The sequence below is a fragment of the Lycium barbarum genome, chromosome 1, assembly GCF_019175385.1.
Source record: "Lycium barbarum isolate Lr01 chromosome 1, ASM1917538v2, whole genome shotgun sequence".
Classification (NCBI taxonomy): Eukaryota; Viridiplantae; Streptophyta; class Magnoliopsida; order Solanales; family Solanaceae; genus Lycium; species Lycium barbarum.
In genome coordinates, this window is record NC_083337.1 from 9,595,354 (window position 1) to 9,667,442 (window position 72,089).

Below are 72,089 nucleotides of genomic sequence, written 5' to 3' on the forward strand. Positions count from 1 at the left end.
ACAAATATACCGAAATTATATACTTTCCCATAATAATCCGCAATCATTTTCCAACGCCAATTCAATTCGTTAAACATTCATTTACGTCATAAATGTCACAACGACGCAACTAACGAACTAACAATTCAATTTCACCTTGCATTACACACCTTGTGGCTCACGGCCACTTCACTAAACACACATGCACACACTGTTTCATACACACATCAAAATTACGGGATTCTCGTCTATTCCCAATCCTTAACACATTCATACCAATTCCACAACATTAAAGTAACAAACTTCATTCCTTTTCTTGAATTTCCGACTTGTCGCAAACGTACTCCTTTCACCAAACTAATTGTACCCCGTCGAAGAGCGTCTTGAGCACTCTACAAATATGGGAAAACCAAGATTTTTGGATCAAGACAAAAGCTAGCAAAATTTTTCTTTCTCTCTTTCTCTAGTTCGGCCGAGAGCCCTTTAGGGGTGTTCTTCAATTTTTTTTTGTTTTTAATAAGGTTTCTTGATAATTCCAAATGAAACTTGATATATATCTAGATAAGGATCATGTGCATAACACATGACTTTTAAAAAAAAAATGGGTTTGGGCCTAGCCATATGGCAGGCCACCCCCATAGACTTTGGGCCTAAATTTTTATTCAATTTTCTTGGCCCAATTCATTAGAAATCCCGTTTTATAATTCCCGAAACTAATTTCCGAAATTTCAAATTTACCCTCGGCCTTCCCCAATGTTTTAGCACCAATGATTTCATAACCAACATAGTCATATCAACTAGAATCAAAATATTTTCTCATAACACACAAGTCTTAATTATTTCTCGATTTCTAATTATGCGAAAACACGGGACATAACAATGCGATTAGCATGTTGAACATGCGATTAGCATGTTGAACATGCGAATAGCATGTTGTGCAGCATGTTGTGCAAGAGGGTATTATGGTCCAGATTTTGTTTTCGTTTTTGGAATAATATAAATACTCTTTTAGGGTTTGTAATAGATATCTTTTGGCAGTTTTTCATCAAGTTTTGGAGACTAGGTTTTTATACCACACTTTGGGGTTGAAGATTTGGTTGAGTATTTCTTAAACCTTTAATTCATTTCTTCAATTCCTTGCTTTGTATTGTATATCTAAGTGTGTAGTATTTATTTCCATTACTTGAATCTTGTTTATGAAAATATTCTTGATTAAAGTTTGGTTTGAAACTCTTGTTATGCTTATGCATTGAATGATTCTTATTGCTATTGAAGTGGGTCTTTGTTGATTTAATTAATCTTGTTCTTGAATGTTTCCAAAGGGATTAGCTAACCCTAGGACTCACCCATTTACTTAGATTGAGCTCGGAAGAGGAAATCTAGGTTGCGAAAGATTAATTAACAAGAATTTGGGTCATTAAACTCATCTAATAACTTGAGCTCGGAAGAGGATAGTTACTTGAGGTTAAATTGATTGTGCCTAATATCACACTCTAAGGCTTGGAAAAGCTTAGAGTGAAATTCATTGATTTGGTTGGAAGACTTTCAATGAGATTTTAGATATCATTATCTATCAACACAAACCTGCTCTTAGTTGTAAAATCGTGAAATATATTGGATCATTACTTGAGAGCTCCTTGTATCCAAGCTTGTGGCCATTGATCATTTTACTCGCTTTCTAGGTTAGTTTATATTTTTGCATTAGTTATAATCTTTCTCAAAAACCAAAATATTATCCATCGTTTGGCTTTAGCTTAGTTGGTGAAAGTTCCTTACTCTCTTAATCGCCTAGCATATTGTTCCCAGTGGGATCGACCACGACTCATAATTGGGTAAAATATATTGCATACGATCGTGTACACTTTCTCTTTGAGGAGTGAAGTTGGACGTTATCAATAACCTTATAATATTGAACTACTTTTTTACCCTTACTATTACTACTAACAATGTGCTAACTACTAATCCTATTTCTATTGAGCTACCTAACTCTATTACTACTAACAATGTCGTCTATTACTACTAATAACCAATCCTATTTTTATTAAACTAACTAACATCAGAGCGTCCTAACAATTTGATCTCTTTTTCTATTTCTATTTGAATTGTACTCCAAATTAATTTGATACAGGAGCCAAACTATTAAAAAACAAAATCATGTTCCACATTCTCCATCGTGTGGTGCTATCTCTTTAGATAGAAGATAACAAAATTCGGCATACTTCTCCAAAGGTACTATTTCTTCTCATAAAAATTAATCAATATTTAGAGTAGATATTGTTTTTCAACTTTTTCGCAATTATTACAGGTGTTTAGAAAATGACATTGAAATCGGACTGGGCGAAATAATATGTGCCATAAATAATTTAAGAAAGTCCGATCAATGGGTAATAAAAGTATTGGACATTGAAAGAGGACCGATAATAAAATATAAAAACATAAGAGGCGATGGTTTGCATAGGCAGTTGACATTTGTGGACGAAGAGGTAATATTTGTTATATATCTGTATTATATTTTTTTACTTATTCATATTTTCTTTATTAACATCAAATTAATTTTAAATAATTTTTGCAGGGAACAACAAATATCTATCTTAACTAAATTCATATTTTTACATGTTCAAATGATGTCCAATCATATTGAAATCAAGTAATGTGCTAATGTAATATCATTGATTCCGACATTTAGATGGTTATTATTTATTAAATTTATTGTGCCTGCATATAAATAATTCACCAAATCATTACGTGACGTTATTAACGTACAACTGATGCTATTTTTGGTAAATAAAAAAATATCACAATTGAAAATACATTTTAAAACAAATACTACTTCTAAATTTCAGTTTTGCATCTAATTTATTAAAAAGTCTTTATTATCACATACCAGGGCCTTGGACTATTTTGTGATTGAAAGTTATTGCATTTATGCATGCTAAAAGTCTTTGTTTATCACGTAATCCAAACCCCTATCCTTACTATCAAGAAAGTTTAGACAAAGACGCAATACATTAATACCGGATAACAATAAAAGATAAATTGTCCATCTAAAGTCTATATTACACAACATTTTTTTAAATCATAGCTAACTTGACCAAGGGTAAGGACCGTTTGAGTAGTTTACAGAAGATGTTGAAATTGTGATAAGGTACGGTTAACTTTATTTGATTAAGTGATAACAATATCAGATTTGGAAATAAAAATGGGAGTATAACAAAGACTATATACCAAAGTGAATTCTAATTATTTTTGGACTAATAATAACTCACCGCTGTTTATAATTGTAAATTCTTTTTGAACAACAACACATAAACACAATAAAGACTAATCTAATGTAAATTTTATCAGATTGTATATCGTTTCGAATAACTTGATCTTCTTTCCGTTTTTTTGTTTGAATTATAATGGGATATTAACTTATTGCTTGAATATATTTAGAAGAAGGAATCATAAACTTTTTAAGGATTATTAGTTTTAAACTTTTGTGCAGCCGCAGAGACAAGGAAATAGAATACAACAAACTTTTTCAAGCACGAATAACAATGTTGAACAACAAAAATATTCTTAAAAATTGATAGACTTATATATATATATATATATATATATTCTTTCAGTCTAATTGGATCATATATTTTTTTCTATTGACTATTTTAAAAAATATAAAAATATATTACGGTTGAAAATAGAGTTTAAAACGAACACTACTTCCTAAGACCTGAATTTTGTTCCAATCTAATTAAATAAAGAGCCATGAAACAGTCACCATAAGAATGGGGGGAAAAGAGCCCATTACAGAAAGAGATTTCAAGAAGTTGATTTTGAGTTTTATTAAGGTAACTTTTTAGAAAGATCTTCTTTAGAGCATCTTCTATGCAAGTGCATATACGATCTAAATTGCCCATTTAATTTCGAAAAGTCTGCATGAGAGCTCACCTTTGTTAAGGATTTAAGCATTATGAAACTCCCAAAAATTATGCTTCTCGTAGGTCATATTATTTATATATTTTAGTTCTTTTTCTCCTGTAATGCTAAAAATTAAATCTTTAATTTTAATTTCTACGTAGAGTACACAAGCTTTGTAAACAGAAATACATATGTAACTCGTAAGAACACTAGATATATTAAAATTCAATTGCTTGATTATACCAAGATCCTTGAAGGCACATCTGAAAGTAAGGGGTGTGATTATTTGATAGGTTATCAAATGTGTATTATTTCAATAGTTTGTAAGGATTAAGTATTACTCACTATCTATTGAAAATTTGAAAAGTTAGCGTGGTTAACATTGAGAATGTTAAATTTTCTAATAACATCTTTTACATCACTATTAAAATTAGTGCCTAACAACATTTTAATACTTCATCAAACAAATATAATGTAACTACAAGTACTATTACCTAACATTTTTTGTGGTAATTGATAGGGAATAACGTGCAACGCACGTTCGTAGAGACTAGTTATTATAAAAGCATGAATATAAATGTTGGTTGACCAAAATATTTTCAAATATTAATCAACTAATACACCCTTTTAATCTAATTTTATCATATTTCTATTGGCTATTTTGGTAAATAAAAAATCACAATTGAAAATAGAGTTTTAAACAAATTCAACTTCTGAATTTTAATTCTCAAACTAATTAACTAAAGAATCTTGGCTATCACACTCCTACGTATTCTTGGACACGATTAAAAAGTAGAAAAACAAGGAAAGGAATTTGTAAGTCTTCGAATTCAACTACAAGTTTATCATTCCCGAACTTATGACTCTTAATATAATAACCATATGTTGACAATATAAACTAATCCACTCTAAAGCTAATTCTAGTTTATGATTCATTCAAATAATAATGACTAAAATTTGAGATAGAGTTATGACTGTAATCGCATGGTAATCACATGCTACATAAGTTGAATAATCACATGCTACATAGGTTGATCGAAACGTAGCACCCAGAAGGTTAATAAAGAAACAACTCAACGGTAAGATTGTTGATAATTTTGATAGCCGGATATAAACATCATAGCCTCATTGCTTAGAATTTTTCACATATTTTAAGTTAATATTTGTTATGTCTATCATTACAATTTCTAATACTAATATTGTTTTTGTTAATACTTTGTGAATTGATCGTTGTACTTCGTACATATTTGACAATAACAATTATTTTTAGAATATAGAAACAATTGAAAGTTTATATTTTATGTGTGCGTATCGTAGCATTTGAAGCAAGATATGTTCCTGCAAAGCACGAACACAGAGACTAGTATATTATAAAAGCACAAATATTTCATTCTAAATGTTGAATGATGAAAACATCCTCGAAACGAGAATTTGGGACCAACAAAAGAGCTATAATTTATGGTGGTTACTAAATGTCATTCCTTATAGATTTACAATACACACATGTTCCACAGCTCAAAGTTGATAAGAATTGTTTAAGTGTTCCACTACTTTTTAGTCCTTAAACTTTTTTTTCTCATTTTGCTGATAATTTCAATTGTTGTTTAATATCTCAAAACATTGCTAATAGTCATGATGGCGCCATTATTCTGCAATAATTCACATGTTCTGAGTGATTCCGAACATCTCAGAAGACGAAGTTAAGACGCATATCGAAACTTAATTAGGTGTCGGAGAACTCTAATGCTCGGGACAATCATAGAATGCAATAGTTCAGGACATCCACTCTTTTGAGGTTTAAATTCGACTTACATAATTTACTTTAGTTTTACCAATTACATCCAAGAACTTCAAGCACGTGTAGATCTTCGTGTTGGGTCTGTGCTATTTAGAGATAAAGGAATACTATGACCAATCTAACCAACACTGGAGTATGTGAGGCTCACCAAAGTTGTAGATATTATGTTGGGCCGTACTGGCACGAACCATTCTTACTTAGTCATATAACAGGTAAAAATATAAATAATACCTCGTATATTTTTTTGTCTGAACTAAATAATATTGTATGCAGTAATACCTCATATAATAATTATTTTTTGGATATGTTATTTTTATAAATAAAATGAAAGAATGGAGGAATGAGTAATAGGAGATGGAGGATATATTGGTTGAAGAAGATAGATAAGTTGATAGATGTTTATCCTTAAATCAGAGAGATAAATGATGGTTTATCTATTAAATGATGGATAAATGAAAATAAAGAAAACAAGATATCATTCCCTAATTTAGGGGACATTCCCATTGTCACATATTTTTTTTAAAATATAATAAATAGTGTTCTTTTTGTAGAATATGAAAAGTTGTACTATTTATGTTCTTAATTCTTGTATAGTGACCTATGGTGTAATTTTCTCAAATATAAAAGGAAAAATTATGGGGAGTGTCCATTCGGCAATCTAAGTAACCAAAATTAGCTTAACTATAATTCATTTCTTATCCCAGTTGAACCTTCGGCAATCTAATGTGCCTTTAGGTCTCCCACAATCCTTTGCCCGTCCAAACTATATTTAGCCTGGCTTGGTTTTTTTCCCCACTTTTGCCATTATTTTCCCTTTTTTTTAGCTTGTTATTTCATCTAATTTTATTTACCACCTACTGCACAATTAATTTAAGGAGAAAAACATTCCCTCCATCTGCATCCCCATTTCATTGCCATAAATGTCATGTAGTATAATATAATATTAGTTGAGCAACTTATATATAGCTATACAGAATCTGTACATTGATGATATTCAGCTTCATTTTGAGTTGGTTTCGTTTGTTTATACAAAGCATATACACTATATATACAGAGTATATGTAATGTTTATAAATAACTATACAGAACAGATACATTATCTATACACCGATGATACAATGGGCTACATCGGCTGCAAACTAGATGTGTGAGCCGTATAGATGAGTTATTTCCTCAATATAAAAACCCATCTTACACAATTTTCTGTCTTTTTTATCTACTAATACATAATAACACAAAATGAAACAGCTAGAAACTGATCATGACAACAGGCTTGACTACTAACGAATTAAGAAAGCTCAAGGCTTCTTCGTCTCTTCATCTTTGTAGTCATCTTCATTCTTGTCATATTCTGGAAAAGTGATGTGTTCCAGACTCAACAAAGATCTCTTGTTGTTGGAGTTTCTTAACTCTTTGACACGATATGTGTTGATACTCATCTTCATCCCATTTTTCAAGAGCCTTGTGTGATTCATGCCTTGCTTCTGATGATTGTTATAGTAGTGACCCTTTCCACAATTTTTGTGGGGATAGTTATTTGTGTTAGCAGGGTTGGTGGTGGTGTAGTCTTTGATCATTGATCTTGGTTCACTCAAGTCCTCCAGCTGATTGTTATACTGATGGTCTAAAATCAAATCATAATAAAAGATAGGAGTGTCAAATAGGCGGGTCAAAAACTATTTGGAATGAACTAAAAATTGGGTCATAACTCAACTCACTCAATTTTTATTAAATTTAAATTGTTTAATTGCATAATAAATTTTCTCCCCTTATATTATGGTTTTATATAACACATCTATTAATATATTTATATAAACTTAAGCATACTCAAGGTGGCGTGACATCTCTCCATGGCCAGCCTTTATTTTTCTTTTTTCTCCTTTGTTTTTTTTTTTTTCTCCTTATTTCTCTCCTAAATTTAGCACAATCGAGTAATAAAGAAAAAAGAAATCTGATCCGTTTGCTTTCCCTAACAAAGCCCAAATAGCCAATAAAAGCTGCTAAGGTAAATAGGGATTTGTTTCCTTAAATAAAGCCCACGTAGCTATAGTTCTTAAATGGGAAAATTACAGCCCACTATGCACCATCTATCTTAATTCTGACATGAATAAACATTTGCTATCTCTAGCATGGATTAGCGATGCAAATGAGGGAATAATTAAGAAGAAGATGAAGGATAAATTACAATGATTGGCGAGAACCGCCATTGAATCTATTGGTGGCTGCTAAGAGAAAACAGAACAAAGATAGGAAGTGAAGTGAAAATATAAAATGGAGTTTTGATGAGTTTTTACAGGGAGAATCAAACTTACATGTCTACTTTAAGATATTATATTTAGAGTCTGGAACCTAAATGACCCAAAAAAAGTGGAAATGTACCAAAATACCCAAAAGAAAAGTCCTACCAAAGTACCTTTGATGCAGTAACTTATTGTGTCATTGGACTTCACTATAACGGCTCAGTTATGTCCAATAACGCAGTAAATTATTGCGTTTTTTATTATTTTATTTTATTTTGGGTTAGTTACTCTCTTTCTTTTAAATTTTCATACTTTTTTCGTACTTTGGCCATAGATTAATCATGCTTTGAGACTCCGGAACTTCAATATTTTATACATCACCCGATTTTTTTGTGCTATTAATAATGTAGGCTCAATACATCAAGAATATGCAAAACTTCGGGTCGTAGTTTTAGTGGTTGAAAAGTGCTCGAAGTAAGTTTTTGTTTGAAAACTTGTTATCATTAGCTTTAAGTTTTTTTATTTTTTAGGGTTTAGATCTAAGCGTGTTATTTTTTAGTTAATGCGTAGCTTTATTTCGAATATGTTTCGATTTTTTTATAATTAATTTAGGATGTCACACGAGTTAGTTATAAATAATAACAAAGAGTAAAATAAGATTTATCATTAAGAAATAGATACACAAAAAATATATACTTAACTTATTTATTAATTGTTTATTCCATGCTAATTTGTTAATTAGAAAATTAATCTCTTATTATTTTTTAATTATGTAATTGTTAATCTATTCCTTCAAATTGTTTATCATATGTTAATTGTAAATGTTCTAAGTAGTTATCTAATTTATGTGCGTATTATTTAATTACCGATTAATTAGTTAGTTAATATAATTTCTCGTTAAATGAATTAGTTCGTTATTACTTTAATTGTAGTTAGAAGAATAATTAGTTAGCAATTGTTAATTATGAATTAGTTAGTTAATATATAACACAATTTTTACAATCATGAAATGAATAATGAACGGTAAACTAAATCTTGAATAACGAACGATAAACTAAATCCCGTCGGTACACAGGTTTGAATTTTAACAAACGTCAATATATTCAATATAATTATTTTTTAAAATATATTGACAGGACACCACTCCAGCTTCAGCCTCTCAGCATCCCCTCCATGAAACTACATCAGATTCTGCACAAGACCCACCTCGGGGGCCCTTTCAGAAGCCTACTCATGCACCTGTCGATACACAGGTTTGATTTTTAACAAACGTTAATGTATTCAATATAAATTAAAATTAGTACTAAATTTAATATGTTTTTTCACGTTCGTCCTTCGGCGCCTGCGGTCCCGTATCCCGATGAGGATGATTATGTTGCGATCTTGTCTCCCGATGAGGATGAGCCCATCTGACCGGACATTTGAGCGTACCAGCGGTACGAGATACCAAGAAAAAACACTTTATCGTCAAGAGCACAAAGAAGGGAAGGAGGAGGATTATGACGTAAAGCGTCCTGTTATTAAGAGGAGAAAGGGGCACGGGGACGATAATGAGGGTGGTGGGGATCGTATATACCTTATGCCTCATGGTATTCTAAAGTCTACTACACGTGGGACAGATTGACGATTGTCTATATGTAATAAGTTGTATAGTTTAAGTAACTATTAAGTATATATTTTTTGCATATCTATTAATTATAAAAAAAATCGTAATATATTCGAAATAAAGTTACGCATTAACTAACTCGTGTGACATCCTGAATTAATTATAAAAAAATCGCAATATATTCGAAATAAAGTTACGCATTAACTAAAAAATAACACGCTTAAATCTAAATTCTAAAAAATAAAAAAACTTAAAGCTAATGATAACAAGTTTTCAAACAAAAACTTACTTCGAGCAATTTTCAACCACTAAAACTTCAACCCGAAGTCTTGCGTATCCTTGATATATTGAGACTACATTATTAATCGTACAAAAAAAAAATCGGGTGGTGTATAAAATATTGAAGTTCCAGAGTCTCAAAGCAGGATTAATCTATGGCTAAAGTAAGGAAAATGTGTGAAAAATTAAAAGAAAGAGAGTAATTAAACAAAAAATAAATAAATAGTAATTTACTGCGTTATTGAACTTAACTAAGTCATTACAGTTAAGTCCAATAACGCAATAAATTACTGCGTTAAGGATACTTTGGTAGGACTTTTTTTTTCTTGAGGTATTTTGATTCATTTCCATTTTTTTGGGTCATTTAGGTTTCGGACTCTAAATATAATATCTTAAAGTAGACATGTAAATTTGATTCACCCCATCAAAACTCTATTTTATATTTTCACTTCATTTCCCATCTTTGTCCTGTTTTCTCTTAGCAGCCACCAATCAGATTCAATGGCCGTTCTCGCCAATCATTGTAATTTATCCTTCATCTTCTTAATTACTCCCTCATTTGCATCGCTAATCCATGCTAGAGATAGCAAATGTTTATTCATGTAAGAATTAAGATAGATGGTGCATAGTGGGCTGTAATTTTCCCATTTAAGAACTAGAGAAAAGGTCACTGTGTGTCCAGTCAGCTAAACTAAGCTTACATTTGATCAATATTTGGGCTTAATACCGCAAGTTGTCCTGGCGGCCAAAATTAATGTCAAAAAATGGCCGGCCGACCCAAAATAATGTCAAGGCTGGCCGGCCCAAAAGCCCAGGCGCTTAAAAAAAAGGCTTTTGTGGCGACTAAGTCGCCACTAAAGGGCTGCTACAGAAAAATCAGGCATTTTAGTGACAATTTAAATATCCCAAAACATGTATAATATGTGTATATTTAGTAAGAAATATCCCAAAATATATATAATATGTGTATATTTAGAAAGTATATACAAGAATGATACATTTTTATATACATCTATTAGAATTATATATACACTTTATACAAGAATGATACAGTTTGTTTATACACATATGCTGGAATTACTTATACACTTTATATACAAGAATGATGTAGTTTGTATACATACGCTGGAATTAATTATATACTTTATATACAAGAATGATACAGTTTATATACATATGCTGAAATTAATCATACATTTATTATACATACATTATACGTTAATTATACATTTATTATACAATAATGATATGATTTCTTTTTTACATATACAATAGTGATACATATTATATACCACAATGACACGGTTTCTATGATACATTTTTTATACGTACGATACACTTTCTATACAAGACTGATACAGTTTATATACACATGTTGGAATTATATATACACTTTTTATACAAAAATGATACATATTATATACAAAAACGATACAATTTTCACATTATATATACAAATGATACATATTAAATACAAAAATGATACATACCTTAGTGATTCATATTTTATATTGTTTCTATACATTACAAATAGGTACTGATACATATTTTTATACACAAATGATACATATTATATACAAAAATCGCCTCAAAATTTTTTGGGATATTTCTTACTAAATATACACATATTATACATGTTTTGGGATGTTTAACCTTTAGTGGCGACTTTTTTAATTGTCAATAAAAAGCCTGATTTTTCTGTAGCAGCCTTTTAGTGGTGATTTTTTTTTTGTGTTTGCATTTTCTTATATGTACATGTTAATTTCTTTTAAAGTGTTTAGTAAACTTACTAACTTGTGAATTGTGATAAATAGTTATAAATATGGGTTTGAGTTGGTTAAGAATGAAGATAATTACAAGACTATAATTATTCCAAAATATTACTTTTGGCTGCTAAATATTGAGATCAAATCCTATCTTCTCAATAAACAACAAACAACAACTAAAATATTTTTATTTTTATGGTAATTATTAGTTGTCAGAATCAAATTTATGTAATTTAGTTTTCTAACCTTATTTTAATACTCCTTAAATTCTTAATTACATAAAACTAAAATAAACGTCATTACAATCCAAATTATGAATAAGCGTACAGTAACCCAAAATGTATGCATGTGAATATATATGTATGTTATCTAATCCTAGTTCAGAATCTCTTTTGTCTTTCTTGCATTCACACTGTTATACATAATTTAGACTTGTTCATAGTATCATTTACTCTTGGGGTGCTGGAACTATACGTGTTCATGTCACCTTAAATAGTAAACACCTATCTTCAATATCTAAGGTGACATTCTTTTTGGATTGGAAAACATTTAATTTTACCTCCCGTTATACCATCCGTTCATATGTGCTTCTAAATTTATAATTGGCTGCAAAGAAATTTCAATATATTGCAAAGAAATCATAAAAAGTTTTGACTCTAATTTATTAATTGGCGGCAACCAAATTGCACCGTGAATCTGACCATAATGCAAAGAAGTTTCAATATATTGCAAAGAATCTTAAAAAGTTTTGACTCTAATTTATAATCGGCGGAAACCAAAACATAATATACGATAATATATATCAACTCTGTCTTGATTGACTGTCAAAATCAGTGCCAATTCAAAAGCTATATTTATTATATTCAAAAGAATGTACACATTGACGTGTATGGCTTGAACTCAAAACTCTGCCTCTGCTTTAGAGAAACGCAATAGTAATAGATGACCCACAGAGCATACCTCTAAGTATAGCCATCTCATATCTCCCTGTGAATCCATAGATTTCATTATTTATTTATTTTTAACGTTGTATGTTAGGCTGATTCGAGGTTAATTTGTATACTACAAGTTTTCTATTTTTTTCTTTATCTTAGATGATTAGAAATTATTAAGTAATTAGGATCTTTTTATTGTTTAAAATTTAAAACGAATGATAAGTTTGAAGTTATAGTTTAATTTGTTATTATTTAAAGTGAAAAGACAAGTTTGAAACCATGCACCATGTATCTTTGATTCTTACATGAATAAACAAACATATGATAGTGTACCTGTACATTCTGAAAAGTGAAGTTGCTTTGAATTTTTGGCAGATCCACTGAACAAGTCAAAATATGCTGTACAAGAAAGTGAATGCATTGACGGGAAGGACAAAATATATACGGAAAAAGGGTCAAATATATTCCGGTACTATGAGAAAAGATTTAAATATACCCTTCATTATACTTTCGATTCAAGTATATCCTTATCGTTATACTATTAGTTTAAATATATCCATGTACTATAAGAAAATGTTCAAATATACCCTTCCTCAGTTAAGATTGTCCAAGGTGGACATTCAATTCTACGTGTCACTGATATTGGATGAGGTAGATACCACGTGACATGTCACCTCAGCGCTGCTAACCCATTTTACCTATCTCCCCTATTTCCTTCCCCTCCACCGCTAAATTAACTATCGTCAATGCATTAAAACAGAACTTCTGTGCTTAATTTAATGGTTTGGACAAGAATGACAAATCTCTACACTTACATACACTGTTGATTCAGCCTTAATCAATTAAACAACCATCTTTCTAAAATGTCATGCGCTGGATTAGTTAGGTACTAAATTAATTTAACACTCTTTTGAAAAGCCACTTGGAGTACACATATGTGACTTTCAGATGTTATTGGAGAAAATTTGGATCTTCTCAAAAGGAATCTTTTTTCTTGATTAAGAATTGCTCTGTCAGTAGTTTCATTTTATGTGTTGAATTCAGCTAAGCACTAACACTTAAGAAAGTAAAGCCACCATTAATGGTGGTGGGGGAAGGGAATTTTAGTGGCGGAGGGGAAGGAAATAGAGAAGATGGGTAAAATGGGTTAGCGGCGCTGAGGGGGCATGCCACGTGGTATCTACCTCATCAAATGTCAGTGCCACGTGGGATTGGATGTCCACCTTGGATAATCTTAACAGAGGAAGGGTATATTTGAACATTTTCTCATAGTACAAGGGTATATTTGAACCAATAGTATAACGACAAGGGAATATTTGGACCGAAAGTATAACGAGGGGTATATTTAAATCTTTTCTCATAGTACATGGGTATATTTGGCCCTTTTCGTAGGTTATCTCACCATTCATTAGTATATGCTTATTCCTTTTTGAAATTTGCTTTCTTAATTGTGCTCAAATTGTTCACTGTTAACAGACAATAATAGTTCACTGTTAACAGACAATAATACCTTCAGCAAATACGTTCATAAATTACCCCTTCGTAATATAGTATATTAATCAACCTTGCGTTAGCTAACCTTTTCATTGCTATAAATAATTAAGAGAATTGGAAGAGTTATACAGTATTGAGTCGCAATTAAATGTAGACTAAATTAATTAGGATTATAAATACATGAAAAAGGAAAGGTTTAAAGGAATAAAAAGCATGAAAGTGCTATAAAAAGGCAAGAAAGTTTCTCAATTCACCCTCAACATCTTTTTTGGCCATAGCATCTGGGATGCTTTAGCAGGTTATTTTTAGTCTATGAATAGTAAATTTGACTGCGCTTCGGGTTGTTGTAAAGATATTAGAGAATTTACGAAATGATCATGCAAATAATTAATTTAAATTTGATCTAAGAGTTGCAGTGCTAGAGTGAGTTTTGGGGACAAGTTTAGGGGATTTTATGTTAAGATCATAAAATCCCTTTCTAACATAAAAGTCACATAACTATCACTTTTTCTCACAAAGACACTTAACTATGTTTTCTAATACAAAAGTCACAAAATTTTGAGCTTACTAAAACAAAAAACACACCTATCAAAAAATTCAACTTCCCACAGGTAGTATTTTTTATTTTTATTTTTGATCTAATAGATATAAAACCAATTGGAAAGATCAGATCCAACCAAAGCTCATATGCAGCGATATTAAAATACTAAAAGGGTGAACAAACTTGAAATAATTATCACAAGATTATTACTTCCGATGTAAATAGTTATAACTATTACTCCATAAAATTTAATTTCCTACTATCCTACAAAATGTACCACTTTTCAATATATATATTGAAAAAAACGCCAATATGCCCTAAGATTGGAAAAAAAAAGTTGTTTCGAGTAAATTGGCCAAAGTTGTCTAATATTTACATCAAGCAAAATAATATTTACGAGGGTAAGTTTATTTCAAGAACAACAGGGTAAGTTTATTTCATGAACAACTCTCCAAAAATTTTAGTCGTTGAGCATATAATTAAATAATCAAGGACAAACTTATCTACGGTAATGTCCTCCTCTGATACATTTTGTTTGCGTATCACAATCATGGAGATTTCACCATCCAACAGTTAGCATCACAAGTCACAACATTTTATTTCTGCTCATGAAAATGAATCATATAGCATAAAAGATTCAGAATTGCATTAAAACTATGAAGGCAAAAAAATTATCAATTTGAAAAAAGTTAATTCTAGAATGAACATTTTATTTCAACACATTTTTTGCTCGAGTGCCCCTAAAGAGGGATCATATATGTGATGGAATGATTGGTTCAGTTCTTTAATATTTTAATTTCTGCATAGGATTTTAGGTCGGTGGATTCTTTTTAATTGAGTTTGTATTTATTATATTAGAAATAAAAAATAGAATAAAAATATATTATTCATCAGAAATTGAATTTTTCTGTAGGTGTAATTTTTGTGTTAGTAAACTCAAAGTTATGTGACTTTTGTGTTAGAAACATAATTAAGTAATTTTGATTAAAAAAAAGTGATAATTATATAACTTTTATATTAAAAAATATAGTTACTTGCCTTTGGTGACAAAGAGCAATAGTTATCTAATGATATATGAAATTTACCCGAAGCAGAAGGGTCTCGTGGTGGCTGCAAGAGCAAGCAGAACAAACACGAAGGGAAGGGAATATATATATGAAATGTATATTTTTCAACGGTTTATATTTATACCTGTCAATCCTTTATTAATTAACTATCAATCAATCCCATATCACCAAGAACTATATTTATACCTTATCTTATAAAAAACGAGTCAGCACGCCTAAATGACGTACTAACACATATGCAACCGACTCTTCTCTGATTTTCTTTAGGAACTGAAAACACTAATGACTATTGCAACTCATCTCATGTTGATCTCTTTATTAACTTAAAACTATTGAAGCGAATATGTGCTTTATGACACACTATGTGGAATAGAGAATAATGCCAAAAGCGAAAATTGACTAACTCGATATGGGTATAAGTAGTATTGCTAGCCAGTTCAGATTTGGATCGCTTGTTTCGCTCTGATTAGTTTTCGTTGAAACTTGTCCTGCGGCTATATTACGTAAATTGTTTGGAAGCAACCAGGTTAGTCTGTTGTTCTTTGCAACTTTTAGTTCCTTGTGGCCGTGGAGGAGCCAGGATTTTCATCTAGGGGTTCAAAAATTATAAAAGGTAAATACTCGAAAAAGTTAAGAGGTTCAACATCTACTATATATACATAATAAAATGATTTTAATTTTGAAAATATACTGTAATTTTTCGCCGAGGGGGTTCGGATCCCTGGAGCTAACGTGGCTCCCCCCTGCTTGTGCGTATAGTATGTAAAGTGGGTGTTCTTGTTTGAATGTGCTCCTTAATGTCATTTTTTTTCCTTTCAAGTTGAGCATGCATGTTAAATCATATGCCATTTTCAAGTTTTCAAAAGAATTGGTCTTCAAGTGGTGAATGTTCGTCTTCTCATAAAGTTAGATCTTCTTTTATTTCTTTGCTTTAAATATTTATATCCAGGTATAGTGTTCAAATTATTTTTTTAAATTCTTTTGCTATCTTCTTCTTTTCTCACCTAGGACATTTAATAAATGACTTATGCACAATTTACTGCGCATTAGCAAGTTGTAAAATACTCCACTAAACTAGAAGGTCGCGTAATCTGTCAGTTAGTACGTAGGATAATCTTTTTGGTACTAAATTACACCATATTGATTATTCATTTAAGCAAATCAAAGTACCAAATCATAGACTTAACTGCAATATTCCAGTATTTGAGCTTAATTAATTCTAGAAAACACGGACAACCCCATATAGACTTGATATAGAAAATAACCAATTGTTGTAGGTCACTTTTATCTGATAGTCATTTACACTATAGCGCATACAACTTAAAACAGATTAATATTTCACCCACTAAAACAAAACTGAAAACTGAAAACTGAAATACTAATGACGATTGCAACTCATCTCATGTATTAACTTAAAACTATTGAAATATTAAAAATAAGCTCAAGGCATGTGTGGCTCCTCTTCATCGTTGTAATCGTCTTCGTTGCCATGATAGGTCCGAAAATTCTCATGTTCCTCACTTAGCATATATCTATTGTTGTAGTCGTGACTTTTTCCACCATTCTTGTAGGGATAATCTTTTGTGTTAGTTGGGTTGCTGGTTGAGGTGGAGGTGGTGGTGTAGCCTTTGTCCATTTGCTGCTGATTGTTGTTGGTGTAGTAGTAATCATTGTTACCAGATGGTTCAACGAAATTGGTGACCTAAAATTCAAATCATAACAAGAGACTTTGAACTTATTTCATAAAATTTATATACTAATGAAGCAAAAAGGATGTACTTTATGATTCATAGATCAACCAAACACGACAAAAAAAATTAATTTCAAGAAATTGAATTGAAGTCAAAAAATGAAATCGCTAGAAACAAAAAAAAAAGGAAATGAATATTATATGTATACAACAACAATAACATCATACCTAGTGTGGTCCTGCAAGTGGGGGTCTGAGAGATTAGAGAGGTGAGTGTATGCAGACTTTATCCCTACCTTTATGGGGTAGAGACCGGACAGATCCTCGGCTTAAGAAAAATCTTTTTCAAAACAAGTTTGAGAAATATAAAAGTAAAAACTATGATGAAAATAATACAACAACAAATAATTAAGGAATCCTTAATTCCACCACCAAAAATAATGGGAGAAACAAGAGAGAGAAAGAACTTACAAACCAAATCTTCTTAACAAACCAATATCATTACTTTTTTTCACTCCTTTTTTTTTTTTTTTTTTTACCCATTGTTTACGGACCGTTCGACCATGAGAACTTTTCGCTTTAATCGGATTACACCTAAAACCCCGTTTTTTTTTTTTTCAATTTTGTTTACTTTTTTTTTTACTTTAGTACATTCAAACAATCAAATATTCTTTCCAAAAACTATAATAAAAAACAACTTCATCTTCGACTCTAACTTCAAATTTTCAAATAAAGTGCTTAAGCAAATGATTCAAATTTAAACTTCAAATCCAGGAACCTAATCCAAAAGAAAAAACTTTCGACCCAGAAACTGAATACCAACCATACAACAACAAAAAAATTATATTTTTCCTTTGATAAGTAACAAAAACTTATCTTTTAACAAACCCATGTCTTTTTTCATTTTTATCACTCCAAGTTTGAAGTAGTTACAGTTTCAAGCCATTATCATCACAATTCACACAACAAACAAACAAGAATGCAAATTAAGCAGTAAAAATCACAAAAAAAAAACAACTAAATATTTATTTTTCCTTTGATAAATAATAAAAACTTATCTTTTAACAAACCCGTATGTTTTTCTTGGATTCTTTTTTTATTTTATCACTCCATGTTTGCAGTTGTTACAGTTCCAAGCCATTATCATCACAATTCACACAACAAACAAACAAGAATGCAAATTTAAGCAGTAAAAATCACAAAAAAAAAAAAAAAAACACATAAAACAAAATATGATTAAGGTTTTCTTAATTACATACATGAAAAATAAGTGAAGAAAAAAATAAAAAAAAACATACCTTGGGAAGGTACTTGCTGTTAGGAATAAGGTTCTTGATAGGTGAATTTTGATCTAACTCATGATAAACATTGGTAGTAGTGAATTGGCTATCTTTTGCCTGGATTTGCAATGAAAATGAGAGAGTAATTATGAAGAAGAAAAAAGCCATAGAATGGTGCAGTGCAGGGCAAGAGTAAAAGTCAGCCTGTAAGGGGGTGATTTTGTATGAGCACATTTCAGAACAAAAAAGAGCAAAGATTGGTATTTTATTTCGAGATATTTCAACATGTCGGTTTTTGGGTATAGAAAAGTCTGAGGGTACTATGGTCTTCTTAAAACATTTTGCAAGATTAACTTGGTTTAGGGAGGTTGTCTTTTCTGCTTGTTATTTGGACCTTATCACCAACACTAGGAGTACATTTGGATTGACTTATAAGTTGTTTATAAATTATTTTTAACTTTTTTGAATGTTTGGCTAGTCAACTTAAAGTTATTTTGTGTTTAAAATAAGTTTAAAAAAATAATTGGACTTATTTGACTTATCTTATCTAAAGCAGTTTATAAGCTGAAAACAGCTTATAAGCTCATAAGCTAAAAATAATAAGTTAGACTACCTAAACTTTTTTTTTAGCTTATAAGCTGTTTGCAGTTTATAAGCATAAGTTCATCCAAACAGGCTCTAGAATATTTGTACTTTCTAAATTGACACGTATGACATAGCACAACCACAGAATAGTTGGCCCCTAATCCAACAACGCATACATGTTTATATTATACTCTCTCCGTTTCAATTTATATGAATCTATTTAACTGGACATGATATTTAAGAAAGATGGAAGACTTTTAAAACTTATGATTCAAAATAAGTCTTGAAAATTTGTGTGACTGTAAATAATTCATAAAGTGAATTTGTTTCCAAATTAGGAAAGAGGTCATTCATTTTGACACAGATTAAAAAAGAAATAGGTACAAATAAATTGAAACAGAGGGAGTATTTAAGTAAAAAATGGGAACCCCTTTTTTTGATTCTCGAATACTTTATTCAAATTAATTTTTTCTAAAATTTGAAGGACTCAACAAAAATATGATATATGATATTTAAAATGGAAGATGATTCATAAACTATCCAAATCTACTACTTTGTTTAATGGGTAACGACTAACAAAGTCGCATACATCAATGGGACAAGTTACACCAATATCGGAAAGGCTGCCCATTTTCCCTTTTAGTTTAATTTAATTTAGTTTCTTTTAGTCAATGCAGTCACATTCCAAACCTTAGCTGTCACAAAATCATTTCAGTCATTTTCCAATGCACTTGCCCAGTCTGCCCAATCTGCGCATCCCCAGCCCGCTATATATATATATATATATATATATATATATATATATATAAGGGAGAATCCAACTATTTTGTCGTCGGTTACATTGCAACTAAGTCTTCTCAACTAAAAGGCTACCTCTTCAAAATTTGCCCCCATATTTATCTTTTATTGCTTTCATCTAAGGAATCTTTGATCATCCTCACATGGTCATATTTGGCATTTCTTAAAGTAAAGTTGCCCTCTATTTGATAATCAACGACGTCTTTGAATATCTATGAAAAAGTCAATAGTCATCTATTGTCTTCAAAGAATACAGGACAACTATCTGAAAATGTGGGGCCCATTAATTTTTTCATTCTACGCCTCACTCCTAATTTGCAGGCACATGATTTGTTGATTGCCACATTACAGTTTGTTGATGGAATTTCTTTCGCCACCTATCATAGCAACGAAACAAGTAAAAAATCAATTTATATAAGCTGAATTTTTCTTCTGGAACACATGGGTTATAAAGAAACTAAGACATGCATTACGTGGCTCTTTTTAAAAATTATATGAGTATATTTTTTGATGGTTTTTGGTCCACAAAATGAGTGTCATGTATACTCAAATTATTTTTTTGTTTTTGCACACCTCTTAAAAATATTAATTAGAAGAATTTTTTTAACTATTTTACCCTTATTTATATTTTAAGATATGATCTCTCTTCATTAAATATTTACGCCATTTTAAAGGTCCGGCACACCAATTAAACAAAATTAGCAACATTAATTAAGAGAGTTATTTTACTTGAAGATCATTAATCTCTCCCAAAGACTTTTAAAAGGTTGTTTAATCATTTATCGGATAAGGATAATTTCGAAGGAAAAGATATGGTACCTGCTTGATTTCTTAAAGACCACTAATTCTGAACCAATTTTTAATAAAAAATCACTTAGAAGTGACCGGCAAGAGTAGCTTTTAGGAGCTTGCAGAAAAGCTGATATTTGGGGAATAGCATCGGTTGCAGAAAAGTTGAAATTTGGAGAATAACATTGGCAAACTATGTGCCAACAGCAGCGTAAGACAGAGTATGCAAGTGTAGTTATTAAAAATGATTAATGTAAAGTAACTGTAGGTGGGTATTTAGTTGTCGAAATATTATTTCAATAATTTAATGGACAAAGAGCAGGAAAAAGTTACCTATTTTATTTTTAATAGTAATTTTGGGCCCGGGCTTAGCACGGGCTAAAGAACACTAGTTATAAGTAGAGTTAAGGACTTTGGTGAGATGATAATTTATACTATGTTAATCATTATTAAATACTTAAAGGCTATGTACAAAACAGTCATGTATTCTCTCCCTTCTTTTTTATTTGACCTTGATATTAAAAATAGAGGCTTTTTACTTATCCATTTTAGCAAATCAAGGATGATTTAGTATTTCCTTTTTAATAGTCAAATTTGGATTTTCACAAAAACATTAATAAGGTTAATTTAATAAAATAAACCTCTAATGATCCTTTCTTAAGGGACTGCAATCAACATAGCCTAATTAAAAAAGAAAAATCGGAGGGCAAATTTTTTCTTTGGTTCAGAAAAAATAGAATCAAAGAACCGAAATTGAAGAACCAAATTAGTTAGGTCGGCCCGATTTTTCAGCTCAATCCAAGAACTGAACACTAGCAATACATTATCTTTTTTTTTCCCACAGCAATACATTATCCACTGTAAGCAATAGTATGACTCGTCTAGGGCTTTTGGAGTAGTACATATTGTAATGTTCCAGTTCTCAGTTGCTTTAATGCATGAATTTATAACCTAGCCGTAATTAGCTTAGTTTTTAGCTGCTTCTTCATTTTACTCAGTTTTCGAGTTACTGTTATATGCAATCTGCAACATTATCCACTATAATGCTAAGTAACGATTGAAATTTAGAACTTCATATTGAGGAACCTAATCCAAAATAACGAACTTTCAATCAGAAACTGAACACTAGAGGGCATTTGGATTGACTTTTTAAAAATAGCTTATTAAAAGTGCAAGAGGAGGGGGGGCGAATTGTAACTTTTTCGTTCAGATAGTCGACTAACTGAGAACACTAGTCGACTATATTGTAATGCAATAATAAAAATGCAGAAATAAAATTGACACAGATATTTTATACTGGTTCAGATTCAATGTGAATTCTAGTCCAGTCCCCTTGGGTTGCAAGAGTGTTCTCTGCAGCTCTTTGTAAATGTTTTGGTACAATGATTTGTTTGAATGGAGCTCCTACGTCTAACTCAAACACTTGAATTCTTTTTGATACAATGCCTCACAAACTATTCTATATCTCTCCTTTCTTTTTTGTTTACACTATATCACTCAAGAATACAATGTTTGTGAAAAGTAAAGCAGAGTCTTCTCCCTCTGAGTAGTTGACTGGTCCAGAGACTTCTCCTCCTGAATAGTTGACTGGTCCATACTGGACTCTTTCTCCCCCTTTGGCATCAATCAAAAAGAAAGACACACAGCAAAGGCCATAATAACAATTTAACAAACTATAGGTGAAGCAATAAGGGGTTAGATTATAAGGCTGAACGATCAGCCACAAGCTGTAGTCTACGGATAATTAAGGAAAAAAAAAAACATAGTCAAGGTGGACTAATGCCAAAAACAAAAAAAAAATTGTCTTAATAAAATAGGACAAAACATCATTAATCCTGCTCCCCATCAGATTGTTGTTGCTCCTGCTGCTGTTGAGCAAAGGGCCGAAGAAAGTACGCTAAGGTGTTAACCATATCTTCCTTCATGGCATCCAGAGTTGCAATGAACTTAGCAGGAAGACCATCAACACTAACTTGCAATTTGGTAGCCAACTTGCCTGCTTCCCTTAAACCACTATCAATCTTGAGACGCAGTCGAGCAACATCAGCCTAGTTTCTTTAGAGACATCCCTGACTTTTTCCATATGAAAATGAGTGGACACAAGGAGATCTTTGAGAGAGTCAATTTTGTCATCAAGGACTGAGAGCTTAGCAAGAATATCAGAGGGATGATCAGATGGGAGATTGGAGGAGGAAGGTTTGAATGATTGGAAGACAGGAGGACAGGGTTGGTCAGGTTCCTTATCTACATCCTTTTTGAGAACCCACACATCATCCATACATACATAACCCATGCTAACAAATGCTCTAGAGTCATAACATTGGGGGGGGGGGGGGGGGTCATCAAGATTAACATGATGGGCTTCTATAATGCGAGTAATGAGCATACCATAGGACAAGTTGGTAGGATCAGAAGCAGAGTCTAACATATGGTTCATGACTAGGGAGGAAAGGTAGACCTTACGCTTCTTAACCAGACAATAAGTGAGAAACGTGTCACGCTGAGTGAGGGTCGACAAAGAACCTACACGAGGCAGTATAGTAGTAGCAACAATGTGAGCAATCACACGGGTCTCAAAAGACAAGTGTTTGGGGCCTAAGTGAGGGGGAACGGAACCAGTTAAGTCAAGAGAAATAGACTGTTTAGCCTCTTCACAAGTGACCTCAAAGTCAGATGGCCAGGAGTTACGGGACAAAGCATAAAAACCATAGCTTTTGATATTGAACATTTCATCAAAACCAGAGTTATCAAACAGAATATAAGTGCCAAAAATTTGGGTTTCAAGTTCATCATCTTTCGTAGCTCTAAGATTAGCATAAAACATGCGAATATGATGTTCATAAACATGAGTAGGTGCATATGAGAAAAGATTTACCCAACCTTGAAAGTCAAAAAACTGCTGGATATTACAATGTAGTGACTAGATTACATCAAAATCCACTATTCGACCATGAGCAAAAGATTTACCTTTAAGGGACCGAAATAGATCAGAGTTTGGGGTGGACCAGAAACGGCGACGGTCAAGAAAGTCATTTTCATAGTCGAACTTAAATTTCTTGGAAGACTCACCACACACTTCAGTTGCATGGTCACGTTTGCTCGAAGAGCGAAGAGACAACGAATTTGTAGAGTTGTGAGGGGAGGAATCAGAACCATCAGATTCGACATGAACAAGGGATGATGCTTTACCTTTGTTTTTGTTTCTTGTGCTTTTGCGAGTGGAGAGAGAGGAAGGTTTCAGAGTTTTAGCCATAGATTGGAGCAGAGGAAAACTGTTGGGTGAAGAATGAAAGAGGAATGGACGGTTTTAATGGTGATTGTGAGGAGATGGAAGAGTCATGGAATTGAAAGGTTTTTAGGGGGAAGTGGAGAAGATAGTGGGAGAAGTGAGAAGACGGCAGAGATGATGATGATATTTATTGAAAGGCAAGAATTAGAGAGGAAGTATGGTGCGGTAATCAATGAAAGGACAGAGGGAGTTTCAGAGAAGGAAAATTAGTCAATTTGCCAAAAATAACATAATTATACATGTTTATCAATAATTCCTAGAGATTCTGTAAGCATGTAAAATCTTTCCTCAAGTAAGGGTTTTGTAAAAATATCAGCAAGTTGATTTTCAGTGGAAACAAACTGTAATTCAATCGACCCCTTGATAATATGATCTCTAATAAAATGGTGTTTAATATCTATATGCTTTGCTCAAGAATGATGCACAAGATTTTTTGATAAACATATAGCACTAGAATTATCACAGAAAATTTTAACAGGCTTAAATAATAAATCATAATCACTTAGTTGAAGCACCATCCATAGTAGTTGAGCACAACATTGCCCAACAGCTATATATTTAGCTTCAGTAGTAGAGAGAGAGAAACACATCCCTGTTTTTTGCTATTCCAGGAAATTAATGATTTTCCAAGTAGTTGGCATGTACCACTTGTGCTTTTTCTATCATCCTTATCTCCTGCAAAATCAGCATCAGAAAATCCTTCTAGACTGAAGGGATTAGTTTTGGGATACCATAATCCATAGGAAATGGTTTCAAGTAAATATCTAATTATTCATTTTACAGCACTAAGATGAGATTCCTTAGGAGCTGACTGAAAATGAGCACATTTGCAAACACTAAACATGATGTTTGGTCGACTAGCAGTAAGATATAGTAGAGAACCTATCATTCCTCTATACTTGGTTTCATCAATTGCTTTACCTGTGTCATCTCTGTCAATGGAACATGTAGGACTCATAGGAGTTTTCATAGCTTTAGCATCATTTAGACCAAATTTGTGAACAAGCTCCTTTGTATACTTACTTTGACAGATGGATATTCCTTTGTCCGATTGATGGATTTGAAGCCCCAAGAAAAATGTTAGTTCTTCCATCATACTCATTTCGAATTCACTTTGCATGAGATCAGAAAATTCTTTACACAGAGATGGGTTAGTACTTCCAAAAATAATATCGTCTACATAAATCTGTATGATTAAATTTCCAGATAAAGATCTTTTAATGAAAAGAGTTGTATCGATCTTTCCTCTAGAGAATCCATGTTCTACTAAAAAAGTGCTTAGTCGATCATACCAAGCTCTAGGAGCTTGTTTAAGACCATATAACGCCTTACTTAGTTTGAACACATGATATGGGAATTTAGGATTTTCAAAAATAGGTGGTTGTTTAACAAAAACTTCCTCTTCAATAAATCCATTTAAGAAAGCACTTTTAACATCCATTTGAAATAGTTTAAAACCTTTAAAAACAACATAAGCAAGTAAAATTCGAATAGATTCTAACCGTGCAACAGGAGTGAAAGTTTCATCATAGCCGACTCCTTCCTGTTGAGAGTAGCCTTGGGCAACCAGTTGAGCTTTATTTCTCACAACTTCGCCTGCTTCATTCAACTTATTTTTTAATACCCATTTTGTTCCTATTACTGATCCTTTTTCAGGCCTGGGAACTAGATTCCATACTTTATTTTTGTCAAACTGATCCAATTCTTCTTTCATTGCCTTGATCTAATGATCATCTTTTAAAGCCTCATCTACTTTCTTAGGCTCGAGCTGAGATATAAGTGCTAAATTTGCATTATTTTTACGGGAAGCTCGAGTCTTCATTCCTTCATTTATATCACCAATAACAAACTTTTTAGGATAATCAGGCTCACTTCTCATTTGTTTAGAACAGGTCCAATCGTAAGGTTAGTCGACTCGTCAGCAGAGGTAGTTTCTTTTAATGAGAGACTTTGATCAGTTGAGGTAATAGTCGTAGTGACTGAAGACTGGTGGACATCATCATCTGCAAATTTTTCTTTCTCGACCAAATGGTTAGTGTCATCAAAAATAACATGAACAGATTCCTCAATAGATTTAGTGCGTTTATTGAAAACTCTATAGGATCTGCTATTATTCGAGTAACCAACAAAAATACCTTTGTCACTTCTAGGATCAAACTTACTAATGTTGTCCTTTCTATTGTTGTGCACAAAACATTTGCACCCAAAGTAGTGAAAATAGCTAATATTAGGTTTCTTACCATTCCATAGCTCGTAAGGAGTTTTCTTTAGAATGGGTCGAATCAAGCACCTGTTTAATACATGACACGCTGTGCTTACAGCTTCTGCCCAAAAGTGATATGACAGATTATGTTCTAAAATCACTGTTCTAGCCATGTCTTGTAAAGTTCTATTCTTTCTTTCAACAACGCCATTTTGCTGAGGAGATCTTGGTGACGAAAAATTAAGCGTATAACCTTGTTCATTGCAGAAATCCTCAAAGGTTTTGTTCTCAAATTCTCTTTCATGCTCACTTCTTATGGAAGTAATGTAGTAGCCTTTGTCACGCTGTACTTTCTCACAGAAAAACTTAAAATTCTTTAGAGTATCATCCTTATGAGCAAGAAATATAACCCAGGTAAAACAAGAGAAATCATCAACAATAACGAAAGCATACCTTTTTCCTCCAATACTAGTAGTTCTAGTAGGACCAACAAGGTCTATGTGTAGAACCTGCAATGGTTTAGAAGTAGATACAATATCTTTGGAATTGAAAGAGCTTCTTGTTTGCTTACCTTTCTGACAAGCATCGCAAATATGATCTTTTGAATAGTCTATTTTAGGCAGGCCTAGGACCAAATCGTGTTTGGCTAATTTTTCAATTAGCCTCATGCTAGCATGTCCAAGTCTCTTGTGCCAAACCCAAGGATCTTCTCCCATATATGCCAAGCAAATATGTCCAGCTGGACTTTTAACATAATCGAGCACATACACATTTCTTGTTCTGCTGCCAGGAAGAATTTCTTTTCCAGTTTTGTCTTCTATAACACAGCCAGTCTTTTTAAATCTTACCTCTAAGTCAGAATCACACAATTGACTGATAGTCAAGAGATTATATTTGAGTCCTTCAACCAGATAAACGTTAGAGATATCACATAAATTATTAAACGAAATAGTTCCTGTACCGATTGCCGTTCCTGTTGAGATATCACCAAAAGTGACTAGTCCTCCATCAAAGTCAGCAACTGATTTGAACAGGCTTTTGTCGCCTGTCATGTGACTGGAACACGCATTGTCTAGCTACCATTTCCCTTTTGACTTCTTCTTGTGGTGTTCCTGCAAAACGAGGTAGTTACTTTCTTTTAGGTACCCAAGCTTCCTTGGGTCCTTGAGGGTTAGTGCTTTGATGATCAGTCTTGAGTTTCCATATCCAACTTGGAGAAGGTGTATAACGAAACCTACACTGAATATATTTATGGCCCATTTTTCCACAGCAAAAACATTTTTGTGAAGAGTGATTTTCAGAAAATGACTGAGCAGTCGACTTATGAAAGTTTCTTGGAGACTTCCTTTCAGTGGTTTGAAAACTTTTGTTAGACTGATCTGTCTCCTCATAATTGATTGACACATCTTTAGAATTATCAGAGGCATTTCTACTATTTTGATAGGTCTTTTCCTAGTGGACTTGTTGTTACGAGTCGATTTGTTAGATTTAACAAAGCTATGACTAATGGACTTGCACAACCCATTAAGTTGCAGTTTCAAGTCATCAACTTCTTCCTGAAGAAGAACCTTTTCTATTTCAACTACTTCTAGTTTAAGTTCCCAGTCCCTTTGTTCCCTCTTAAGCTTTTTATATTCATTAAACACCCTATTTAAATCCTCGAGAGTTTGGTCAAGAAACTCTTGAGTTTCGCTACAGTTGGAATAGTGATAGGGTCTTACCTCGCTAGTTTCACCAATTGCCATGAAGCAAATGTTTTCCATATCTTTCTCATCATCTTCAGAGACTTCATCTTCACTCCAACTGCTGAATGCTCGTTGTTTTTGATAATTTTTCGATGGTTTCCTCTTTGCATCAGGGTATTCAGATGCAATATGGCCATATTTTCCACATTCATAGCATTTTCCATCATTTCTTTGAACAACGGAGGATTTACCTTTCCTGAAATTTGAATTTCCTTTTCTATTGTTTCTTGATCTTCTCATAGCTTCAATTACATGCCTAGAGATCATAACCATTTCTTCTTCCTTGAACTCATCATCAGATTCTTCTGCCTGTGACTTGAAAGCAACCATTTTCTTCTTTTCATCCTTTTGATATCTTTGAATATGATTCTTTTCAAAGGCCATCAAATTTCCTCTTAGTTCATCATATGTAAAATTATTCAGATTTCCATCTTCTAAAACAATTGCCTTTGTTTCCCAAGTTTTGGACAGGCTGCAAGTTTTCTCACTTGTTGAGAGTTAGTGTAAATCACACCAAGAGATTTGAGTTCACCAATGATTTTGCTAAATCTGGTGAACATTGATTCAATATTCTCATCATCATTCATGCTGAAAGCTTCATAGTCGTGCCTTAAAACATCGATTTTGGTTTCTCTTACTTTTGATGTTCCTTCGTATGTGACCTCAAGTTTATCCCACATTTCTTTTGCAGTCTCGCAATTTGATATTTTGGCATATGCCTCTCCACTGACTGCACAGTACAATAAGGCTATTGCTCTAGCATTTGTCGATAGCGTCTCCTGTTGTTCTTTAGTTACATCATGCGACTCCAAATTAATTTTTGTATTTGGATCTTTTGCATCCATATTTGGAATAGGTTTAGGTCCTTTCTTGATCACAATCTATGCTTGATAATCCGTTGATTGCACAAAGATCTTGAACCTTTCTTTCCAATGGCAGTAATGTTCACCATTAAAGTAGGGTGGCCTCGTTGTGGAGTGCCCATCTTGTAAAATTGCACCAGGGATCTGATATGCAGCCATTTGATCTTTTCTCACGTGTTGTTAAGCAATAAAGTGTGAGACCTCACTCTGATCAGATAGTCGACTAACTGAGAACACTAGTCGACTATATCGTAATGCAGTAATAAAAATGCAGAAATAAAATTGACACAAATATTTTATACTGGTTCAGATTCAATATGAATCCTAGTCCAGTCCCCTTGGGTTGCAAGAGTGTTCTCTGCAACTCTTTGTAAATGTTTTAGTACAATGATTTGTTTGAATGGATCTCCTTCGTCTACACTCAAACACTCGAATTCTTTTTGATACAATGCCTCACAAACTATTCTATATCTCTCCTTTCTTTTTTGTTTACACTATATCACTCAAGAATACAATGTTTGTGAAAAGTAAAGCAGAGAACTTGAGAGTATGAGACGACTGTATATGTTGACACCCAATTTTGTCCCGCCTTTCTTCCGAAGCATTTATTTGCGTTAACTTAAAAAAATAATTATTAATATTTTATTACAAATTAGCTTCTATTAATATCGTCGTTTTCCATTATCCAACTATAATCATTGGTTATTATCACTACTATTACCGCCATTATTATTATTATTATTATTATTGTTACCACTATTATTATTATTATTATTATTATTATTATTATTATTATTATTATTATTATTTTGCCCTCACTTAATATCATGATTGTCATGATCATTTTTAGCTTTCCTATTTAGCAACTTATGCGAAAACGCATCGCATTTATCTTTTACTACTTACTTTCAGACTTTATAAATGTTACCGCGCAACTATTACGATATCATGAATTTTATTTGAGTACTAATAAATATATTTTTATATTAAGTAATATTTTAGCACGCGGTAATATATAATTAACTAAAGAGTGTCTTTCATCTTGGTCTAGGAGCTCCAATAAATATAAGAAAAAGAGAATTTTAATCCAAAACAAATGGCCAAAATTCGGCCATCAGAAACGACCCATCTGAGCATCTCTTTTAAAAAAAAATCAGCCCAAATATACGGCCCAATATTTTGAACCGACCCGACCCATCATGTCTAAACATCAATTATGGTTGCCAACACTTTCATGAAACAAACCCCTTAGCTGCGCCTGTTCCCTCTTCATCTCCATTTTCGGCTAAATGTTTTCCTTACCTTAGCCATGGACAGAGTTTGTTCACTCCATTTCCGTGCAAACTTTAACTTATTTCAATATCTATCAGAACCCTTTCTGTCTTTTGATGATATAACGTCCATATTTCATTGAGGGGAGGTTTATTTTTGAAGACAGAGCTACGACTTCTCATCCCCAAAAACAATAGCCGTATACCATTCGAAATCATTATATTTCCACCCTTATGTTCGAAATTTTGGTTAAATCTGAGCATGCCCTGTTCGACGTCTTTTGAGCGTGAATCCGCGACCTAAGGCCTCAGTTCACTGCACCCGAAAAATGGTCAGTGTTATTCATTCCTTTTCTCTCTTTTCGATTCAATTTAGAGCCTCGCTGTGTGCTCTTGGTTTGATGTAGATTAGCTTGGATTTAACTTAACTTAAGTTAGTTTATTCCAGCCCACTTTTCACTCTAACATGTGTTTTATTCAAGTTTATGTTGCTTGTTAAGAATGTGCTAGTAATTGTAGAATGCTTGGTCGCTTAGGTGTTTAATTTCCTGCTTAAACTTTAATTCGAGCATGAGGACGTATAGCACTTCTCACATTTCTGTATGACTCGTTCTTGTCACTGGTTTTTTTTTTTTTTTTTTTTTTTTGGCTAAAATATAACTGTTGTTTTATTTTGTTTGAGCCTACTTTCAAAGACCCTCCCCTCCATTGGCTTTTTTTTTTATTTCTTTTTAGTTTCTCTTTTAATGTAGTCTTTTAGCGTTTTCATTTTTGTTTTGCGGGTTCTGTTGCTATTTCATACTTTCGATCAATCTCTTGGCTCTGTTTTATGTGTATTTAAGTTCCAAGTATGAATTAGTTAATTAAATTCAGGAATGCTTTAGTTTTGTTTGGGCTGTCGTATCAGCGCGGGGTATGAAATCTATCCCTGTCCTTTTCATTTCTGTGCTTATATGGGTGTTGTTAGTCGTTTAAGTATGATTCCCTTTCTTTCTCCTGTGGTTCTAGTCAAAGAATTAGTGTTGAACTTCACAGTAGAGATTAATGAGGGACAGACTCTGAGTGCTTTTTTTTTTTGTTTAGTAAAAAAAATATATATACACAACTTAAGTCGTTTAGATAATTTTGCCTGGTTTATTTTTCTTTTTGCTTTCAATATGAGTAAATGCTATCTTTATGCAATCCTCAATTAGTATTAGCTCAAACGTCTTTCTTAATACTCATTTTCTCATTTCAAGTTTCCTTTTGGTTTCAAGAGGAAGTTTCTTGGCTCTGCCATTCAAGTTGCAAAATCCTCTGTGCTTTCGTGCTTGTACACTGTTTAAAGTTACCAGCTTGGTTTTTCAGTCTTTAACTCTTTTGTTTATAAAACAAAAAACGAGTGTTTAAGCATTTATTCTTCATTTTGCATCAGAGAATATAATAGGTTTGTGGCTTGAGTTTTTTCACGTTTCTGTCACAATAGGAATTATTATGAAGAGTACATGTTCTAGTTTGTGTTAACGTGTGTTTGGGTTTGTTTTCTCCTGTTCTTATAAGAAGTTTAAGTTCTTGTTTTAAATGTGATCACAAGGTTAGATTAAAGAGAAGTAAAGCAAGTTAATCGAGTAATACCTTTTCTTTATATTTATTCTCGAGAATAATTCAGTAGTTCCACAAATAAGTATATTTTTTCTTGTTAAAAAAACGAGCTTTAAATGTTGGAAAATAATGGAAATTAAGCTTCCTAAGTGATTAAATGAACAATTAATCTAAAAATTACTCCTCTGTTGCTTTTTAAAGCAGTGAGTACATTTCATCTTCACTTCGAATTATACTTTGGCCTTGAAGTTTTTGATAAAATATGAACCTCGTGATTATGTTTTATGCGGGAGTATAGTTTCTTGGTCTAGTTCTTAGATTAACCTGGGAAAGAGAATTTTTTTTGTTATAAATGAATTGGAATTATGGCGTAATTTGCTGTGATTTAAAAAATAATGTTCGGACATGTGAGCATTTCTTCTGTCCAAGGATGAAAGAAGAAGAGCTTATCTTCTGAAAATAGAACGACTTTGTTTGGAATTCTATTCGTGTAAAATATGGTTTAATCACATGCTTTCTAGTGGCTTGAGGTGCAAATTACTGGTCCAAGTTTGGTCCTAGATGCTCTGATCAAGTGATTCTGTGAACTGAAGCTACCTTTATTATTTATCATGAATCATATGTTATTTGTTCTAATTTTCTCTTTTCCAATTTCTTTTGCATGATATCGGCGTTGCGAGGAGTCTCACACGAGACTCAATATCATCAGCACATCCAGGAAACTTGCATTTAGTCCTTTCAAGCATCTCTCTAGTTGTCTCCGAACAAAAAAAAACAAAGGGAAACAACGGGAAATACAGAACCCGCATCCGCTTCTTTGCATACTTTTCCCTCGTTGGAAAAGAAGGGGCACCTGTTGCATTTTTAGCTTGTCCAAAATTAACTGTCTTTGCTTTCCTTATTTGTGACTGTTCATGTGGTTTGTTTAAATTTATCTACACTATAACACCTAGTTTGAGGGATGGATATGGGTATATTATCTCAGCGACTATCAAGTGTACTATTTTTCTAAGTTCTTTGCTAGTTCATTTTTTTTCTTTTGGAGCAATCCAAATGGGACTTGAAATCATCTTTTTTTAAAACCAATTTCATTTCCTTTAATTGATCTCTGGTCAATTTGAAAGCTTGGATTTGAATTCGGTTGACAAACATTTAAGAATATTTTCTTGCTACTTATTTTTAAACAAGTTTTAAAACAAAACTGGTCACGTGACTTTCTTTTCCAAAATTCTAAAAGAAATGACCGAGCACTTTTTTCGAAAGGAAGAGTTCAATTTCAAATCTTTTAATCTCGCATTTCTTAAACAGAAAAATCGTTCGGTTAATTATAGGTCATTTCTTAACTCATTTTGAGGTTAAAAAGTATTCTTTTTCTTTTCCAAATTAATTATTCGCCTATTTGATATTTTAAGACAAATATTTATCCTGATTTCAATTAACCTAAGTTTGGTCGGGTAATCGTATTTTAGCGGATCTTAAAGGATGCCTTACCCCTTCCCTTTAGGATTACTAAGAACCCTTACCTAGAATCACATTAAGCAGACCATTAACGGAGGTTTAGTTTAGCTTTGCCTTAGTTAATATTTAGGTGTCCTAATTCACCATTAAAATAATTAGGTGGCGACTCCTTAAATCAAATAATTTGGGAATTACCAATATGTTTACTCCGATTTGACCCGTTTAAAATGGGGTATAACAATATATATATTTCTTTGTCTCTAAAGCCTCGAAAAATAGTCTTCACATGTTTAGCCATTAGACTCTATTTTTGCAGAGATATCAACCCAAGAGATTTGATCTTTGAAAATTAGGAATATTTGAGGATCCTAATTTCCAAGAATAAAGCAAGAGCTTATTAATACTTGTAATGATCCTTTCCTTCTATGGTATCAACCTGGTTGGCAGATGCTTCTTTCCTTGTACGTTGTTGATGAGAAATAAAGGTTGTATAGCTGCTTTTCTTGTGCGTCATTTGCCTTGTTGGAGTGGTACTTGTTTCCTTGTATAGTAGATCTGATTTAATGCTTGACTCACCATGATTGTGCTGATTTAAATGCTTAAGTAAAACTGATTTTGTTCCAAAAATACGCAGTAGCCTATCTTTAATTCCTTTCCTTATGCAGCCGACTTGGGCTTGCCCTTCTATTCAACCGACTGAACTCCTGCTGTCCATTGAGCGTATTTGTCCGATCCATTTGATTGATCCTTTGAGCATTGGTACCTACACAACAATTTGTCATCATTAAAATCATAACACTAACACTTATAAGGCAAAAGCAAAAAGTCATAAGTTGTGGATACCAATTTTTGGCTTTTCACTTATTTTTATACTTTTTTGGGCTTAAAAGTAAATGCTTAAAAGCATTTTTTATCTTTCTCAAACATCACAAAAAATAGAAAAGAGTTTAAAAGCCAATAAGTACTTAAAATAAGCCCATCCAAACATGCTCTAACAATAAAACAACAAAAAATTATCTTTTTCCTTGGATAAGTAACTAAAAACTCATATTTTTAACAAACCCATATCTTTTTCTCGATTCTTTTTTCATTTGATCACTCCATGTTTGCAATGGGTTATTATTTCAATCCATTTATCATCACAGTTCACACGACAAGCAAGTGACCATCCAGATTAAGCAGTAAAAAATCACCAAAAACACACAAAACAAAACATGATTAAGGTTTTCTTAAATCACTGGAGAAAAAGAGAATTCTGGAAACTACTAAGGATATAATTTGGGGAATTTGGATCTTTAATCTGGTCTTCTAGATAAAAAATCTGTTCTCACATATGGGCCCCATAGCCGCAATTCTTAACATAGAGTGTAAAACACACGCCCCATTCAAACTTTTGCTACCACACATTTTGCATAGATGTCACTTGTCATGAGTCAAAGCAAATAAATATTTTCTTTCTTATTGGTAAGTCTAATTTTGGATTTCACGCTTCACGGTGGTCAAGATTTTTCTGAAAACAAGAAGATAAGATAAAAGAATTTCTTTTGTCTCACCTCTGTTTTTAGCTATTGTACAAATAATTTGTTTTATTTTTAAATAACTTACATATAAATATTTTTTAGGTGATTCAATAATGTAAAATATTATTTATAATGACTGTTGCATATAAACTCATTGTTTATAAACTCGATATTAACTTTATTTGTGTGTTCCTGAAAACTCAAACGAGTTTAAAAGGTTTGGTAAAGAAATGTTTTTCAACTAAATCATTATGACTGCATGCACGTTTGACTGACGTGAGTACTCAATCATGAGGACAAAGCTTAAAATCATATACCTCCAGCGTTTCAATTTATTGTGAATCTATTTTTATTTTAATACCTTTCGAAATGATATTTCTTCCGGTTCATAATAAGTATTTTTTTGATTTCTTTTTATTTTGGTACAAAATAAATAATTTGCTACATAATCAAGATATTATTAATTGTTTTCTTTCAAATTTACCCCTATTTAAATAAGTGAATTTTTATAATAAGTGAATTTTTATATAATCAATAAACTATGTTAAATAGGAATCATTTAATTAAAGGTAAGTTAGTTAAAATACATATTCTTTTTTTAGAATTTAATATTGTCTTAAAGGTTATGTCAAAAGCCAAAAAGAGGACACTTGTCATGACCGGAGGGAGTAACTAACATGCTAGTAGTATAATATATTTTATCTATCACATTTTATGTGATACCATTCAAATTATCAGTATTAAATTTCACGATCAAATGATGAATTTGCAAATAAAGTGAAATAATTTTTAGAAAAAAATTGAAAAATTTAGGAAAACAAAAATCCAGCTTTCGAAGCTTTGCAGGTGGACTTCTGTCCTATTATGGGAAAAAAGGAATTAAAAAATATTTGCATTGCTTAGCCTAATTCATTGAACTGCTAACAGATCACTTTATTGAAGCTCATTCATGGGCTGCGTTGGCCAGCGTGCGGTATTTTGTAAAATCAACAAAAGTAAAATCGAGACCAAGGGGAATAAAACCCTCGTCAATTTATTCTTTAATTTTATGATCTTAAAGATATCATATAAAAATTTAAAATTAAAGAGTTAGTAAAAGACAAAAGACATTATTATTTTAATAGATTAAAAAAATAAGACACATAAACAAATAAGAGAAAGGAGAAAGTTATGAAATAGACATTTGATGTTTAACCTCTCAAAAAGCTTGGTCAGATGGGAAAAAGGAGGAATGCCAGATTGTATTGTGGGGCTTTCTATATTTTTGTATTTGGTCAAGAAATACAGCTGTGTTTAATGTTTGCCTGGAGAATCATTTTGCCGTGTATGAATGAAGGTGAAGGTGACTGTAAAATTTGATGCTAAGACCTATCAAACATGTGAACAGCCATAAAGGGAGGGGGATTATATAAACGGAAAAGGGCCAAATATATCTTTGTACTATTGAAAAAGGGTCAAATTTATCTTTCATTATATTTTAAGGCTATATATATTTCTGCTGTTATACTTTAGAATAAATATACCCTTATACTTAAGGACTGCCACGTGGCAAGCTTAGAACAAAAAACTCATCCCCATTTTAAAATATCCAAATCTAATTATAGCCCGCCCCACCCCACCCCAATTAACCTAACCCGACCCGATCCCCTCAAACTTAAGCAACGGACATTAACTCGTACCGAAGAACAACCTTGTTATCTTATCTTTTAGTTTCATAACGGTTGGGAAAACCACAAAATAATATCAGTATAATAATAATAATAATAAATATTATATATTTAGCAAAGTAAAATAACAACACTTGAAAATAAATATTACTACGATAATATATCTAGCAACAAAAGCACAATAATAATATTATTATTTAGGAAGTAAAATAATATAGCAACACTTGAAAAAACTAAATTTACTACGGTAATAATTTAGTAAATACACAGTCTAACTTGAGTCGTGCTAGGCACTATCCTAAAAAACTATTTTAGGAGAATTAAATATTTCTTCAGAATTAAACAAGCTCTTCTTTAATTAATTAAAAGATATAGGAATCAACAAAATTAAATTATACCAGCAAGGAAATAAAAGAAAGAACAACTAATTTATTTTATGGGGAAATATATTAGAAAGAGGAAGGGGGCGTGAGATGCTATAGGAAAGGAAAGGGCGATTCTTATTTTTTGGTGTGTATTTGCTGGAGGAATTGTGAGCCTATTTATAGGCTAAATGAATAGCGTGGACAAGTGTCCAATATGTGTCAACATTTGCATTGTAAATGGACACCTCTCTCTTTCTTTTCATGAGAAATTGACACATAAAATTTTATTTGCCACTTCTCCAAGTATGCCATTTTGTAAAATACTTAAAAATCTTTAAATACTACTACAATCCCCCACTATTTTAAAGATTTTTTAAAAAAAAATTATAACTTACTGGATTTGTATTTCTGAAATGTAATAGGTTTGATGCCTTTTGGGCTATGAAACAAACTTATACCAATAAAATTTAACTTACAGAATTATTGGTGAAATATAAAATTTCTATGAACCAATAATTCTTATTGTAAGTCAGAGACTTTAACAGTCACATTTCGACTCCGTAATTTTGCTGTTCAATGCGGTTTTACGCCTTAGGCCATGCGTGTGCTTGGTTATTCACGAGAGCTCTAGAGACTAGGCCAACGTCTTATAGGAGCGGCCCCACTCCACTCTCATATAGGTGAATTCATAAAGTGTACACTGCTTTAAATTGACAACAATGAATTATACGCATTCAAATAGTTTCATATATTGCCAGACTGATAAGAAACCCCATTGCATCCACCACAGGAGAGTACATACGTCTCCATACAATAATGTCAGGACTTTTGTGAAAAATCTTTATGCCACAAGGCACAAGTCGTACTTTATTTTTTACGGTTTTTATTTCTCATTTTACTTTTCGCACAAGAATCCATTTGTACCCCACTGACATTATACCTTGAGGTCATCGGACTATAGGTCCAAAACACCACTTTTTCAAGTGAAACAAAATATACTTGAACTGCGTATTTTATTTGACTAATCATTATATCTGTCCATATTCTTTGACAGATTTGAATTCAAGATCCTCATCACCATTATAATATTGAGCGCTACATTATTTCAAAGATACCGTCGACGGTTATTTGATATCGGTTCCAATGCGACATAACTTCTTGAGATCTCTTCATTTTTTTATCAATTTCAGGTACCTGAACCTTTCTCAAGGTTTTATGAAGGTTATGTCGTGGTGCTCTTTAAAGCACTTGCCTCATTATATGACCATCTTGATCATTTACTCCTCTCCTTCTTCAAGGAGTTTTATCTTTGGAACCGATCGGTCTATCGTCATGGACTCTGTTCTTCAAGAACTTTAATTCTAACTGGAATTGGAGCACTTACGGCTAGAATATAATATTCACTTTTGGGTCAGTAAATGCATCTGGCAGTTAACTTGAATTATCTTTTTAACGAGGATCATACCAGTGATAATTCATTACATATACCTTATTTTCCAGCTGCTTATCATCCCCCCCCCCCCCCCCCCCCCCTAATGTTAGGAAATCTAACATTTACCTCCCAACCTTACTTGGGACCCATCTTTGTGCGTTGTGGTGGAACAATTAAATCATAGACCGCACATTCAAATTTCTAGACAAGAATTACTTGGTTCCTGACCCTGAACTAACCTCGAGAAGAGAGTCAAAAACTTGTTGGCTTGATGCTTACAAGTGCTGTTACATATTAAATAATCTATCTCAAACCAAATTTCTTTTTGGGAGATTTATTCTCATAATCAATTGATTAGCTATAATTGGAGGCATACAATTTCTGCTAAACCAACTTGGATATAAACTTATCAACTAAATTTCATAGTTTGAAACTGTGCTCTTAATATAACAATTGAGTAAACAACCTTGCAAAAATCAAATTGCAAGTTGATACCAATGCACATGTAACAATAACAAGATGCATCTATTAAAATCATATAATTGTAAACCGGTGCACATGACAGGTGATTGGGCCCATATATATATATATATATATATATATATATATATATATATATATATATATATTACCTTTTATACATTCCAAAATCATGGGATACAATCCCAACCTTAGCTGGTAAATTAATCAATTTGTCATCATGAGAACAAGCAGCACAAGAGAATTCTCGAAGAATGTCTTTATTTCTTCAAAATATAACCACATGAATTCTCAATTATTTTCGCATCACATTTGAACTAGGATGGTCAACCGGTCATGCCAACCTCCATAGCATGTGATTCCATCATGCTTATATTTATGTGGTACAAATTCAGAGGAAAAACGGGCAACATTTCACATACATTTTGTTTTCCCGCTATAGTTGTAGTAATAGGAAGATATTAAATCTTCCCATAATTTATAGTCTCAATATAATTCATTTCTAGCCAATGCCTTTGAAACTTAAAATTTTTTTTTTGAGACTTACTACAACACCAATATTATTGGACAATTTCATTCCTCCGAGCAGTAACATATTAGCTTTTCCAGAGCTCCTAATTAATTATGTACACATATTTCATAATACCATCCATATGGTGAACATCTCCTTTTAGGGAGTAATTGTCATTATAGTCATGGCCAAAACCTTTATAAGCAAGATTTATTTCTTGCTTTTACCCTTTGGTAATTCATCATAAAACACACCACAATATTTGTGACGTACTAAAAGTACGTGACCAAATTAAATGACCATTTATGTCAAAATATTTTCTTTTTATTTCTCTCAAACCTTTAGTAGAGGTGAGTTGTGGTATTTGTTCAACCATATATGAGCATGTCCTTATCCATAATTTTTATCGCATCTTGACTGAATCACTTTCACAATGCTTATTACAAGTCACATTTTCGTCAAGGAATTGACTATAACCATATGTTCGTACTTCATAATTTTTCATTATAAGCCCATTGTCTTTATCATATTCATAGACCCACCTCAACATCACTTTGTAATTGTATCCTTTTCTTTGATGGAGGATTTATGAATTTTCATCAAGTTAGGTCGCACGCCCGCGTTATGACCTTTCATATCATATTGATGACAAAATCATCTTCACCTTTAGAAGGACCCATTTGAGAACCCATAATGATCTTCCTATTATATTACCACAATGATGATTAACATTATTTTGTCATTTTCCACGCCCACGTTCATTCTTTTAGCCACCTGTTCTCATTTAGAATTATTATGCACTGCTACCACATTCCCCTCACAGAATGAAGCATATCTAGTGAGACAGGTGTCAAGATTTTTCGTCAAAGATATATTATTTTGCCTTGATTATCATTATATCATCACTATAGTGCATTAGGACTTAAACCCAACGTCTTATCCATATAAAGGCATGTTAGGCCATATATTCTGTAATCGCACCCAAAAAAAAATTATTAAAGCAGAAGAATAATTAAATCATATACAAATAGCATAAGTAGTACTTTCTTGCCCGTAGGAGAAATTGCTTCTGAATAATGCATCAAGATACATGACAACAGGGTTCGAAATATATTTAAACTTACTGTTTGTTCCATAAATAAAAGCAGACTGATTAATAAGGCATACGAATTTTGTCTTTTCATAATTTCACCACAGAATGAGTAATCTCAAATAATCAGACACAAAATCTTATAGCTTAGTGTGACTAAGGAAAAACTGTTCACTAATCAAGTTTTCGAATCCTTATCACATTTGAAAACGATAGTTTTAATTTATAAACAAAAGAAAGTCTTTGATTTCCTTTTTATCTAAATGTAAGACTCTAATTCCCTCCACAAATAAATAATCCTTTTTCCTTAACACAGTTTAGATTGCAAACCTTTATAACTTATTAAAATGTTATAAAACAGTAAAACTAAAGTTCATAGAGATAATTATTATGATATCACCTGGCAGCGTGATCATTCAAGATAAGCAACAATATGCTGCCCCACATTAAACAACTCAACTTGTTAGAGACTCGTGTAGTTAACGTGTTGTAAAATCATTCTAAACGATTTGCAGACGTATATAACTCAACTTCTTAGAGACTCGTACTGATAACGTGTTGTAAAATCATTCTAAAAAAGTTAGTACAATATATCAAAAGATGAAGCAAGAACAATAAAGAGAGACAAGAAATGAGAGCTTTCTTATTCATCTCAATATGTTTCAAGTGTTGTTCAAGTCCCTACAATATGAATCCCTATGCCTCTATTTATAGTGGTGCATAGAGGCATATAAAAGGGTAGATATAAATATGACATTCAACGTATGAGAATGTGGGGAAGATCATGGGTGAAGTGGGAGACATTCCATTAAACTTTTGAGATCATGAAGAAAGTGAAAATTTATTTCTAGAGCGTTGAACATCCACATTTAATATTTCATAACGTACTTTTGCAAGATTGGCTGGGGGCTTATGGTACTTCAAAGTTCAAACCACTTATATTTTAATGATAAGTTATATATACTTTTTCCGCCTAGCAGAAAAGTAGCTTTCGATACTAGTGATCAGATTAATATTAATATATGCACTAAAGTATAATTGGTACTCTCTCCATTTTAATTTACGTACCCTCATTTGATTTAACACAATTAACAAAAGAAAGAATGATTTTTAAAATTCGTGATCTAAAATAAGTCTTAAATATTTATATGATTATAAATCATTTCATTAAGGGTAAAAAAAAAATTATAATTAAATTATTTCTAATAATAGACAAATTCTTTTTGATATAAACTTAAAAAAATAAGATGTCACATAAATGGGAACAGAAAGAGTACCCAATTTACTGCACATTAGCAAGTTGTAAAATACTCCACTAAACTAGAAGGTCGCGTAATCTGTCAGTATGTAGGATAATCTTTTTTGTACTAAATTACACCATATTGATTATTCATTTAAGCAAATCAAAGTACCAAATAATAGACTCAACTGCAATATTTCAGTATTTGAACTTAATTAATTATAGAAAACAAGGACAACCCCATATAAACTTGATATAGAAAATAACCAATTGTCGTAGGTCACTTTTATCTGACAGTGTAAATATCATTTACACCATAGCGCATACAACTTAAAACAGATAACATTTCACCCACTTAAACAAAACTGAAAACTGAAAACTGAAATACTAATGACGATTGCAACTCATCTCATGTATTAACTTAAAACTATTGAAGAATTAAAAAAAAAGCTCAAGGCATGTGTGGCTCCTCTTCATCGTTGTAATCGTCTTCGTTGCCATGATAGGTCCGAAAATTCTCATGTTCCTCACTTAGCATATATCTATTGTTGTAGTCGTGACTTTTTCCACCATTCTTGTAGGGATAATCTTTTGTGTTAGTTGGGTTGGTAGTTGAGGTGGAGGTGGTGGTGTAGCCTTTGTCCATTTGCAGCTGATTGTTGTTGTAGTAGTAATCGTTGTTACCGGATGGTTCAACGAAATTGGTGACCTAAAATTCAAATCATAATAAGAGACTTTAAATTTACTTCATAAAATTCATATACTAATGAAACAAAAAGGATGTACTGTATGATTCATAGATCAATCAAACACGACAGAAAAAAAAAAATCAAAAAATTTAATTGAAGTCAAAAAATGAAATCGCCAGAAACAGAAAAAAGAAATGAATATTATATGTATACAACAACAGTATACTGAGAGTGGTCCTACTTATCCCTGCCTTTGCGTGGTAGAAAGACCGGATAAACCTCGGCTCAAGAAAAATCTTTTTTAAAATAAGTTTGAGAAATATAAGAGTAAAAGTTATAATGAAAATAATACAACAACGAAAAACTAAGCAATCCTTAGTTTCATTTCACCCACCAAAAATCATGGGAGAAACAAGAGAGAGAAAGAACTTATAAACCAATCTTTTCAACAAACCATATCTTTACTTTGTTTCTTTTTCCTTTTTTCAATCCTTTTTTAACCCCTTGTTGAGTCAACAGAACGTTTAACTAAATGATTGAAATTTACGGACCCGTTTGGCAGTGAGAATTTTTCACTTTAATTCGGATTTTTTCCCGAAAGTCAGCGTCTGCCCATGAAAATTCCAAATACAACTAAATTTGGAAAACACCTAAGACCATATTTTTTTTTTTTCTTCACTTTTTCAATTTCAGTATATTCAAACAATTAAATATTCTTTGCAAAAATTAAAACCAAACATAACTTCATCTTCAACTCAAATTTTAAAATTTCAAATAAAGTGAAAAAAAAAAAAAACCTTTTCATGGCCAAAAGCCTACTACAACTTCCAATCCATGAACTGAACACTAACAAAATACTGCAGAGCCCACAAAGACAAAGTTACAAACGCGGCAAGAAAGAAAACTGTTACTGCTGATAAAAAGTTGCAGCTGTTGCTATTACAGATGGTCTGTGATTCAGTAACCTCACATCTGCTTAAATAAGTTTAACAATAAAACAAGGCAAAAGTTTAATTAATTACTCTTATTAGCTGATGATCAGAAAACAGGGGAAATAAAAAAACTTCAGAATTAATTACTCTCTCCGTTCCAATTTATATGATGTAATTTAACTAGATACGAAGTTTAAGAAATAAAAGAAGACTTTTGAATCTTGTGGTTTAAAACTAGTCAAAGATATTTATGTAGTTATAGATCATCCCGTTAAGCGTAAAAGTTAAAGTTTAAAATTAAATTATTACCAAATAAAAAAATGTGTCATTTTTTTTTTTATTTAAAAAGAAAAGCCTGTTACATAAATTACCTCTAAAACAATCATGATGATTTCAACCATTGTCGTTCTAGTTTTCTAGAAACTTCTCTGCAGAATCTTGATACAAAAATTTAGTGAAAGCAAAAGGAGTGACACAACTCATGCTCCAACAGAGCAAATTTCTGTTTTCATCCATTTTTGCAGCCAATGATAAACAGGCCACTGATAATAACCTCACTGCCCAGTATTGGAAGTAGCAGAAGCAGCCAGGCAGGGGACAAAACTGAGAGTATGAGATTTGCCCTCAATTGTCTGATCATAATCAATAAGTGCATTTATTTATATTACATTTTAAGCATTTATTTGATTTGAATAGATTTTAATAATTAACATCTTGAAAAAAGTCTTAATGTATTAATATGTAGATAATTTTCATCACCACTTTGTCTAATTTTCATCACCACTTTGTCCACAACCACCACCCACAACCACTAACCAACTCTGTCATCACAACCACCGGTCACCACCACCATATCCAACCACCGGCCACCACCAACAACCACCTTTGCCATCACAATCACCACTTCCGACCACCATATAGCTGTCAATCACCATTGTGAGTCGCGACCGCGCCTACCACCTCTATCATTAATTATATTCACTGTCACCTCCAACACAATCAGCCACTACCACCGCCGCCGCTGACCCCGCCACCACCACCAACGACTACCACCACCGCCGTTGTCCCCGCCACCAAACATTACAGCCACCAACATCAACGCCGCCAACTACTAACATCAACCACGTAACAGACTTCCAAGGAAAGTCTTGGTCTAACGAAAAATTATCTTTTTCCTTTGATAAGTAACAAAAACTTAATCTTGTTACAAACCCATATCTTTTCTTCAAGCGATTCTTTTTTCATTTTTCTTCATGTTTGCAATGGTTAATTAGTTCAAGCCATTATCATCACAATTCACACGACAAGCAAATAACCATGCAGATTAAGCATTAAAAATCACCAAAAACAAACAAAACAAAAAATGATTAAGGTTTTCTTGAATCAGTTGAGATTTAGAGAAAGAAGGACCTTACCTTGGGAAGGTACTTGTTGTTAGGAATAAGGTTACTGTTGTAGAATTGACTGTCTCTGGCTTGGATTTGCAATGAGGATAAGAGAGAAATTAGGACGAAGAAGAAGGAAAATATCGCCATGAATGAGTTTTATACTGCTAACTAGTTAATGGTTACTCTCTTTTAGGGATGGCAACGGGGCGGGGCGGGGCGGTGCGGATTTTGCCTTATGTTGTTTGTGCCGTGGGCTACACAACTTTAAGAAGATTTTTTTTGTCACAGATGGTAGGCTGATAAATTTATTATGTGTGAGGCATGCCGTAATGGTTGAGTGTGGGACTAATATGCGAAGTGTGGGCCCCAAAATTTATTCACCCACCCACTATTCTTCTCTCTCTTTCTCTACCTAGTAACCGCCCTCTACCCAGCAAAAACCCCAGCCGTGTTCAACCGTAGATTAACCAAACTCTATTTCACAATTTCCTTTTTGCTAATATTTCAGAATCGCAAAGAAAAAAACACTAAATTATTTATTTTCATTTTGTTTGTGTTACACCCCCATTTTAACCGGGTTATAATTAGGGTATAACCAGTGTTTTAAAAGGCGAAGGCGTAAGGCGGGGCGTTTTACGTCTGCCTCAGTGAGGCGTAAGCCCCGAGGCACGGGGCGTAAGCCCCATGGGGTTTTAATTTTTAATATTTTATAAAATAATATAATTATAATCAATACTTTTAAATAGGTGAAATAGCGTAAAAAATGAAGAAAACTATAAATAAGTGATATATATATATATATATATATATATATATATATATATATATATATATAAAAGTTCACGTGACGATGGGGCCCAAAGAGCACCGGCTGAACTCAAGAGATATATATATATGCTCCACCACAAAAAAAAAAATAATTAGAACAATATATTATACGTCTATATATATATATATATATATATATATATGCTCTACCCCCACAAAAAAAACTAATTAGAACAATCTATTATACGCTACTTACAAGTACAAGTGACTGCTCGTTACTTTTTTGAGATAGTAGAAGACAAGATAAATAGTTGGAAAAGAACATATATTAGGCATTCTAGCAATAAAAAAAAGTCTTGACTTTTAAATTTAATATTTCAGTTCCTTTTTAAAACATTTGAGTAATTACATGTTGACTTTTGAGAATTTGGGCATTATACTAAGGACTTATTTAACAAATTTCGTTTTAGTTTGAAAAAAAATTCTGGGCTTACGCCCTAAACGCCCGGGCGTACGCCCCAAACGCCCGGGCGTACGCCCCAAACGCCCGGGCGTACGCCCCAAACGCCCAGGCGTACGCCCCGAATTGCTGGGCGTACGCCTTTCGATACTTTCGCCTCCCACCATAGCCTCGGGGCAATTTAGGTAGGCCTCGCATCGAGGCTCGCCCCGGGGCTCGCCCCGAAAACGCCTTTTAAAACACTGGGTATAACATATTGATGATTCCTATTTTGTTTTATTTAAGGAGTCGTCACCTAATTAATTTAACGGTGAATTAGGACACCTAGATGTTAACTAAGGTAAAGTTAAAACTACACCTCTGTTAATAGTCTGCTTAACCAATGTGATTTTAGGTAAGGGCTCTATATTATCCTAAAGGGAAGGGGTTAGACATCCTTCAGAATCCGCTAACTACGGTTATCCGGCCAAACTTAGGTTAATTAATTAGATTAAATACAATGCTTAAATTTTAGAAAATGACTTAAAAATATTGCTAAAGTTAAAAACAAGAAAGTAATGCAGTTAAAATAAGATTTACAGAAAATATAATAATTTGTATAAAAGAAGAACGTTAAAGGCTATTTTAAAACAAGGCTTATAAAGGTTGTTAAGGTTTTAAGAAAAATATAACAATGTTGCATAAAATAAGATTTAGGAGAATATAATGATTTGCATAAAAGAAGATTTTAAATGTTATTCAAAATAAGATTTGTATAGTGATTTGCATAAAAGAGAACTTCAAATGCTATTTGAAAATAAGATTTATAAATGTCGCTAATACTTTAAATGGAAGTAGAATAATCCCATTCAAAATGAGATTTTTTGCGAAAAACATGATAATTTGCATATAAGTAGGAGAAAGTGCAGGTTGTTACAGTGTTTTAGTAAATATTTGAACAACTCGAATGGTGATATATTAATTGATTCTTTTGCGGTTTAGGAATATAAACGAAAAAGACAAAATAGCTAATGTGAATTTTAGATAAAATTTATATTGTATCAATATGATAAAAATAGAAATGCCTAGACTTATTTCCTTTAAATGTGATGAAAAAGAGCATGAGTTTTCTTCTTTTTCATTATTTCTTATTAATTACACTTAGCTAAAATTATACGTGATTGATTCAAACTTGAAGAGTCATTTATAAAATATACTTGAATTTATATTTGAGTATTAGTGACGTTTTGAAACGTGTATATAATATGATTCCCTTTACTTAAAATATATAATCAATGCCATTTTGCAAATCAATTATTCCAAATAAAATAAAACATGAAAAGAAGAGAATAACTTATGGGATTAATTGTTAGTCTTCCTTAAACTAAATTACCCACTACTAAAACTAAACCTACTAATTCATTAGGATTAGTCTAGGTTAAGAAAATAAAATAAGGTAAGGTTAGTCATACAAAGCAAATAAAAATATACAACAATAAAAGAAAGTAGAGGGAAAGAAAGTTGAATGGATCTGGCCCATTTTCAGGCCCAACTGCTGCGAACTATTCATGCTGTTGGGCTTTGGCCCAATAAATTTTATATGTTGCTGCTAGTTGCTGCTACGGGCTGTTCCCGTTCATTGGGCTTTGGCCCAGAACTTCGTTTTCTATTTTTTCTTTGCTGCGGACAGAACTGATGGGGGCTGACTCAAGAAGATTGTGTTGGGCTTTTAGAGCCCAACAACGAATGCAGGAGAAGAACGAGTCCCTCGGACTCGTATGCGATGGTCATGCAAAAAAAAAAAAAATGAAAAGAAAAGAATTAGTATACGATCGATAAATAACGTTAAACATGTAAGATGTAAGCTCAAAACAAATCAGCAGATTGTGTATATTTGAAGTATACCTCAGGTATACACAATTCAGCCACCACACATTTACTACATATAAACAGGGCAACAAACAAATATAACTGAATCAAACCGTATAACATCTGTTGTACACCACACGTATGTAGAGTTCAAACACATGCAACAACTGATATATGTATACTATTCAGAGTATACTTGGTATATCTGAAAGGTATACGCTGATATGCGACCCTTGTATACATTTGGTGTATACTAAGTTCATATATTATGTATACTTCGAGGTATATCATACCACAAACAGAAAAGCAGATAGGGAGTATACGAAGATAAGTCAACATGAGTATTTGGAGCATAAGTGTAACCAAACAGACAACGGGCATCAAGGATTAAGTTCTGATGATTAAATGAGTGGCCATTTATCAAGAATACATGTGAGATTTCAAACCAATTTTCAATTAGTGTTTCGAACCAATTTTTTCAAATATGCATACAATGACAACTAAGTTCAAGAAGGGGCTATTGCAGACTTGAACATTCAAAGATTTAGGCAGGAGTAGGCGCACAGAATCAACTGGACAGAATTGCAACTAAAAAAAAGAGGTTTAACATAAAACATTTTTTGATCTAATCCGATGATCACACACGAAGCAAACTTAACTTCCTATAAAACAGCCCCCAAACACACATTAAACCACACTAGAAACCTGTATCTTTTGCAAGATTCGTAGACATTCTTATTGTGAAAGAACAAAAAAAAACTCAAGTCACCAACTCGTTACATTCTTCACTGCTATAACGAGACGAAGAAAAAGTGCCTAAACACTCATTTTGTTTTGCAGATAAAGGAGTTGAAGGCTGCAGACAAACAAACAGAAGCTAAACTGGACTCGAAATACCCTTTCACACTTTGCCATTCTACAGATCATTAAAGGCCTCCACAAATTAAGAATTAAGGTCTGAAACCACAGCTACAATAGGGAATTAACAACTGGAAACTACCCTTTTCTTTTAAAGAAAACAGGCTATTGACATGAGATGCAAATTCAACTGGTTTCGAAGGAGAGAAAAAAAAAGAAACACAGAATCTGTCCTTAATTCAAAAGATATAAAATCGATTCTATACTCAAAAGAGAATAAACCAAATGAGTAGTTGTCGCACTCCTAAAGCAGTTTTAGAAGGCGAAAAGGCCTGTTTTCATCACTACCCATTTTCAATCTAATATACGAATTCAGGCAGCGTACTTCGAACACACTGAGCTATCTTGGGATCTTCCAAATAAATATTTAACTTCACAGCCACATTTCTTATCAGCTATCTTAGGCAAACACACACATGGGCAGCTTTATTTTTTTATCAACAGGCAAATACAAGACAAAGAAACATACTTCGTCTAATCCCAATATTAGATGTTCAATCAAAATGCATATTAACATCTGCTTTCGTCCAAATTAAAACTGATATTTGATCTTGCTAAAACATGATTTCAAGAATTAATAGAGTACATTACACATATGTGAATAAACCACAAACACATTAAGAATATAAACCAGCTTGAAACACAGAAGGTAATGGCCACACACAGCCTTAAGACTGCTAATAATGTTCAAACGATACACTGAAGATCAAATTACCCACCAGAGAGTGAAACATACTAAACTCAAACTAAACAAAATTAAACCAAACTAATCTAAGCAGAACTGGAATAATATCTATCAGTATCATCACATTACCTAAACCAATGAAAATGTAAAGCATATGAAAGCAGATAATACAAAACAGAGGCTGAAATAGGCACAACGTCGATCAAACTGATTACTCAACATACTGAATCTCGACTAAACAGGACCTAAGCTACCAAATAAGAAGGAATTAAATACTCTCAAGCATGATTAAACTTAGCAAATAAGAAGAACACAACTAAACACATCCAACTTTCATATATGCAATCCTAGTTTAAACTACCGAACAACATAATTATACTAACAAACTTCAACATGCCCAAATCAAACACCTGACGATGCTTACTCCTTAACTAATACTGAAACCAAAACAAATACATGTCGACATAGGAAACTAACTCATACAAAACATCGCATCGAAAGTAAAAATGAACTTCAAAGAAGAGGGAAAATTGCTGACCTTCTTCGGGTGCAGCGAAGTGAGGCTTCGAGTCTCCGAACTACCTCGAAATAACACAAAAATCCCGAATTTGTTTACACTCGAATCCAAACGGATGCCAAGGGCAAAAACAGAACAAAAGAAAATGATTTAGATTTTGACTTGATATCAACAACACTACTAAAAGAACTGATATTTTCTAAGAGGGAATTTCTGCTACTGAAGAACTTGTTTTCTCAAAGAATAAACGGGTGTTTTTTTTCTTAGATCGGATTTCAGTGTCTTTTGATGATCCTCTTTTTTGCAAGGGAATTTTTTTTCGGCTTTCCTCAAACCCCCCTTTTTTGAATGGAAAATCGATTATTTATATCGATCGATTATGATTTGGGCTATGTTTCATTTGTGAAGAAGAGAGAGAGGAGCGGGGGAGAGTGGGGTAGAGAGGAGCGGGGGGCGAACGACGGTGGTGGATGAAAAAAGGAGAAGGTAGGGTAGAGAGAGGGAGCGGCGGTAGGGAGTAGAGAGAGGAGCAGGGGGAAAGGAAGATGAGCGGGGGGGGGGGGGGGGGGGGGGAACGGCGGTAATGGTGGGGAGAATGAGATAATGAAGGAGAGAAGAGAAAGGAGAGGAAAAAGGGGGGGGGGGGGGGTGCGGCGGAAAAAAAATATGTAAGGAAACCCTACCTGTTTCCATTTAATTAAAAAAACGGGTCGGGTCCTTTTTTGGACTGGGTTGATTAAAATGTTTATGTTGATTGGGTTTGGATTTGGGTTAATGAAATTTAAACACAAGATCTACTTTAATTAATTATATATTAACGGGTGTCAAAATATCATTTAGTATGTAATTATTGGTGGTCAGATAAAAAAAATAAAATTATATGAGGTCGTAATAGCCGTGCAATAATATTTCGAAAGTCCACAGTAAATAAACATTATTATTTAATTATGCGAAAATGCGATGCGTGTGCATAAGATGGTAAAAATGCTGAAATAATTATAATGCGAATTATGATAATGCTGGTAATAATAATGATAACAAACTAATAATAATAATAATAATAATAATAATAATAATAATAATAATAATAATAATAATAAAAATAATAATGATAATAATAATACTAATAATAGCTAGTAACCGTAATAGAATAATGAAACGCCGGTATTGATAAGAGGCTAATAATTATAGTAAAATATAAATATATTTTTTAATTTGCCAAAAATATTAGAAGAGTAAATAGGCATTTCGGAGGAGAGGCGGGACAAAATTGGGTGTCAACAGTTTGCATATTTTTTCTTTGCTATATAGATTTATACATACATAAAAGTTATAGAATAACTATATGTATAATTCGATTTCATTAGTGTTGGCACTTTTTCTCATCATCTCATGCTACCTAACATGGATAAACATATTTTAACTCTTTTTTTTTTCAGTGTCTTAAAATCAATTTTTTGAATAATCTTAGAAACAAAGTGCAATTTGTTTGGAGTTTCATATTGTCTTGGAATTTTTTGTTTGTATTTATATTGCTTTGTGCCAATGTGGATAATGGTTGGAGTTTTGGCTAGCTGAGGGTGGCTTTGTGCTTAGTTACAAGATTTCTTTTTAAAAAAAATTGGATTAGAATGGATTTTGGAAAGATGAGAGTGAGTGTATGTGTGAGATGGTGAACGTCTGTCAGAGATAGCTAAATTCTAAAAGACCAAATAATAAAAAGAACAGGATCTTGCTGGCAAAGTAGACAGTATATAAAGTAATTTTCCCATTATTTTGCTAACACAATGCACAAAAATACTATTATACTAAATAGGGGTATATAAAAGAAATCGATAAACAGAACCAAATTGATAAATTAGTTAATTGAAAAAAAAATGGTTTAGTTAATTGGGTAAAAACAATGACTGGAAAACTGAATTAGAAAATGATAGGGCTGATGATGAGTGAAAGATGAGGTTGGAGAGAGAAATAGCACTAGTGATGAGAGAGTGTAAAAAAAGTGGGACCCATATACTTTTTTTCAATAAAAAATTACCTCACATGCAGTGACGTACGAAGGATTTTTGGTCACCAGTGTCACATTTTAAAATGAGAAATAATAAATAAAACAATGTAACACCATATTAAAAAAGAACAAAATATAAATGAAACACAATTCACGTGCATTACTATAATTTTTTTTTTTTTTAAAAAACACCTTAACTTTTCTCAATGAGTTTTCTTTTTGTGAAATGTATTCAAAATAACTTCATTAGAAATAATACTAAATACTTTTTCTTATATAGCGCACCAAATGATCACTAAACAACTCCTTATTCATGTAATTTCCTTAATTATTCTTAATCAATTTTATTGGCGAGAAAGAAGGTGAAAGAAAAAATAAACATAAAAGAGAACCTCACAAGAACTAATTAAGGAACCAGCAAGATCCTTCTTTATGGTCTAAGTAATTTATTGTCACTCTAATCTAATAGTGTGAGTTTCGACCAAGTGGTTTAAGTTTTGTTAACTTACAAGAGGTCATAGGTTCGATCCTGAAATGTAGTATAAGTATCATTTTGTAGATGAGGAGCAAAAGTTCTACAAAATTAAATGATGCCGCGGAGAATCGAACTCGCCCACCTATTTGAAAATCCAAGCACCTAACCGCTTGAGCTCCGTGGTCCTTAGAGACGAGGAGTGTCACCTTATATATTATATCCGTTGTTTCACTGTTGGCTTTTAATTATATATACCTATTTAGTAAAATTTTCCGACGAAGCAGTGTCACGTAACACCCCTCACACTAAGGTAGATCCGCCCCTGCTCACATGCCAAGTAATACTTGTGCCTCACCCATCATAAAGTTTTTCTAGTAGGCTCATTCAATACCTGCTAAGGAATCTATTTATTTTAATTAATTACGCAGGTAGCAAAAACAATTTTTTTTATTGGGACCGTGAACTAGTATGCGAACAATTATTACATATACAATCCAATCATAATTTTTCTGTATATACAGTTTTAGATGTCCTGATGATGTAAGTTACTCTCTCCGTTTACTTTTACTTGTTCACTATATTAAAAATACGTTATCATTTTCACTGGTCCATTTTAGCATATCAAGAGAATTTTTTTTTCTTATTTTACACTTAACATTAATTACTGATTTTCAAATCATTCTTCAAGTCTATTGACACTATACACCAATTATTATGATTATTATGGTAAAATATATATTTCATTTAGTAATTCTTAAGGGACGTGCACCGTCAAAAGTGGACAAGTAAATATGAACGGAAGGAGTATATTTGAAATGCTTTACTGTTATTTTTTTTATAATTATTATTTTAGTATTATTTGTAATTAAATTATAGTCTTGATTCAAATTTCTGAAGAAAGTATTTCCAAACAATCTTTGAAAAAAATACTTCGAGTAGATTTCTCCAATACTGCCTACACGCCACTATTATTCATTGTTTTTATTTATTTATATGTGATCAATAAAAAAAAAAATACAAACAATCCAACCAAATTAGTAGGTACGGTGTGACAAGTGACCGAAGCATGCATTTTAATGAGCGAATTCAAAGAAAAATATACAGTAAAATGCCAAGTTAAAAATTGATTAAGAGCTTGTTTGGATGGACTTAAAAAAAGCAGCTTATAAGTTATTTTAGATAAGCTAAGCCAAACGGGCTCAATAATTTTTTGAACTTATTTTAAGCATAAAATAACTTATAAGCTAGCTAGCCAAACACTCAAAAAAGCTGAAAATAACTTATAAGCCAATCCAAACGGGCTCTAAAAACAATTTGGACCCCTATTTAATGGATTCTGGGCTTTAAAATAATATTTTATTAACTTACAAGTTAAAGCACACATTGATTGGAAAATTGGTTTGGACTGTATATGTACTTTGCATTACAATTCATCAAAAAAAAAAAAGGTGGGGCCAGACCAAACGGACGTTTGATATTCGCCGTCTAAAAACTTGTAAGTCGCAGAAACAACCCCTTTCAAGAGGGCTGAGGCAGGGAGATCCGCTTTCGCCATACCTTTTTGTCATCTGTGCTGAAGGTTTGTCCGTGATACTAAAGCAGACTGAGCAGCGGAATCTACTCTCTGGTTTACAATTGAATAGGAATGGGCCATCAGTATCTCACTTGTTGTTTGCAAATGATTCTTTCTTTTTCTGTGAATCCTCGACGCAGAGTGCATCTGAAGTCCAAAGAATTCTGCAGGATGATGCTAGATGTTCGGATCAACTGATTAACACTGATAAATCTGCAGTCTTCTTTAGCAAGAATACAGAATGTCAAGAAAAGGAAGAGATTTGTGCTATGCTGGGAAATATGAAAATATGTACCAATGGTATGTATTTGGGGCTACCCGCAGTGGTGGGAAGATCGAAGAACGAGATGTTGGGTTTTATCAAGGATAGAGTTAAAAAATAAAAGGTTGGCAGGAACGATTCTTAAGTCTAGCAGGAAAAGAAGTATTATTAAAATCGATCCTTTCAGCTATACCCACATATGCCTTGACATGCTTTAGAATGCCAGATGGATTATGTAAAGAGATCACATCTTTGTTTAATAGATTCTGGTGGGGACATGACGAGGGGGTACGGAAGATACATTTAGAGAAATGGTAAGAGACTTTGTGATGCAAAAAGCAAAAGGGGTCTTGGATTTAGAGATTTAAAAGCGTTCAATATGTTGGCTAAAACGGCTTGGAGAGTGTTGAAAAATCCAGACTCGTTAATGGCTAACGTTTTGAAAAGCAAATATTTCCCAAATTCTTGTTTTATGAATGCAGAGGTGAAAGGATCATCTTCGTGGATTTGGAGAAGCTTGATGTGGGGAAGAGACCTCTTACGAAAGGGAGTCAGATGGAATATTGGGGGTGGTGCACATGTTAATGTATGGTCTGAGCATGGCTACCTAAGGATGATAACTTTTATCCTGTTACAATTCATGGTGATAGTGTCAGGGATTTAAAGGTTTTTAACTTGATTGATAGTGAGAGCTCAACATGGAAATTAGATATGCTTAGTGGCTTATTCTGCTAGGGCGACATTAAAGCTTTCTTTCTATTCCTTTGTCTATGTCGGGCGGGATTGATAGATTGTTATAGTACTTTACACGACCTGGGAGTTATGAGGTGCGTTCAGGCTATCACCTAGCAAAATCCTTATTGGAGGCTCATGAAAGGAGAAATGATAGAATTGAATCGAGTGACCAATATTTTCCGAAATCATTTTGGTTGAGTGTGTGGAAAATGAAAATTAAGAACAAGTTAAAGCATTTTTTGAGGAAGTGTTTGTTGAATGCCTTACCGGTTAAAAGTGTGCGAGCAAAGAGGCTAAGGCTACAAGATGCGACAGGTAGGGTATGTGGGATGGAAGAAGAAACAATTGAACATATGTTCTTTCACTGCCCTAGATCTCTAGCTGTCTGGAAAATGAGTCCTGTTTTATGGCCTAATATAGATAGAGTTGATAATTTTGCTAGTTGGTGGTATGATCTTTTTTTGAATGTTAAGCAATTTCCAGAATCTATGAATCTTTTGAATTTATCTGTGCATCTAATGCGGTTTATTTGGAAAGCTAGGAATAGTTGGACTTTTAATAATGAAATGTGGGACGTTCCTAATATTGTGTCACAATCATTATTTGATTACCATGAGTTTAAAGAACTTGGTTCTATCAGTAACACCCAAAATGCTATATCCTTAATTGATGAGCAACTAATCTTTTGTCATGAGGTTTTGTTTTTTACTGATGCAGGTGTGCAAAATGACACAGGAGATTCCAGTATTGGTGTTGTGGCAGTTGATGCTTGTGGTTCGATGCTTCATGCCTTTGGCTCTCCAATTCAGTCAGTTGGGAAGCCAATCATCGCTGAAGCAATTGCAGTTAGAGAGGCATTGCAGATTGCGGTTCACAAAGGATGGAGGAAAGTGCATATTCTATCAGATGCAATGGAATTGGTAATGATAAGTCAAGGACTGAAGTCAGCACCTTGGCCTGTGCAAAACGTATATGAAGATATTATGCAGCGCAGGGACACCCTAGATGTAGTTCGATTTTCTTTTATTAGAAGAAACAAAAATAGGTGTAGTCACTGTCTTGCTAGTTTTTCAAAGACTTTAGTCGATGAAGCTTCTTGGGATGACCAATTTCAAAGACTTTAGTCGATGAAGCTTTTCTATCAAATGAATGAAAAGCAAAACAAATATTTGGCTACATATTGACCTCTTCTTGAATACCCATGAGTTTGTGGGGTCTCTGAGATGTCTCTTCAAGTGAATATGTGTCCTTTATATAGGCTTAATCTAGGGTTTAGGGTAGAGTAGTCTCCAAAAAACCCTAACACATATTGGGCTCAACTTGTAGAATCCCACAAAATTTCGATGTCTACAAATGTCCCCTACTTCAAGGTTTGTCGGGGTGTAGGCTTATCAAAACTCGAAGACGAGACTTGAAGTATTCATATAAATAGTGTTTTCATCTTTACAGTTTTGTGACTTCGATGAAATATCACTTGGATAGAACGAGAGATTTGTCCCTAAACATTGCCCCCATTTCGTGTTTGACAAATTGACGTGACCAAGCAAACACGACCATAACTGTACTTGGATTTTGGCTCCAACAAAGTGAAGTTTCAACCACTAATTTGGTGTTCATTCAAAACCTTCAAGTACACAAGAATTTTCCTCCCAGTATATAAGGAAATTTCTTGGTGTAAAGGAAGAGCAACCACTTCCTTTATTTTACAGACTTCGGCTAAGATTTGACCCTTGAGGTTTTGCATATTTGATTTGAGAGAAGAGATGAAGGGTAGACTTAGTCCCACTGGGCGTGCCAATTTGTTTGTAATAAGTTTTAATATGTGGAAATAAATTATAACCACAGACAAAATATGAAGAAACATATATTTTATTGGTAAATATTGCGGGTACAAAATCTGTTTACTCCCTTGATTCTTGTCTCCTAATATTTCTCCGTAGTTCGAGAGCCGTTAGTAGCTTATTTCTCGAACGTAAGATGATTTGGATTTGGATATGTGGACTTTCTTGGGATGTATTTGATCTCCATGAAAGGATATTGTGGATCTTCTTGAAGTACTTAGTTGTCAAGAAATATCTGGCCACATATTGATCTCTTCTTGAATACTCATGAGTTTATGGGATCTCTGAGATGTCTCTTCAAGTGAATATGTGTCTTTTATATAGGCTTAATCTATGGTTTAGGGTAGAGTAGTCTCCAAAAAACCCAAACACATATTGGGCTCAACTTGTAGAGTCCCATAAAATTTCGATGCCTACAAACACTATCACGTAATGAAAGCTTATTCTAGAAATTCAATGGTGAAATACAAATTGACCAAATGGCAATGGTCAAGAAATTGGGGCAAAGATTGACAGCTGTGGAGTTGTAAATATCGTAACGTGATGTTTATCTGCATTTTCGAAACATATTACAAATCGTATATATAACACTTTCTTCTTTATGGGTAGGAGAGTATCAATTACTAAAAAAAAAATCCCGAAAGATTTCAAATTGTTGTTTTATGGTTCAAAAAGATTGATTTCCAATAAGAAAATAGAATTATAATGTCATACGAGAAAAGCAGACAAGATCACATGTAAAATAAAAGAAGAAAGGATTTAATTAAAATTTATTTTTCTCCAAACTTCTTGTTTATTCGTACCATTTCATGCGTATTTATACATGAATACGAGGGGAAATGGTCAATATTCTTTTTCATTCTTTTTAGCTACATATTAATTATCCAAAAATATATTAAAATACTTCTCTATCTTCCTATTTTTGTATTTTTTTTTTAACCTACGCCCTTCTCCATTTTCGTACTTCCTCACAATTTATCTTCCAATTTTTCTTTGAGTAAATTTGATTTCATTTTAACCATTAGGCATTTTCTCTTTAAAATTAGCTTCAATAGGGATGACGATACTTCGATATTTTTTAATAACTAAGTTCCTTTTAATTATGCTAATTGATTATGTTTATAACAACATTGATGATGCTCAATTGTGTTATTATAATAATTTGCTAGAATCATTCATATTCACGAAAAGAAATTTTCTCTGGTGGGGTCATGATTTTTGGAATAGCCAATTTTTTTACAACAAATATTGTTTTGGCACGAAGAGGAGAAAAGAAATGAAATTGTGGAAGTCAAGAAATCTGGTAAAAGGAGAAATAATCAGAATGTTTTTAAAGTGATGGACTTATCTATTGTCCAAATCATTTGTGTTTTAAATTTTCATTTTATTTCTCAATGCTTTGTTAATTGATCCTTGCAGCTTATTCTCAAAGACAACCTGTCAATATCATATTTAGGAATTCCCCAATAATCTCACCAAACAAATTCACTTTGATTTAAAAGTTGAGAATTATATATATATATATATATATATATATATATATATATATATATATATATATATATATATATATATATATATATTTGTTGATTAATTAATACTCGCTCTGTTTCAATTTATGTGAATCTATTTCCTTTTTAATCCGTGCCAAAATGAATGATCTCTTTCCTAATTTGGAAAAAAATTCACTTTATGAAATGATTTACAGCCACACAAATATTCAAGACTTATTTTGAACCACAAGTTTCAAAAGTTTTCACTCTTTCTTAAATATCGTGCCCAGTTAAAAAAATTCACATAAATTGAAATGGAGGGAGTATATTATAAGTATGTAATATTAGAGCTCGAGACAAAAGTTCTCTAATTAGAGCTCTAGACAAAAGTTGAGATATAGTTCTCTAACTATATATGAAAAGTCTTAATAGCAACAAAAGATGCAAATGTACGTGTGAAAGCGAAAAACTCAAATGGGGGCCGATAGAATCCATTTATTAACCAATGCATTTATTGTAAAAGGACACCTGGGTCAATTTGTCTTGTTAGGTGGACACAGGAGGAACGTCCGATCATTGTTTTAAAAGGCAGTGTCACGACTCGCCCCGGGGCTCGTCTCGGGGCAGGGCAGTGGCAAAACGTCCTGGGGTTAACGTGCGGGGCTTAATTTCTATGAGGCTTACGCCCTAAGCGCCCAACTGTACGCCTTAAACACGCCTAACGCCCAACGCCCAAGGCTCGCCTAATAGTTCTTACACAAATTATATTTTAAATTCCTTAATTAAAATCATTCACCCTCATAATTGTTTAACAAAATAATGATACTTAATAGTTTTTCATCTATAGAAATAGAAGATTGGGTGTAACTCATATAACAAGTCGTAGTATTGAATATTTACTATTTGAGAACGTCGTGAGGGTGAATATCACTTATTTTTTTAAAAAAAAACACATAGCGAAATTGTACATTTTCACTTGTCATTGGTCATAAGTCCTATGTATTAGAATTATCATATAATTTTATTTTTTGTTCATGAAGAAGTTATGTTTTAATTGTAATATTGATAAATTTTATTGATTATTTGCTTATAGGGAGATAAAATGAATAGTATGATAGTAATAGTGTTTTAAGAAACTGTGTTTTTTTTCGTGTTTGAAAGTTAAAATGTTAGAATTGTTTTGCATTTCATAATAGCTTTTATTTCATTGTATTGTTTATACTTGTAAAATTATGTTATATATAATTATAAGTTATAAGCGGTGTATAATGGGCTTTGATCATTTTTTTTGTGAGGATCAAGCGCGCGCGCGCTCACACACACACATATACATATATATATTTCATTTATTTACAGTTTTCTTTTATTTTTTTTATGTAATTTTACCTATTTAAAAATATTTATTGTAATTATATTATTTTAAGAAATACTAAAAATTAAATACCCATGGGGCTTACGCCTCGTTGAGGCGTATGTAAAACGCCCCGCCTTACGCCCCCACCTTTTAAAACACTGCGTCCGATTGTATTGTGGGACGCTAGTGATTAGTAATGCCTTAAAGTCAGCTATAGAATTAAATAATTTTGCACATACGTCCAAGCATATACAAAGACATTCGACGTATCTAGAGCCCGTTTGGATTGGCTTATAAGTTGCTTATAAGCTGTTTTCAGTTTTTTTGAGTGTTTGGCTAGCCAGCTTAAAGTCATTTTATGCTAAAAATAAGCTCAAAAAAATAATTGGGCTCATTTGACTTAGCTTATCTAAAGCAGCTTATAAGCTGAAAACAGATTATAAACCAAAAAAAATAAGTTAGACTACCATAATTTATTTATTTTTAGCATAAGCCCATCCAAACAGGCTCCTAGACTTATGTTAAAAAACGCATCTACTAAAAGTGGATATATAGGATAAACTACTCGTGTGAATTAATGTAGCTCTATTTGGTATAAAAAAAAATTAATGTAGCTCTAGACCTTTCTCTATGTTCAAACACGAATTTGTTGCTATTATATAATATAATATTATATATACTATATATAATAGTCAACAAGCTATGGGTTCTTCCAGTAGCAAACTTAGAAATTTCAACCTATAATTTCTCACGTATAATTTTTCAATAGAAAGCATTCCACTGATCACTCTTCAATCTATGTGGCTTCATCTCTAGGTTCATTTGTATCTAAATACAAGTAGTTTGTTCCTTCTTGATACACTAGCCATATATGCCCGTGCGATGCACGGGCCGAACATGTTTATTCACTTTAATTAACCAGTTTTTAAGGTTTATATTTTGTAAATATTTTTTTAAAATTTCTCATTGTCATGACAATGAAAGTTGTTCGTCGATGTGAAAAATAAAATTAGTATGAAGGTGAGGAAAAATTAATATTTTGATTCTAGATTTTTTTATTTTAAATTGTTATTATGTTATATGTACACTGACAAGTTAATATCTATTTCAATTAATTAACTGTTTAGATCCAAACACAACAATCATTGTGTTGTATATATTGAAATTTTTAAAAGCAAAACTAATAAAATATTTTTATTAAATTAATCAAAAAAATTAGTTACATCATAATTTTTTATATTAACAATTATAGATAAAATGAATTGTTACAGAGAAATCAAAATTAGAAAGATATATATCGTAAATCACCAAATTTTAATTCCGAAATGAAAATATGAAATAATACATTTTTATAAATGTAAAGAAACAATAATCGGAGAATACAAAGAAGAGTAAGATAAGTAAAGTATTGACAAAGAAGGAAAATGGGGATAAAAGTAATTGTCCATGTTAACATATCAAGATAAAGAATTTTTTCTTCTTCTTGTTTTACCCTATACATTTATCACTGATTTTACTTCATTTATTAATTCTTAAAGAACGTAATAAGAGGGAGAAGAGAGGCAGTACATTGATTTAGTTTAAATACTCAGCGTGTGATAGGTGTTTATCTATTGCTCTTATCATCCTAACTAATCCTAATTAGGGGAAGCTCCTATTTTCTGGAAAAGTACATCCTCTAAGGGGTCACATGAGTAAATATTTATCTACATATTTACACTAAATTAACTCAATATATTAATTAAATAATTTAATACGCTGAAAATATGTACTCTATTAATTAATACTTTCTTTATTCGATTTATGTGATATAGTTTGAATTTTGAGAGTCAAGCAAGAATTTTTTTGACCGCTATCTATTTGTTTTTTTTTTTTAATTCTCAATCATTATAATTTATATTATATTCGTTTTTATATTTTTTTATATATATATATAAATTACTTTTCATAAAATTTAGAAATTGCGTATCCAAATTCATAGTCCATTCAAGAATTATGCGTATTTGTTTAATTGATGTTAAGTGTACAATTTATTATTCACATGGAATTAAAAATAGTTGATTGAAGTGTACAATTTATATAGCTCTTGATATAAGCATTCATTGCGTGTACAATTTGTAAAGCTTGTTGGACAAGCATTTTATCCTATTTTCGTCCACTCACCACACTTATATATAATAGATAGAAAAAAAGAAAAATATAGAATAGAAAAATAGACATATATTTTTAGTAATGTAGCCAAATAATATGGGACGAAGGGAGTACTTCATTTATTAATTCTTAAAGAATCTGAAAAGTCGAGTATAGTAATGTGGCCAAGTAATATGGAACGAAAGGAGTACTTCATTTATTAATTCTTAAAGAACGTGAAAAGTCAAGTAAATTGGCCAAGTAATATGGGACGGAGCGAATACTTCATTTATTAATTCTTAAATACCGAGAAAAGTCTAAATTAAACAAGTAAAAGTGCATGGAGAAAATAAATGTGTCGAAAAATTAAAATTGAAGTGCATACATGTATACATGAGAAGAAAATAAATATTCAGCAAGAACATGAAATTCAAAAGTGCACGGACAAAATAAATGTGTGTCGAAGAATTAAAATTGAAGTGCATACGTCTATACATGAGAAGAGAATAACTATTCAGTACTATAACATATGTCTACATGAGATTTATTAATTCCTAAAGAACGTAAAAAGTCAAAAGTGAACAAGTAAATGTGCACGAGAAAATAAATAAGTGCATACGTGTATACATAAGAAGAAAATAAATATTAAGTATTATGACATATGTCTATGTGGGATAAAAAAGTAATTGGTTAAAGAGTACATGTTATATAGCTTTTAGTATAAGATTTTATTAAGTGTATAATTTTTGAAGCGGTTGGCCGTGAAAAGTCAAAAGTGAACAAGTAAATGTGCACGAGCAAAATAAATAAGTGCATATGTGTATACATAAAAAGAAAATAAATATTAAGTACTATGACATATGTCTATGTGGGATAAAAAAATAGTTGGTTAAAGAGTACAAATTATATAACTTTTAGTATAAGAATTCATTAAGTGTATAATTTTTGAAGCGGTTGGTACAAGGAGGGACAGCCGTGTTCGTCCCTCCACCGCTCGTATGTATAATAGAAATATCTTTTTTTTTTTTAAAAAAATAAACAAAAAGGTCAGATTGAAAAATAACTCGTGTTTTTAATGATTTATTAAGAAATTCAGCATTATCACTGACGAAATCAACAAGTCTTGTAAAAGGACTAGATACTTAGCACGGGCCCAACACAACAAAGATGTTTTTTGTCCAAAAATTTTATAGAGATAAGTAAAATTATCTTTTTCCTTTGATAAGTAACAAAAACTTAATCTTGTTACAAACCCATATCTTTTCTTCAAGCGATTCTTTTTTCATTTTTCTTCATGTTTGCAATGGTTAATTAGTTCAAGCCATTATCATCACAATTCACACGACAAGCAAATAACCATGCAGATTAAGCATTAAAAATCACCAAAAACAAACAAAACAAAAAATGATTAAGGTTTTCTTGAATCAGTTGAGATTTAGAGAAAGAAGGACCTTACCTTGGGAAGGTACTTGTTGTTAGGAATAAGGTTATTGTTGTAGAATTGACTGTCTCTGGCTTGGATTTGCAATGAGGATAAGAGAGAAATTAGGACGAAGAAGAAGGAAAATATCGCCATGAATGAGTTTTATACTGCTAACTAGTTAATGGTTACTCTCTTTTAGGGATGGCAACGGGGCGGGGCGGGGCGGTGCGGATTTTGCCTTATGTTGTTTGTGCCGTGGGCTACACAACTTTAAGAAGATTTTTTTTGTCACAGATGGTAGGCTGATAAATATATTATGTGTGAGGCATGCCGTAATGGTTGAGTGTGGGACTAATATGCGAAGTGTGGGCCCCAAAATTTATTCACCCACCCACTATTCTTCTCTCTCTTTCTCTACCTAGTAACCACCCTCTACCCAGCAAAACCTCCAGCCGTGTTCCACCATAGATTAACCAAACTCTATTTCACAATTTCCTTTTAGCTAATATTTCAGAATCGCAAAGAAAAAAACACTAAATTATTTATTTTCATTTTGTTTGTGTTACACCCCCATTTTAACCGGGTTATAATTAGGGTACAACATATTGGTGATTCCTATTTTGTTTTATTTAAGGAGTCGCCACCTAATTAATTTAACGGTGAATTAGGACACCTAGATGTTAACTAAGGTAAAGTTAAAACTACACCTCCGTTAATAGTCTGCTTAACCAATGTGATTCTAGGTAAGGGCTCTATATTATCCTAAAGGGAAGGGGTTAGGCATCCTTCAGAATCCGCTAACTACGGTTATCCGGCCAAACTTAGGTTAATTAATTAGATTAAATACAATGCTTAAATTTTAGAAAATGACTTAAAAATATTGCTAAAGTTAAAAACAAGAAAGTAATGCAGTTAAAATAAGATTTACAGAAAATATAATAATTTGTATAAAAGAAGAACGTTAAAGGCTATTTTAAAACAAGACTTATAAAGGTTGTTAAGGTTTTAAGAAAAATATAACAATGTTGCATAAAATAAGATTTAGGAGAATATAATGATTTGCATAAAAGAAGATTTTAAATGTTATTCAAAATAAGATTTGTATAGTGATTTGCATAAAAGAGAACTTCAAATGCTATTTGAAAATAAGATTTATAAATGTCGCTAATACTTTAAATGGAAGTAGAATAATGCCATTCAAAATGAGATTTTTTGCGAAAAACATGATAATTTGCATATAAGTAGGAGAAAGTGCAGGTTGTTACAGTGTTTTAGTAAATATTTGAACAACTCGAATGGTGATATATTAATTGATTCTTTTTGCGGTTTAGGAATATAAACGAAAAATACAAAATAGCTAATGTGAATTTTAGATAAAATTTATATTGTATCAATATGATAAAAATAGAAATGCCTAGACTTATTTCCTTTAAATGTGATGAAAAAGAGCATGAGTTTTCTTCTTTTTCATTATTTCTTATTAATTACACTTAGCTAAAATTATACGTGATTGATTCAAACTTGAAGAGTCATTTATAAAATATACTTGAATTTATATTTGAGTATTAGTGACGTTTTGAAACGTGTATATAATATGATTCCCTTTACTTAAAATATATAATCAATGCCATTTTGCAAATCAATTATTCCAAATAAAATAAAACATGAAAAGAAGAGAATAACTTATGGGATTAATTGTTAGTCTTCCTTAAACTAAATTACCCACTACTAAAACTAAACCTACTAATTCATTAGGATTAGTCTAGGTTAAGAAAATAAAATAAGGTAAAGTTAGTCATACAAAGCAAATAAAAATATACAACAATAAAAGAAAGTAGAGGGAAAGAAAGTTGAATGGATCTGGCCCATTTTCAGGCCCAACTGCTGCGAACTATTCATGCTGTTGGGCTTTGGCCAAATAAATTTTATATGTTGCTGCTAGTTGCTGCTACGGGCTGTTCCCGTTCATTGGGCTTTGGCCCAGAACTTCGTTTTCTATTTTTTCTTTGCTGCGGACAGAACTGATGGGGGCTGACTCAAGAAGATTGTGTTGGGCTTTTAGAGCCCAACAGCGAATGCAGGAGAAGAACGAGTCCCTCGGACTCGTATGCGATGGTCATGCAAAAAAAAAATGAAAAGAAAAGAATTAGTATATGATCGATAAATAACGTTAAACATGTAAGATGTAAGCTCAAAACAAATCAGCAGATTGTGTATATTTGAAGTATACCTCAGGTATACACAATTCAGCCACCACACATTTACTACATATAAACAGGGCAACAAACAAACATAATTGAATCAAACCGTATAACATCTGTTGTACACCACACGTATGTAGAGTTCAGACACGTGCAACAACTGATATATGTATAGTATTCAGAGTATACTTGGTATATCTGAAAGGTATACGCTGATATGCGACCCTTGTATACATTTGGTGTATACTAAGTTCATATATTATGTATACTTCAAGGTATATCATACCACAAACAGAAAAGCAGATAGGGAGTATGCGAAGATAAGTCAACATGAGTATTTGGAGCATAAGTGTAACCAAACAGACAACGGGCATCAAGGATTAAGTTCTGATGATTAAATGAGTGGCCATTTATCAAGAATACATGCGAGATTTCAAACCAATTTTCAATTAGTGTTTCGAACCAATTTTTTCAAATATGCATACAATGACAACTAAGTTCAAGAAGGGGCTATTGCAGACTTGAACATTCAAAGATTTAGGCAGGAGTAGGCGCACAGAATTAACTGGACAGAATTGCAACTAAAAAAAAGAGGTTTAACATAAAACATTTTTTGATCTAATCCGATGATCACACACGAAGCAAACTTAACTTCCTATAAAACAGCCCCCCAAACACACATTAAACCACACTAGAAACCTGTATCTTTTGCAAGATTCGTAGACATTCTTATTGTGAAAGAACAAAAAAAAACTCAAGTCACCAACTCGTTACATTCTTCACTGCTATAACGAGACGAAGAAAAAGTGCCTAAACACTCATTTTGTTTTGCAGATAAAGGAGTTGAAGGCTGCAGACAAACAAGCAGAAACTAAACTGGACTCGAAATACCCTTTCACACTTTGCCATTCTACAGATCATTAAAGGCCTCCACAAATTAAGAATTAAGGTCTGAAACCACAGCTACAATAGGGAATTAACAACTGGAAACTACCCTTTTCTTTTAAAGAAAACAGGCTATTGACATGAGATGCAAATTCAACTGGTTTCGAAGGAGAGAAAAAAAAAGAAACACAGAATCTGTCCTTAATTCAAAAGATATAAAATCGATTCTATACTCAAAAGAGAATAAACCAAATGAGTAGTTGTCGCACTCCTAAAGCAGTTTTAGAAGGCGAAAACGCCTGTTTTCATCACTACCCATTTTCAATCTAATATACGAATTCAGGCAGCGTACTTCGAACACACTGAGCTATCTTGGGATCTTCCAAATAAATATTTAACCTCACAGCCACATTTCTTATCAGCTATCTTAGGCAAACACACACATGGGCAGCTTCATTTTTTTTATCAACAGGCAAAGACAAGACAAAGAAACATACTTCGTCTAATCCCAATATTAGATGTTCAATCAAAATGCATATTAACATCTGCCTTCGTCCAAATTAAAACTGATATTTGATCTTGCTAAAACATGATTTCAACAATTAATAGAGTACATTACACATATGTGAATAAACCACAAACACATTAAGAATATAAACCAGCTTGAAACACAGAAGGTAATGGCCACACACAGCCTTAAGACTGCTAATAATGTTCAAACGATATACTGAAGATCAAATTACCCACCAGAGAGTGAAACATACAAAACTCAAACTAAACCAAACTAATCTAAGCAGAACTGGAATAATATCTATCAGTGTCATCACATTACCTAAACCAATGAAAATGTAAAGCATATGAAAGCAGATAATACAAAACAGACGCTGAAATAGGCACAACGTCGATCAAACTGATTACTCAACATACTGAATCTCGACTAAACAGGACCTAAGCTACCAAATAAGAAGGAATTAAATACTCTCAAGCATGATTAAACTTAGCAAATAAGAAGAACACAACTAAACACATCCAACTTTCATATATGCAATCCTAGTTTAAACTACCGAACAACATAATTATACTAACAAACTTCAACATGCCCAAATCAAACACCTGACGATGCTTACTCCTTAACTAATACTGAAACCGAAACAAATACATGTCGACATAGGAAACTAACTCATACAAAACATCGCATCGAAAGTAAAATTGAACTTCAAAGAAGAGGGAAAATTGCTGACCTTCTTCGGGTGCAGCGAAGTGAGGCTTCGAGTCTCCGAACTACCTCGAAATAACACAAAAATCCCGAATTTGTTTACACTCGAATCCAAACGGATGCCAAGGGCAAAAACAGAACAAAAGAAAACGATTTAGATTTTGACTTGATATCAACAACACTACTAAAAGAACTGATATTTTCTAAGAGGGAATTTCTGCTACTGAAGAACTTGTTTTCTCAAAGAATAAACGGGTGTTTTTTTTTCTTAGATTGGATTTCAGTGTCTTTTGATGATCCTCTTTTTTGTAAGGGAATTTTTTTCGGCTTTCCTCAAACCCCCCTTTTTTGAATGGAAAATCGATTATTTATATCAATCGATTATGATTTGGGCTAGGGTTGCATTTGTGAAGAAGAGAGAGAGGAGCGGGAAAGGAGCGGGGGAGAGTGGGGTAGAGAGGAGCGGGGGGCGAACGGCGGTGGTGGATGAAAAAAGGAGAAGGTAGGGTAGAGAGAGGGAGCGGCGGTAGGGAGTAAAGAGAGGAGCGGGGGGGAAGGAAGAGGAGCGGGGGGGGGGGGGGGGGGGGGAACGGCGGTAATGGTGGGGAGAATGAGATAATGAAGGAGAGAAGAGAAAGGAGAGGAAAAAGGGGGGGTGCGGCGGAAAAAAAATATGTAAGGAAACCCTACCTGTTTCCATTTAATTAAAAAAACGGGTCGGGTCCTTTTTTGGACTGGGTTGATTAAAATGTTTATGTTGATTGAGTTTGGATTTGGGTTAATGAAATTTAAATACAAGATCTACTTTAATTAATTATATATTAACGGGTGTCAAAATATCATTTAGTATGTAATTATTGGTGTTCAGATAAAAAAAATAAAATTATATGAGGTCGTAATAGCCGTGCAATAATATTTCGAAAGTCCACAGTAAATAAACATTATTATTTAATTATGCGAAAATGCGATGCGTGTGCATAAGATGGTAAAAATGCTGAAATAATTATAATGCGAATTATGATAATGCTGGTAATAATAATGATAACAAGCTAATAATAATAATAATAATAATAATAATAATGATAATAATAATACTAATAATAGCTAGTAACCGTAATAGAATAATGAAACGCCGGTATTGATAAGAGGCTAATAATTATAGTAAAATATAAATATATTTTTTAATTTGCCAAAAATATTAGAAGAGTAAATAGGCATTTCGGAGGAGAGGCGGGACAAAATTGGGTGTCAACAGTTTGCATATTTTTTCTTTGCTATATAGATTTATACATACATAAAAGTTATAGAATAACTATATGTATAATTCGATTTCATTAGTGTTGGCACTTTTTCTCATCATCTCATGCTACCTAACATGGATAAACATATTTTAACTCTTTTTTTTTTCAGTGTCTTAAAATCAATTTTTTGAATAATCTTAGAAACAAAGTGCAATTTGTTTGGAGTTTCATATTGTCTTGGAATTTTTTGTTTGTATTTATATTGCTTTGTGCCAATGTGGATAATGGTTGGAGTTTTGGCTAGCTGAGGGTGGCTTTGTGCTTAGTTACAAGATTTCTTTTTAAAAAAAAATTGGATTAGAATGGATTTTGGAAAGATGAGAGTGAGTGTATGTGTGAGATGGTGAATGTCTGTCAGAGATAGCTAAATTCTAAAAGACCAAATAATAAAAAGAACAGGATCTTGCTGGCAAAGTAGACAGTATATAAAGTAATTTTCCCATTATTTTGCTAACACAGTGCACAAAAATACTATTATACTAAATAGGGGTATATAAAAGAAATCGATAAACAGAACCAAATTGATAAATTAGTTAATTGAAAAAAAAATGGTTTAGTTAATTGGGTAAAAAAAATGACTGGAAACTGAATTAGAAAATGATAGGGCTGATGATGAGTGAAAGATGAGGTTGGAGAGAGAAATAGCACTAGTGATGAGAGAGTGTAAAAAAAGTGGGACCCATATACTTTTTTTCAATAAAAAATTACCTGTACTAAGGATTTTTGGTCACCAGTGTCACATTTTAAAATGAGAAATAATAAATAAAACAATGTAACACCATATTAAAAAAGAACAAAATATAAATGAAACACAATTCACGTGCATTACTATAATTTTTTTATTTATTTTTTAAAAACACCTTAACTTTTCTCAATGAGTTTTTTTTTTTGTGAAATGTATTCAAAATAACTTCATTAGAAATAATACCAAATACTTTTTCTTATATAGCGCACCAAATGATCACTAAACAACTCCTTATTCATGTAATTGCCTTAATTATTCTTAATCAATTTTATTGGCGAGAAAGAAGGTGAAAGAAAAAATAAACATAAAAGAGAACCTCACAAGAACTAATTAAGGAACCAGCAAGATCCTTCTTTATGGTCTAAGTAATTTATTGTCACTCTAATCTAATAGTGTGAGTTTCGACCAAGTGGTTTAAGTTTTGTTAACTTACAAGTATCATTTTGTAGATGAGGAGCAAAAGTTCTACAAAATTAAATGATGCCGCGGAGAATCGAACTCGCCCACCTATTTGAAAATCCAAGCACCTAACCGCTTGAGCTCCGTGGTCCTTAGTGACGAGGAGTGTCACCTTATATATTATATCCGTTGTTTCACTGTTGGCTTTTAATTATATATACCTATTTAGTAAAATTTTCCGACGAAGCAGTGTCACGTAACACCCCTCACACTAAGGTAGATCCGCCCCTGCTCACATGCCAAGTAATACTTGTGCCTCACCCATCATAAAGTTTTTCTAGTAGGCTCATTCAATACCTGCTAAGGAATCTATTTATTTTAATTAATTACGCAGGTAGCAAAAACAATTTTTTTTATTGGGACCGTGAACTAGTATGCGAACAATTATTACATATACAATCCAATCATAATTTTTCTGTATATACAGTTTTAGATGTCTTGATGATGTAAGTTACTCTCTCCGTTTACTTTTACTTGTTCACTATATTAAAAATACGTTATCATTTTCACTGGTCCATTTTAGCATATCAAGAGATTTTTTTTTTCTTATTTTACACTTAACATTAATTACTGATTTTCAAATCATTCTTCAAGTCTATTGACACTATACACCAATTATTATGAGTATTATTGTAAAATATATATTTCATTTAGTAATTCTTAAGGGACGTGCACCGTCAAAAGTGGACAAGTAAATATGAACGGAAGGAGTATATTTGAAATGCTTTACTGTTATTTTTTTTATAATTATTATTTTAGTATTATTTGTAATTAAATTATAGTCTTGATTCAAATTTCTGAAGAAAGTATTTCCAAACAATCTTTGAAAAAAATACTTCGAGTAGATTTCTCCAATACTGTTTAAATGCCTACACGCCACTATTATTCATTGTTTTTATTTATTTATATGTGATCAATAAAAAAAATACAAACAATCCAACCAAAATAGTAGGTACGGTGTGACAAGTGACCGAAGCATGCATTTTAATGAGCGAATTCAAAGAAAAATATACAGTAAAATGCCAAGTTAAAAATTGATTAAGAGCTTGTTTGGATGGACTTAAAAAAAGCAGCTTATAAGTTATTTTAGATAAGCTAAGCCAAACGGGTTCAATAATTTTTTTGAACTTATTTTAAGCATAAAATAACTTATAAGCTAGCTAGCCAAACACTCAAAAAAGCTGAAAATAACTTATAAGCCAATCCAAACGGGTTCTAAAAACAATTTGGACCCCTATTTAATGGATTCTGGGCTTTAAAATAATATTTTATTAACTTACAAGTTAAAGCACACATTGATTGGAAAATTGGTTTGGACTGTATATGTACTTTGCATTACAATTCATCAAAAAATAAAAAAAAGGTGGGGCCAGACCAAACGGACGTTTGATATTCGCCGTCTAAAAACTTGTAAGTCGCAGAAACAACCCCTTTCAAGAGGGCTGAGGCAGGGAGATCCGCTTTCGCCATACCTTTTTGTCATCTGTGCTGAAGGTTTGTCTGTGCTACTAAAGCAGGCTGAGCAGCGAAATCTACTCTCTGGTTTACAATTGAATAGGAATGGGCCATCAGTATCTCACTTGTTGTTTGCAAATGATTCTTTCTTTTTCTGTGAATCCTCGACGCAGAGTGCATCTGAAGTCCAAAGAATTCTGCAGGATGATGCTAGATGTTCGGATCAACTGATTAACACTGATAAATCTGCAGTCTTCTTTAGCAAGAATACAGAATGTCAAGAAAGGGAAGAGATTTGTGCTATGCTGGGAAATATGAAAATATGTACCAATGGTATGTATTTGGGGCTACCCGCAGTGGTAGGAAGATCGAAGAACGAGATGTTGGGTTTTATCAAGGATAGAGTTAAAAAATAAAAGGTTGGCAGGAACGATTCTTAAGTCTAGCAGGAAAATAAGTATTATTAAAATCGATCCTTTCAGCTATACCCACATATGCGTTGACATGCTTTAGAATGCCAGATGGATTATGTAAAGAGATCACATCTTTGTTTAATAGATTCTGGTGGGGACATGACGAGGGGGTACGGAAGATACATTTAGAGAAATGGTAAGAGACTTTGTGATGCAAAAAGCAAAAGGGGTCTTGGATTTAGAGATTTAAAAACGTTCAATATGTTGGCTAAAACGGCTTGGAGAGTGTTGAAAAATCCAGACTCGTTAATGGCTAAAGTTTTGAAAAGCAAATATTTCCCAAATTCTTGTTTTATGAATGCAGAGGTGAAAGGATCATCTTCGTGGATTTGGAGAAGCTTGATGTGGGGAAGAGACCTCTTACGAAAGGGAGTCAGATGGAATATTGGGGGT

General features: G+C 32.5%; 1 protein-coding gene across 2 annotated transcripts; it reads right to left on the bottom strand.

The window, feature by feature from the left end:
• Positions 1-16,859: 16,859 nt before the first annotated feature.
• Positions 16,860-44,776, bottom strand: LOC132631527 (uncharacterized). Of its 2 annotated transcripts, none has more exons than XM_060347103.1 (2): positions 44,499-44,776; positions 16,860-17,307 (listed from the first exon to the last, which is right to left on the bottom strand). In XM_060347103.1, the coding sequence occupies exons 1-2, from the start codon at positions 44,616-44,618 to the stop codon at positions 17,047-17,049; spliced, it is 381 nt and encodes a 126-aa protein (XP_060203086.1). In that variant the 5' UTR covers positions 44,619-44,776; the 3' UTR covers positions 16,860-17,046. The 2 variants fall into 2 exon arrangements, with proteins under 2 accessions (XP_060203086.1, XP_060203083.1); XM_060347100.1 differs by lacking the exon at positions 44,499-44,776 and adding an exon at positions 18,594-18,832.
• Between the last annotated feature and the right edge of the window lie 27,313 nt (positions 44,777-72,089).

Bases quoted from the DNA above. Each gene is read 5' to 3' on its own strand.
- LOC132631527 (XM_060347100.1), bottom strand. From the start codon at position 18,809: ATGTGCTCATACAAAATCACCCCCTTACAGGCTGACTTTTACTCTTGC. The intron at 17,308-18,593 runs GTATGTTTTTTT...TTTGAATTTTAG, and splicing joins ACAGCAAGTACCTTCCCAAG to GTCACCAATTTCGTTGAACC.